Here is a 72089-nt window from a genome sequence, read left to right as displayed (position 1 = left end):
CTGGAGTCTGTTTTATCAGACATCCGGGGTGGTAACATCTCACTAGAACTCTTGAGAAGAGAATCCAAATGGACCTATAACCTTAAAAGTCGGACACCCTTAGGATTAAATGAGGCTCTCTTGTTTACAGGGTTTTACAAACAAGTATGAAGTCACCCTAAGATACCTTTTCTTGTTCTGTTCACAGATTCTGCCAAGTCTCAATTTATGAGGCATAAAACTTGAAGCGCACAAGATCTACATGGGGATTGATCTGTTCCGTTTGATCCCCCACTATATATTTGACAAGTAGGTGAACATGCTTTCTTGATGGATCTCTATTTGACTTGTCTCTATTGGTTTGGATTGGTCCTTCAGGATGAAAATACTGCTCTTCGAATCCTTCCTGAATACCGTCTGTGGAATCATTAAATGAACTATTGGATCCGTTTTTGCAGTGACATTTGTCCATGACCAACACTTTGGTCTATTCTGATGTAAATTCTGGACCATTGATTGTCAATGACTTATGCCTTCTATTTATACTCTAGCCGAGTCTAAAATGCTTACATTATGAGCTGTTTATATTTGATTATTTGGGGAACAACAACACTTAGTAAAGCACTTCATTGTCCTAATGTGATAGGTGTATATTATACTCCTTTTGCACTGATACTCAGTTTCATTTATCGAGTGCATCTAATTAGTGAGACTGTGTTTTTTGTTCTCTTTCATTCCAGGGATGTTCTCGCAGATCATGCACAGCCTGCACCATCCAACATGGATTTGGGTCCACTTTTGGTTACCCACTCCTGTCTTGATGGTGGAGCAGTTTCCCCTCTTTTTGACTTTGACCATAGTGCTGTCATTATCATGCCTTTTTTCTGGCTGCTTACATTAAAGCTTGAAACCCCTATTTTGGGCACTTTCGAATGGGGCTGCCTTTATAAATGGGGTGGAGCCTGTGGATTATTAGCATATAGTCAAATTCGATCCTGATTATTGAGAACCATGGGTTGCGTATGACATCATGCTTTTTTCATTTTTGAATTCATCTCTATATGACCTACATTATATTGTCTATAGACCTGCAATATAGCGGTTTTAATTAAAACTGAGGGGTCTTTTTGATTACCCATATTATACTTTGTCGTTTATATCCCTTGACACATTCCATGCTTTTGTCGTGAATTGAGGGGTTGATGATTGGAACTATACCATCAACCGTAAGCCTCTTCATGTTGTATATCACTTTGTTATACACCATCATGGTCTTGATTGAATTATTAATGTTCATGAGGGACAAATATCTTTATTGGGTTTGATCTAGTATCACACTTTGTCTCGGTGCTAAAGAGTATCTCCGGTTGATGCTTTTGCATGTTGAAACCTTCACAATATGCAAGCCTGGGGTAGCAGGGAGGAGCCTGTGGAATAGTAGTATAAGTGCAATTTGATATGGACTATTGAGAATAATTGGGCATACATGATGGCTATGCATGTCTACACTTGAGTGTACTTCTTTTTCACATACTACCAGTGCCTTGATTACTCCAAAAAGAACCTCATATAGGACAGTCGTGCTAGCTATGTCCTTTTCGTCTCTGGTTATATATTTTTTCGCATGATGAAACTCTCATTATATGTAAGCTTGGTTTAGCTGGGTGGAGCCTGTGGAATAGTAGTATAAGTGCAATTCTATGTGGACTTTTGAGAATATTTGGCATACATGACGGTTTTTCATGTCTGCACTTGATTGTACTTTCTCAGTCATACATTACCATTGCCTTGACTATACTAAAAAGAACTCCATATAGGACAACTGTGCCTGCTATGCTTTTTCCTTCTTTGATCTAATATTGTACAAGCGTTGCGTATGTGGTGTTGATGCAAGTGTTTGAGCTGGGATAACCCTCTAATGACTCTTCTTTACACTTGACCAATGTACTATGAGCTCCAGCTGGTCTTGATTAACTATTCTATACCTGTATTGATCTCATTTGCGTCCCATGGTGAATTGGAGCAAGTGTGTCACAATATGCCTATAATTTGGCTTTATTTTACTATGGATATATACTACATCCGCACAACCAATATTTTCTTTGGGGGTGGGGGGTTGTGTTATTGTTATTGTTATGTCATAAACATACCATATATATTTGACAGTGACTTTATGTGTTTATTCATTCATTTTTTGCGTTATTGTTTTAGACAGGATATAACTAGCATAAAAATCATATAGTGTACTTCTATAATATAGATTTAGCTTATATCAATTTTTAGGGACATTTCACAATGCTTCCTTTGTTTTCATGAACAACGACTCTTTTATACAATCTATTGATATGTGAGCGCATGCGGAGTACTAACTTCTAAGAAACATATAATAATGTCATATTATGTTATTTGTTTCATCCACTGTTTATTTTTTGTTTTCTTTAAAAGGGATCTGTTTGCATAGTTTTCATGTTAACACATCGCGCTGTTTCTGGCATTATGCTAAAACTATGTCTATATGCTAGCGACCGGTAGTTCTCTAGTTGTTGGCATATTGCCTACTTAGATAACTGTGAGGTCTATACGAATTTAAAAATAAATAACCCTTATGATCAGGGAATCTTCTAATTGTTCCCTACATATGTCTGGCGCATGCGCTGTGCTCGCTTTTAAGACAAATGACCTTCTTCCGCTGTTGTATAGGAAAGCGGCGTATACAACGCTGATTTGTTTGCGCAGCCGCATTGTCAGTATCTGGACACATAGACCGGATTGACCTCCTTCCACCGGAAGTGATGACACTACAGGCCTGTGGGCTGAGACAGAGTGCCCGGTCCCGCCTCTCTACACATGCGATTGCATAGGTATTTACCTCAGCTGCTACTTATAAACTATTTGTATATATCATATAAATATCATGTCTGACAGGCTTACTCTTCGGCCCCTGACGAAGCTACCCAGCGGTAGCGACACGCGTCGGGCAATCCACAGGCTCCCCCTGGTATGGTAATGGCTCTTCACCCAGTGCTTGTATATATTTTTTTAGCGCTTATTTTGGAGGAACGTCATTAGGCTCCGAATCATTGCAATCGGGGCCCTGATGTACCTTCGGGTTTTCTACCTTCTTATTATATGATCATTTCAAATGGAATATTGATCCATCGGTGTACAGATTTATGGTTTAGCATTCTGTATTTCATGATTGGTTTTGTTGCTATTAATGACTATATCTATGTATATGCACTATGATCTGTACCATGACCTAAGTACACCAGCATTACATTGATCAGCCAGTATTATGATATCTATATACGAGGGGAGTTTGTTGTAGGGTTATATTATTAACCCCTCAGGGTTCAATTTCACTGTCATATAGTGATTTTTAATTGTTTTTATGGTGTTTTGGTCTGTCTTGACAATTAATAAAATTTACATTATTTTGATTCAGTGTGTGATCCCATTGTTATGGTCAGTAGCTTTCTCTTGTTTCTTTACTTCAGGGCCGGATGACGCACTTCTGTTCCGGCGGTGCACAGCGCGGTACTTAAACCCCGCTACATCACGGACCATGACAGCCTTCCATCCACTCAAGGACAGGGCGCGGTAGTGCCACCGTTACTGCTCATTCCCTCCTCTCAGGATCCCCCAGGTAATTCACGCCATATGAGTACACACTATACTGCACTTTAGCGCTGGCAATATTATTTTCATTATGTGCCACTCATTTTACAGGTGGAAACCACTTAATGACAGCCATTGCAGCCTCAAGCTAAAACCTACCTACCCCAGGTAATCCACACCATATGAGTACACATCATACTGCACTTTAGCGCTGGCAACAGTATTTTCATTATGTGCCACTCATTCTACAGGTGGAAACCACTAAATGACGGCCACTGCAGCCTCAAGCTAAAACCTACCTACCTTAAGGTATACTACACACCTTGACATATACCTTTAAGTCATTTCTATTAACGGTATACTAAGCTATCTCCTTTTACATTATCCAGCTGAAACCAGTTTACAGCACTACCCAGCTGAAACCAATCTATGACATTTTTACTACAATTACTAGGCAGCACCCGTTAAAGCCATTTTCCACACTATCTAAACCATTCAGGTACATCATACATCTTTTGCTGAACCTGTTATTCTACCCTTATTCTACAAACAATGGATAGCTTATATTTTTGTATATGTTTCCACCTATAGCTTCCACAATTACCTTAAGGGGATATATATCCTTTCCAAGTGCCCTAGGTCCGCCACTATTTCTATGAAGGTAAATCTATGGTGTCTCTGGTATCTTAAACTCCTGGAGTTAATTTTGAATTTTGCACTTGGCTTAATAAATCAAATTAATATGCTATAGCTGACTAGCAACATTTCAGCAGTAACTTTTCATACTTTATTGTTCATTTATGTTTTTGTTTGTTTATGTACATCCTTTACTATATTTATACATTGGTGACTGTCTATCCATAATCTATGTATATATTCTGTATATATTTTTGAGAATTCACCATGTATTGTATATATTCTTTTATTTTAGTGTACCCCATGAGTAAGATCCAGGAGGATCGAAACGTCGGATATTCTGATTGTACATATTCTAATCTTGATTGGGCACACTTTTGTTGATGGATTGGACATATTGCTTTCATTAAAGTCAGTGAAGAAATCCTTGTTATTTGTCATATGACTGCTTGCACCAGAATCTATACACCATATATGTTTTACAGATGCGCCCCTGTACTGGCTTTAAATGCAGTTTCAACACATGCAGAATCTTCCTTTACAGCTGTTTTAACCCTTTGATGACTGTTCTGCTTTTTAGTCGACTCATTCTTGCTTTCCAAATTCTGCAGTCTGCTTTAAGGTGGCCAGGCTTATACAGACAAAACATTCACTAGTTTCTCTTAGATTGGTCTTATATTCAGGGAAATCCTGTGTCTTTAATGCTGATTCTGCTCTGGTTTCATTACTTGTTGTGAGTTCATTTTCCCCTTCGTCACTGAGGTCTGGTGAACTCCCTATTCTGGTAAAGGAAGGTAATGAGCCTGATTATAAGGCACCTGAGTCTAATGAGGATGACTGGCTGAGTGGAGTCACTGACTGGATATAAGGCTACCGACGCCCTTCTGCCCTGCGGGTGATTTCTCTGTGGACTTCTAGGACACCAGTCTGATTCCTGCTTCCCTAAAGCTAAGTTTCTGCTTTGCCTGTTTGCATTTATGTTTTGTGTTTGTTTTCCTTGCTTTTCTGGATTCTGCCATTCCCTGCTGGGATGAGCTGAATCTCCTTTTGCCGGTTGCTCTGTCTTCAGAATATTCCTGAGTACTGACATAGCTTTTTTGAAGCCTAGCGTCTTCAGGACCTTTTACACTGTCAGTCTGTTGGCTCTTATTTTCATAGGGTTTTTCACGGATTGCAGACAGCAGCGTTCCTATCCTTTCCTATCTAGGTAGTTTGGGCCCCGTTTTTGCTCAGTCTATCTTTCTGTCTGTGTTAGTGTTTTCATCTTGCTTCACCGTCATTATATGTTGGGGGCTGCCTATTGCTTTGGGGTCTGCTCTGGGGCAGTTTAGATTTCCCCTTTCTTTCTTTAGGCCTATTTAATTCTCCGGCTGTGATCGAGGGGTCTAGGGCATCGTAGGAACCCCCCACGGCTACTGCTAGTTGTGTTGATAGGTTCAGGGGTTTGCAATCTGATAGCTGCCAACTTCTCTGGTTTTCTGGACTTAGCTTGTATTTCTGTTTTTGCCTCCTGCGGTGACTCATTCATAACAGAATCACCCGCCATACCGCAGATCCTAGGGTACTCAGTAGCAGGAAAGAATTGTAAAAAAAAAAAAAAAAAAAAAAAGTGTGTATATTTTTTCCTCTATATCTCTGAGGCCGTAGGGGGAATTTTTTTTTTTCTCTCAATGGAGATAAAGCAATTGTCTGATCGTGTGGAGCAGCTCGCTGCGGAAGTGCGGGGAATTTCCGCCTACCTTGCTCATTCACATGCTGCTGAACCAAAGATTCCTACACCTGATGTATTTTTTGGGGATCGGTCTAAATTTTTGAATTTCAAAAATAATTGTAAATTATTTTTTGCCTTGAAGCCTAACTCGTCAGGGAGCTCCGCGCAGCAGGTTAAAATTGTCATCTCTTTGCTGCGTGGCGATCCCCAGGATTGGGCATTTTCTTTGAAACCAGATGATCCTATTCTGACTAATGTGAACGCATTCTTTCAAGCCTTGGGGTTGTTGTATGACGAACCTAATGCCATTGATCAGGCTGAAAAGACCCTGCTGGCATTGAACCAGGGTCGTGATTCTGCAGAATTGTACTGTCAAAAATTCCGAAAGTGGGCAGTACTTACTACCTGGAATGATAATGCCTTGGCTGCTCTCTTTCTGAAGGGGTTGTCAGAAGCCGTAAAAGATACTATGGTGGGATTTCCTGTTCCCTCTGGTCTTGACGATTCTATGTCATTAGCCATTCAGGTTGATCGGCGTTTGCGCGAACGCAAAGCTGCACGAGAGGTGTTGCCACCTGTTGAACAAATGTCTGAACCTATGCAATGTGATAGAGTTTTTTCCAGAGAGCAGCGTCAGGAGTTCAGAAGGCGTAATAAGTTGTGTTTTTTCTGTGGAGATGCCTCGCATATTATTCCTGTCTGTCCTAAACAAGAGAAACGCTTTGCACACACGTTTTCTGTTGGTGGTGTTCAACCCAAGTTTCTTCTGGCTATTACTCTGATCTGCTCCCTGTCCACATTTTCCGCCAAGGCTTTTGTGGATTCGGGAGCAGCCCTAAACCTAATGGACTTGGATTTTGCTAAACGTTGTGGATTTCCGATGACACCTCTGCAGACGCCTATCCCTTTGAGGAGGATTGATGCTACTCCTTTGGCTTAAAATAAACCTCAGTTTTGGACCCAGGTGGTAATGCGGGTCGCCCCAGACCATCAAGAAAACTGCAGATTTTTGGTGTTGCATAATCTGCATGATACTATTGTTCTGGGGTTTCCCTGGTTACAAATTCATAATCCAGTTTTGGATTGGAAATCTGTGTCTGTGGTGAGTTGGGGTTGTCGGTGTGCCTTTAGTGAGGCTCCGGTGTTTTCCATCTCTCCTCAGTCGCATGATGTTCCTGATTATTTGGCGGACTTTTATGATGTATTTAGTGAGAATGAGTCTGCGTCTCTGCCTCCTCATAGGAGTTATGACTGTGCAATTGAACTGAGCCCGGGGTGTAAATTTTCTAAGGGTCGGCTCTTCAATTTATCTGTACCCGAGCACGAGGCTATGCGATCCTATATTAAGGAGGCGTTGGAGAAGGGTCATATTAGACCATCCTCGTCACCCTTAGGTGCCGGTTTTTTTTTGTAGCCAAAAAGGATGGATCATTAAGACCTTGTATTGATTATCGTGACCTCAACAAAATTACTGTTAAATATCAGTATCCGTTACCCCTGATTTCTGATCTATTCTCCAGAGTTAAAGGTGCTTGCTGGTTTACCAAGCTTGACCTCAGGGGGCGTATAATCTTATTCGCATTAAGCATGGGGATGAATGGAAGACGGCGTTTAATACTCCGGAGGGACATTTTGAGTACCTGGTGATGCCTTTTGGGCTCACTAATGCCCCTTCTGTCTTCCAGTGCTTCATGAACGATATTTTCCGAGATTTTGTCGATAAATTTTTGATTATCTATCTGGATGATATTTTGATCTTCTCCAAGGATTGGGATTCTCATGTGGAACATATTCGGACTGTGTTCCGGATCTTGAGGGAGAATTCCCTGTATGTCAAAGGATCTAAATGCCTTTTTGGAGTACAGAGGATTTCTTTTTTGGGATTTATTTTGTCCCCGTCAACTATTGAAATGGACCCGGCCAAGGTACAGGCCATTTACGATTGGGTTCAGCCCACTTCTTTGAAGGCCCTCCAGAAGTTTTTGGGTTTTGCTAATTTTTATCGGAAATTTATAGCAAAATTTTCTAGTATTGCCAAGCCAATGACTGATTTGACTAAGAAGGGTGCTGATGTGTTAAATTGGTCTCCGGAGGCTGTTTCTTCCTTTCAGGAGCTGAAGCGAAGATTCACCTCCGCCCTGGTTTTGCGGCAACCTGATGTCTCACTTCCATTCCAGGTAGAGGTGGATGCTTCTGAGATTGGTGCAGGAGCTGTTTTGTCCCAAAAGGATCCTGTAACATCTAAAATGAATCCCTGTGCTTTAGATTTAGACCGGGAGCAAGTCCCACAGGACTGCACAAAATTCCTGACATCATGAGAAAAGGTGGGCCACCAAAAAGAGCGACTCACCAGATCTCTAGTACCAAAAATACCTGGATGACCAGCCAATGCAGAGCAATGAACTTCAGACATCACTCTCTTCTTCCACTGGTCAGGAACATACAACTTTCCACTGGGACAACGCTCAGGTTTGTCCTCCTGGAACTCTTGCAGAGCAAGTTTCAAATCGGGCGAGATGGCAGAAAGAACTACCCCTTCGCCTAAGATGGTAGCAGGCTTGGTCACCACAGGAGAATCAGCAAAGAAACTCCTAGAGAGGGCGTCTGCCTTGACATTCTTCGTTCCAGGAAGAAAAGAGACCACAAAATCAAAACGTGTAAAAAACAAGGCCCACCTAGCCTGTCTAGGGTTCAAGCGCTTAGCCGACTCTAGGTAAATCAAATTCTTGTGGTCAGTGAGGACCACGACTTGATGCTTAGCTCCCTCCAACCAATGTCTCCACTCCTCAAATGCCCATTTCATGGCCAACAGTTCCCTATGCCCCACATCATAGTTACGTTCAGATGGAGAGAACTTTCGGGAAAAGAAAGCACAGGGATTCATTTTAGATGTTACAGGATCCTTTTGGGACAAAACAGCTCCTGCACCAATCTCAGAAGCATCCACCTCTACCTGGAATGGAAGTGAGACATCAGGTTGCCGCAAAACCGGAGCGGAGGTGAATCTTCGCTTCAGCTCCTGAAAAGAAGAAACAGCCTCCGGAGACCAATTTAACACATCAGCACCCTTCTTAGTCAAATCAGTCAATGGCTTGGCAATACTAGAAAATTTTGCTATAAATTTCCGATAAAAATTAGCAAAACCCAAAAACTTCTGGAGGGCCTTCAAAGAAGTGGGCTGAACCCAATCGTAAATGGCCTGTACCTTGGCCGGGTCCATTTCAATAGTTGACGGGGACAAAATAAATCCCAAAAAAGAAATCCTCTGTACTCCAAAAAGGCATTTAGATACTTTGACATACAGGGAATTCTCCCTCAAGATCCGGAACACAGTCCGAATATGTTCCACATGAGAATCCCAATCCTTGGAGAAGATCAAAATATCATCCAGATAGATAATCAAAAATTTATCGACAAAATCTCGGAAAATATCGTTCATGAAGCACTGGAAGACAGAAGGGGCATTAGTGAGCCCAAAAGGCATCACCAGGTACTCAAAATGTCCCTCCGGAGTATTAAACGCCGCCTTCCATTCATCCCCATGCTTAATGCGAATAAGATTATACGCCCCCCTGAGGTCAAGCTTGGTAAACCAGCAAGCACCTTTAACTCTGGAGAATAGATCAGAAATCAGGGGTAACGGATACTGATATTTAACAGTAATTTTGTTGAGGGCACGATAATCAATACAAGGTCTTAATGATCCATCCTTTTTGGCTACAAAAAAAAACCGGCACCTAAGGGTGATGAGGATGGTCTAATATGACCCTTCTCCAACGCCTCCTTAATATAGGATCGCATAGCCTCGTGCTCGGGTACAGATAAATTGAAGAGCCGACCCTTGGGAAATTTACACCCCGGGCTCAGTTCAATTGCACAGTCATAACTCCTATGAGGAGGCAGAGACGCAGATTCATTCTCACTAAATACATCATAAAAGTCCGCCAAATAATCAGGAACATCATGTGACTGAGGAGAGGTGGAAAACACCGGAGCCTCACTAAAGGCACACCGACAACCCCAACTCACCACAGACACAGATTTCCAATCCAAAACTGGATTATGAATTTGTAACCAGGGAAACCCCAGAACAATAGTATCATGCAGATTATGCAACACCAAAAATCTGCAGTTTTCTTGATGGTCTGGGGCGACCCACATTACCACCTGGGTCCAAAACTGAGGTTTATTTTAAGCCAAAGGAGTAGCATCAATCCCCCTCAAAGGGATAGGCGTCTGCAGAGGTGTCATCGGAAATCCACAACGTTTAGCAAAATCCAAGTCCATTAGGTTTAGGGCTGCTCCCGAATCCACAAAAGCCTTGGCGGAAAATGTGGACAGGGAGCAGATCAGAGTAATAGCCAGAAGAAACTTGGGTTGAACACCCCCAACAGAAAACGTGTGTGCAAAGCGTTTCTCTCGTTTAGGACAGACAGAAATAATATGCAAGGCATCTCCACAGAAAAAACACAACTTATTACGCCTTCTGAACTCCTGACGCTGCTCTCTGGAAAAAACTCTATCATATTGCATAGGTTCAGACATTTGTTCAACAGGTGGCAACACCTCTCGTGCAGCTTTGCGTTCGCGCAAACGCCGATCAACCTGAATGGCTAATGACATAGAATCGTCAAGACCAGAGGGAACAGGAAATCCCACCATAGTATCTTTTACGGCTTCTGACAACCCCTTCCGAAAGAGAGCAGCCAAGGCATTATCATTCCAGGTAGTAAGTACTGCCCACTTTCGGAATTTTTGACAGTACAATTCTGCAGAATCACGACCCTGGTTCAATGCCAGCAGGGTCTTTTCAGCCTGATCAATGGCATTAGGTTCATCATACAACAACCCCAAGGCTTGAAAGAATGCGTTCACATTAGTCAGAATAGGATCATCTGGTTTCAAAGAAAACGCCCAATCCTGGGGATCGCCACGCAGCAAAGAGATGACAATTTTAACCTGCTGCGCGGAGCTCCTTGACGAGTTAGGCTTCAAGGCAAAAAATAATTTACAATTATTTTTGAAATTCAAAAATTTAGACCGATCCCCAAAAAATACATCAGGTGTAGGAATCTTTGGTTCAGCAGCATGTGAATGAGCAAGGTAGGCGGAAATTCCCCGCACTTCCGCAGCGAGCTGCTCCACATGATCAGACAATAGCTTTATCTCCATTGAGAGAAAAAAAAAATTCCCCCTACGGCCTCAGAGATATAGAGGAAAAAATATACACACTTTTTTTTTTTTTTTTTACAATTCTTTCCTGCTACTGAGTACCCTAGGATCTGCGGTATGGCGGGTGATTCTGTTATGAATGAGTCACAGTAGGAGGCAAAAACAGAAATACAAGCTAAGTCCAGAAAACCAGAGAAGTTGGCAACTATCAGATTAGAGACCCCTGAACCTATCAACACAACTAGCAGTAGCCGTGGGGGGTTCCTACGATGCCCTAGACCCCTCGATCACAGCCGGAGAATTAAATAGGCCTAAAGAAAGAAAGGGGAAATCTAAACTGCCCCAGAGCAGACCCCAAAGCAATAGGCAGCCCCCAACATATAATGACGGTGAAGCAAGATGAAAACACTAACACAGACAGAAAGATAGACTGAGCAAAGACGGGGCCCCAAAACTACCTAGATAGGAAAGGACAGGAAGGCTGCTGTCTGCAATCTGCCAAAACCCTATCAAAGACATAAGCCAACAAGCTGATATGAAAAAGGCCCTGAAGCACCTAGGCTTCAAAAACTAAATCAGCACTCAGGTATTTTCAGAAGACAGAGCTAAAGGAATTCAGCACACCCCAGCAGGGAATGGCAGAAATCCAGAAAAACAAAGCAAAACAAAGTCAAAGCACAAAGCAAAAGGCCGAGCAGAAAACTTAGCTTTAGAGGAGCAGGAATTCAGACTGGTCTCCAAGGATCCCACAGAGAAGTCACCTGCAGGGCAGAAGGGCGTCGGCAGCCTTATATCCAGTCAGTAACTCCACTCAGCCAGTCATCATCATCAGCCTCAGGTGTTTGATAATCAGGCTCACTACCTTTCTTTACCAGAAGAGGGAGTTCCTCGGGCCTCAGTAATGAAGGGGAAAATGAACTCACAACAGGTTTCCCTGGTTGCAAATTCATAATCCAGTTTTGGATTGGAAGTCTGTGTCTGTGGTGAGTTGTGGTTGTCGGTGTGCCTTTAGTGAGGCTCCGGTTTTTTCCACCTCTCCTCAGTCGCATGATGTTCCTGACTATTTGGCGGACTTTTATGATGTATTTAGTGAGAATGAGTCTGCGTCCTTGCCTCCACATAGGAGTTATGACTGTGCAAGTGAACTAAGCCCGGCGTGTAAAGTTCCCAAGGGTCGGCTCTTCAATTTATCTGTACCCGAGCACGAGGCTATGCGATCCTATATTAAGGAGGTGTTGGTCATATTAGACCATCCTCGTCACCCTTAGGTGCCTTTTTTTTTTTGTGGCCAAAAAGGATGGTTCTTTAAGGCCTTGTATTGATTATCATGCCCTCAATAATATTACTATTAAATATCAGTATCCGTTACCCCTGATTTCGGATCTATTCTCTAGAGTTAGAGGTGCTTGCTGGTTTACCAAGCTTAACCTCAGGGGGGCGTATAATCTTATCCGCATTAAGCAGGGGGATGAATGGAAGACGGCGTTTAATACTCCGGAGGGACATTTTGAGTACCTGGTGATGCCTTTTGGGCTCACTAATGCCCCTTCTGTGTTCCAGTGCTTCATGAACGATATTTTCCGAGACTTTGTCGATAAATTTTTGATTATCTATCTGGATGATATTTTGATCTTCTCCAAGGATTGGGATTCTCATGTGGAACATATTCGGACTGTGTTCCGGATCTTGAGGGAGAATTCCCTGTATGTCAAAGGATCGAAATGCCTTTTTGGAGTACAGAGGATTTGATTTTTGGGATTTATTTTGTCTCCGTCAACTATTGAAATGGACCCGACCAAGGTACAGGCCATTTATGATTGGGTTCAGCCCACTTCTTTGAAGGCCCTCCAGAAGTTTTTGGGGTTTGCTAATTTTTATCGGAAATTTATAGCAAAATTTTCTAGTATTGCCAAGCCATTGACTGATCTGACTAAGAAGGGTGCTGATGTGTTGAATTGGTCTCCGGAGGCTGTTGCTTCCTTTCAGGAGCTGAAGCGAAGATTTACCTCCGCCCTGGTTTTGCGGCAACCGGATGTCTCACTCCCGTTCCAGGTAGAGGTGGATGCTTCTGAGATTGGTGCAGGAGCTGTTTTGTCCCAAAAGGATCCTGTAACATCTAAAATGAATCCCTGTGCTTTCTTTTCCCGAAATTCTCTCCATCTGAACATAACTATGATGTGGGGAATCGGGAACTGTTGGCCATGAAATGGGCATTTGAGGAGTGGAGACATTGGTTGGAGGGAGCTAAACATCAAGTTGTGGTCCTCACTGACCACAAGAATTTGATTTACCTAGAGTCGGCTAAACGCTTGAACCCTAGACAGGCTAGGTGGGCCTTGTTTTTTACACGTTTTGATTTTGTGGTCTCTTTTCTTCCTGGAACTAAGAATGTCAAGGCAGACGCCCTCTCTAGGAGTTTCTTTGCTGATTCTCCTGTGGTGACCAAGCCTGCTACCATCTTAGACGAAGGGGTAGTTCTTTCTGCCATCTTGCCCGATTTGAGACTTGCTCTGCAAGAGTTCCAGGAGGACAAACCTGAGCGTTGTCCCAGTGGATAGTTGTATGTTACTGACCAGTGGAAGAAGAGAGTGATGTCTGAAGTTCATTGCTCTGCATTGGCTGGTCATCCAGGTATTTTTGGTACTAGAGATCTGGTGAGTCGCTCTTTTTGGTGGCCCACCTTGTCTCATGATGTCAGGAATTTTGTGCAGTCCTGTGGGACTTGCTCCCGGTCTAAATCTTGTTCTCACTCTAGTGGGTTGTTGATGCCTTTGCTGGTCCCCAGGAGGCCATGGACCCATATTTCAATGGATTTCATCTCTGATATGCCGGTCTCTCAAAGAATGACTGTTATTTGGGTGATTTGTGATAGGTTCTCTAAGATGGTTCAACTTGTACCACTCCCTAAGTTGCCATCTTCCTCTGAGTTGGTGCCCCTGTTTTTGCAACAGGTGGTTCGCTTGCACGGGATTCCTGAGAACATTGTATCTGACAGAGGAGTTCAGTTTGTGTCTAGATTTCGGAGGACTTTCTGTTCCAAGCTGGGAATTCAGTTGTCCTTCTCCTCTGCTTTTCACCCTCAGACCAATGGGCAGACAGAGAGAACAAACCAGACCTTGGAGTCGTATTTGAGATGTTTTATTTCCGCTGATCACGATGATTGGGTTTCATTTTTGCCCTTGGCCGAATTTGCTTTAAATAATAGAGCTAGTTCTGCCACTTTGATGTCACCTTTTTTTTGTAACTTTGGGTTTCATCCTCGATTTTCTTCAGGGCAGGTGGAGCCTTCTGCCTGCCCAGGTGTTGACACTGTGGTGGAGAGAATGCACCAGATCTGGGAGCAAGTGGTGGATAAGTTATCTCTCTCCTAGGAAAAGGCCCAGCGGTTTTCCAATCGACATAGGACCATTGGTCCCCAGTTTAAGATTGGTGATATGGTGTGGTTATCTTCAAAAAATATTGCTATGAAGGTGGCTTCTCCTAAGTTTAAGCCTAGATTTATTGGACCTGACAAGATTTTGGAGATTATTAATCCAGTCTCTTTTCGTTTGGCTCTTCCTGTCACATTTAAAATCCATAATATGTTCCATAAGTCCTTGTTGAAGAGGTTTGTTGAACCAGTTGTTCCTGGGGTGGCACCTCCAGACCCTGTATTGGTTGAAGGTAACATGGAATATGAGGTAGAGAAAATACTGGATTCCCGTCTGGCTAGACGGAGACTCCAGTATTTGGTTAAGTGGAAGGGTTATGGTCAGGAGGATAATTCCTGGGTCTCTGCCTCTGATATTCATGCCAAAAGATTGGTGCGTGCCTTTCATCGGGCTCACCCTGATCGCCCTGGTGGCGTGGTTGAGGGTTCGGTGACCCCTCCTCAAGGGGGAGGTACTGTTGTGAGTTCATTTTCCCCTTCGTCACTGAGGTCTGGTGAACTCCCTATTCTGGTAAAGGAAGGTAATGAGCCTGATTATCAGGCACCTGAGTCTAATGAGGATGACTGGCTGAGTGGAGTCACTGACTGGATATAAGGCTGCCGACGCCCTTCTGCCCTGCGGGTGATTTCTCTGTGGACTTCTAGGACACCAGTCTGATTCCTGCTTCCCTAAAGCTAAGTTTCTGCTTTGCCTGTTTGCATTTATGTTTTGTGTTTGTTTTCCTTGCTTTTCTGGATTCTGCCATTCCCTGCTGGGATGAGCTGAATCTCCTTTTGCCGGTTGCTCTGTCTTCAGAATATTCCTGAGTACTGACATAGCTTTTTTGAAGCCTAGCATCTTCAGGGCCTTTTACACTGTCAGTCTGTTGGCTCTTATTTTCATAGGGTTTTTCATGGATTGCAGACAGCAGCCTTCCTGTCCTTTCCTATCTAGGTAGTTTGGGCCCCGTTTTTGCTCAGTCTATCTTTCTGTCTGTGTTAGTGTTTTCATCTTGCTTCACCATCATTATATGTTGGGGGCTGCCTATTGCTTTGGGGTCTGCTCTGGGGCAGTTTAGATTTCCCCTTTCTTTCTTTAGGCCTATTTAATTCTCCTGGCTGTGATCGAGGGGTCTAGGGCATCGTAGGAACCCCCCACGGCTACTGATAGTTGTTGTGATAGGATCAGGGGTCTGCAATCCGATAGCTGCCAACCTCTCTGGTTTTCTGGACTTAGCTAGCATTTTTGTTTTTGCCTCCTACGGTGACTCAATCATAACAATTACTGCTGCTTACATGCTGCGTTTTTCTCTTGAATTCATCCACAAGTCTGCTTTTAACATCCTCTAGTGTCAGCTCATCATCTGGCTGTGCATCTAGTGCAGTCACGAGTGTGTCATAACTCTCTGGGAGACCACTTAATAGAAGTGCAGCAACATGAAATCTTTAATTTTTTCTCCAATACCCTTGAGACTCTCCACAATCTCTAGGGTGTTTCTTATTTAGTCCTGCATATTCTGTTCATCACTTAGCAAAGACTGATACAGTTTTCTCATGAAATAAAGCTTATTGCTGAGATTTGATCTTTCATGCACATTCTGTAACTCATCCCACATCTCTTTTGCAGTTGCACACTTGCATATACAGTGCCTTGCAAAAGTATTCAGCCCCCTAGAACTTTTCAACCTTTTCCCACATATCATGCTTCAAACATAAAGATAAAGAAATGTAAATTTTTGGTGAAGAATAGTGTTGAGCATTCCGATACCGCAAGTATCGGGTATCGGCCGATACTTGCTGTATCGGAATTCCGATACCGACTTCTGATATTTTTTCAATATCGGAAGTCGGCATCGGAATCGGAAGTTCAAAGTTGATTGATAGCCTGACGTCATCATGATGTGCGGTGTGTGCGCATCATGATGTGCCGTCATTTCGGGCCTGCCGGGGGTCTCTGCCGGCCTGCCGGGGGGCTGTGCCGGCCTGCTGGGGGGCTGTGTGGACTGCCCGGGGTCTGTACCGGCCTGCAGGGGGGCTGTGCCGGCCTGCTGGTGGTCTGTGCACCCTGTGGGGGTCTGTACCGGCCTGCCGGGGGGCTGTGCCGGCCTGCCGGTGGTCTGTGCACCCTGTGGGGGTCTGTACCGGCCTGCCGGGGGGCTGTGCCGGCCTGCCGGGGGGCTGTGCTGATGTCCGGGGGTCTGTGCAAGCATCGTCCGATGGGACTACAAGTCCCATCTGGCGATGCCTGCTACCATGACAGTGATTGACACATTAGCCAATGATGGGACAGTAGTAGTCCCATCATCCGGCTAATGTGTTAAATGTTAAAAAAAAAAAAAAAATACTACATACATACTACATACATACTACATACATACTACATACATACTACATACATACTACATATATACTACATGCATGCTACATACATACTACATACATACATACTACATACATACTACATGCATGCTATCCAATGACGGAAGGTAGGTATCCTTCCGCACTGTATTCCTCCGCCACTTAAAAAAAAAAAAAGTCCCTAGTCTCACTTTATGCCATTGCTGTGTGGGAATTTCATGCATGTAGTATGTATGTAGCATGCATGTAGTATGTATGTAGCATGCATGTAATATGTATGTAGTATGTATGTAGTATATATGTGGTATGTATGTAGTATGTATGTAGTATGTATGTAGCATGCATGTAGTATGTATGTAGTATATATGTGGTATGTATGTAGTATGTAGTATGTATGTAGTATGTATGTAGCATGCAGTATGTATGTAGCATGCATGTAGTATATATGTAGTATGTATGTAGCATGTAGTATGTATGTAGCATGCATGTAGTATATATGTAGTATGTATGTAGTATGTATGTAGCATGTAGTATGTATGTAGCATGCATGTAGTATGTATGTAGTATGTATGTAGCATGTAGTATGTATGTAGCATGCATGTAGTATGTATGTAGTATGTATGTAGTATGTATGTAGCATGTAGCATGCATGTAGTATGTATGTAGTATGTATGTAGTATATATGTAGTATGTATGTAGCATGTAGTATGTATGTAGCATGCATGTAGTATATATGTAGTATGTATGTAGCATGTAGTATGTATGTAGCATGCATGTAGTATGTATGTAGTATGTATGTAGCATGTAGTATGTATGTATCATGCATGTAGTATGTATGTAGTATGTATGTATGTAGTATGTATGTAGCATGCATGTAGTATGTATGTAGTATGTATGTAGTATGTATGTAGTATGTATGTAGTATGTATGTAGTATTTTTTTTTTTTTTTAACATTTAACACATTAGCCGGATGATGGGACTACTACTGTTCCATCATTGGCTAATGTGTCAATCACTGTCATGGTAGCAGGCATCGCCAGATGGGACTTATAGTCCCATCGGACGATGCTTGCACAGACCCCCGGACATCAGCACAGCCCCCCGGCAGGCCGGCACAGCCCCCCGGCAGGCCGGTACAGACCCCCACAGGGTGCACAGCCCCCCGGCAGGCCGGCACAGCCCCCCGGCAGGCCGGCACAGACCACCGGAGCCTGCACAGACCCCCTGGCAGGCCGGCACAGACCACCGGAGCCTGCACAGACCCCCTGGCAGGCCGGCACAGCCCCCCGGCAGGCCGGCACAGCCCACCGGAGCCTGCACAGCCCCCCGGCAGGCCGACACAGCCCCCCGGCAGGCCGGCACAGACCACCGGAGCCTGCACAGACCCCCTGGCAGGCCGGCACAGCCCCCCGAAAGGCCCGTACAGACCCCAGAGAGGCTGTACAAGGCAAAAATAGGGTTTTTCTTATTCCGATACCGGAAGTCCCATAGACTTGAATGGGACTTCCGGTATCGGAATCGGCGATACCAATACTTTTTTTTAAGATCGGCCGATCCATTCCGATCCGATACTTTGAAGTATCGGACGGTATCGCTCAACTCTAGTGAAGAATCAACAACAAGTGGAACACATTTGTGAAGTTGAATGAAGTTTATTGGTTATTTTAGATTTTTGTGGAAATTAAAAAACTGAAAAGTGGGGCGTGCAATATTATTCGGCCCCTTTAACTTAATACTTTATTGCACCACCTTTTGCTGTGATTACAGCTACAAGTCCCTTGGGTTATGTCTCTATCAGTTTTGTACATCGAGAGACTGAAATTCTAGCCCGTTCTTCCTTGGCAAACAGCTCAAGCTCAGTGAGGTTTGATGGAGATCATTTGTGAACAGCAGTTTTCAGCTCTCTCCACAGATTCTTGATTGGATTCAGGTCTGGACTTTGGCTTGGCCATTCTAACACCTGGATACGTTTATTTGTGAACCATTCCATTGCAGATTTTGCTTTATGTTTTGGATCATTGTCTTGTTGGAAGACAAATCTCCGTCCCAGTCTCAGGTCTTTTGCAGACTCCAACACGTTCTCTTCAAGAATGGTCCTGTATTTGGCTCCATCCATGTTCCCATCAATGTTAACCATCTTCCCTGTCCCTGCTGAAGAAAAGCAGGCCCAAGCCATGATGCCACCACCACCATGTTTGACAGTGGGGATGGTGTGTTCAGGGTGATGAGCTGTGATTCCTTTACGCCAAACATATCGTTTGGCATTGTTGTCAAAAAGTTTGATTTTGCTTTCATTCGACAAGAGCACCTTCTTCCACATGTTTGGTGTGTCTCCCAGCTGGCTTGTTGCAAACTTTAAACAACACTTTTTATGGATATCTTTGAGAAATGGCTTTCTTCTTGCCACCCTTCCATAAAGGCCCAATTTGTGCAGTGTACGACTGATTGTTGTCCTATAGACAAGACTGTCCCACCTCAGCTGTAGATCTCTGCAGTTCATCCAGAGTGATCATGGGCCTCTTGGCTGCATCTCTGATCAGTCTTTTCCTTGTTTGAGATGAAAGTTTAGAGGGACGGTTGGGTCTTGGTAGATTTGCAGTGGTATGATACTCCAGCCATTTCAATATAATCACTTGCACAGTGCTCCTTGGGATGTTTAAAGTTTTGTAAATCATTTTGTATCCAAATCCAGCTTTAAACTTCTCCACAACAGTATCACGGACCTGCCTGTTGTTTTCCTTGGTCTTCATGATGCTCTCTGTGCTTCAAACAGAACCCTGAGACTATCACAGAGCAGGTGCATTTATACGGAGTCTTGATTACACACAGGTGGATTATATTTATCATCATTAGTCATTTAGAACAACTTTGTATCATTCAGAGATCCACAATGAACTTCTGGAGTGAATTTGCTGCACTAAAAGGGGCCGAATAATATTGCACGCCCCACTTTTCAGTTTTTTAATTTCTACAAAAATTTAAAATAATCAATAAATTTTGTTCAACTTCTCAATTGTATTCCACTTGTTGTTGATTCTTCACCAAAAATTTACTTTTGGTATCTTTATGTTTGAAGCATGATATGTGGGAAAAGGTTGAAAAGTTCCAGGGGCCGAATACCTTCCCAAGGCACTGTATGCACAATCTGATTATCATCTACACTGAGGGAGATTGTGCTTTTGTGTTTTCTGATAAGTGGTGATCTTGTCCTGTTGATCTCTTAAACGGATCACCTCTTGGCACAGTTCCATAGTCGGAGGCCTCTGAGGTCCAGCGAATTCCATGGCCGGAGCAATCTCTAATGAATGGAAGTGGAGGCAGAGATGGTGAAGTTCACACTCCTTTTTTATTTTTCAAGTGGAACCTCGGGACCACGGTCCGGGGGGCTCCGAAGGGGGCGTAACTAGTGAGCCCCGGGTACCCGTAGTAAAGTCCCTCAGACAGGACCAGAGTGGAATACCCGGAGGACACAGGTGCTACCTCCAGTTAGACCCCGGACACGAGGCAGCTGTCGTGGCGGGACCAAAAGGGATAACAGAAATAATAGCAGAGTCCGTAATGAGACGGGTCCTGGATCCGGGTAGTTGGTAGATAGCTGGCTACAGTAACCTTGTCACAGTCCTCGGACTCGGATGGCTGTTGGCGGAACGGGATGGCTTTTGCACAGATGATAGCCGAGATAGCCAGGGTAATCAGGATACAGATATTCTGTGGAGACAGATAGCATGAGAGAATGCATAGAGAGTACAAACACAGCGCAGACAGGTTAGCAACAGAACGGGATGTAGGAATGATTGATACTAGTTGCTCCGGTGCTCTCCCTATGGAGGAGAGGCCAGAAATAACAGCCAGTGCGCTGCCATTGGATAATTACCAATTTTGAAAAATGCGCACTGTCCCTTTAAGAAGCCAGGGAAGCGCGCGCGTGCCCTAATAGCTTTAGCTGAAGACCTGCCGATGAGATGCCAGGAGGTGGGGGAAGGGGAGAGAACAGGACCCTGAGAAGTAGCATGGGACACACAGGGAGCCGACTGCTGCACAGGGATAGCATGCAAGGCACGAGGTGAGTGCCCTGAACGGGCAGCAGCGGCAGACCGGGGAGCAGAGCCAGGACAGGGACCGGGTGTAACAGTCTGCTTCTTTACCAGACATCGCTCTTCATGACCGCCTCCAATGGTTGGTGCGGCCGTGAGACTCACTTACAGTCGAGCTTACTGTCTGGTCTGAATCTGACCCATCTAGTATGCTACAGGGTCTCCCGCCCAGGTCTCTCAGCACTGAGATAACAGAGGAGTCACTACTTCTAACTCCTCCATTCTTTAGGGAATCTTTTCGTTTCTCCAGACCTCGGGTTGAAAGTGGTCGCCATCTTCTTTCCATTTCCTGCAGCTGTTCATTAATCTGCAGTCTGTCATGTCTTAGCTGCTCTATCTCCAAAAGGTACGCCACATGATACTCCAGCAGAGTCCGTATATCTCTATGACTCTCCACTGTACCCACAACAAAGAATGGAACCATACCCTTTTCCCTGGGTATCTGGTCTTCATAGTCACCTGGAATTCTTAATCTCACCACTCCAGACTTATTCACCATCTCTTGCATGGCTCAACCATTTCTTCCAATGACTTTCCTCACTATAGGAATAGGCACCTAAATGATGTCTTCCGCAAGACACTACTATGGCCTGATTCACTCTGCTCCAATTTGAAGGGAATTCGCTGAGTACAGTGCTGACCTTTTCTTCTTCTTCTTTGACTGGCTGAAGAATGTCCTTATCTCCAATCTTTTCCTTCAGTTGGTCAGGGCATGATTTTAGGTGATCCCTTGACACTGCTGCTGAGGTTTCTTCTCCATCTTTGCTGATAAGGCATACCTTGGTATTATCAAAGTTTAAAGGCATGATGGTATATGGTTCAGCTTCCCACTGATCATCAATTTTGTGTTCGTGCCTCTTTCTTTTGAGTACCTGTTCTCCAGGCGACAAGGGAACTGCAGGTGCGTGCTGATTGTAGTTACTTTCCTGCTTCTGTATTGCTTGAGCTAGGCTCTTCTCTACACATTCTTGCACTTTGTGGTACTGCTGCTGCTGCACTGTATCCCAGTCTGCACCTCAGGCGTTAGGACTCCCATGTCCAAGTCAATGGGTAACTTGCCAGGTCTTGCTCTCATCAAGTAGGCTGGAGTACAGTTGGTGGCGTTTACAGGGATGTGATTGTAGAGATCTACCAGATCTGGCAACTGCTCTGGCCATAGGTTTCTCTCTTCCAAGGGCAAGGTCTTTAATAGGTCAATTACCACTTGGTTCATTTTCTCACACATGCCATTTGTCTGTGGATGATATGGTGTCGTCCTGATTTTCTTGCAGCCATACAGATTACAGAACTCCTGGAACACTTCTGCCTCAAAGGCTGGGACTTGGTCAGTAAGCACTCATTCAGGGTAACCGTTTGGTTGACAAAAGTGCTGTTGAAATGCTTTGGCTGCTGCCTTTGCTGTTTGGTCCTTGACTGGCACGACTACCAGGAACCTTGAGTAGTGGTCAACGATGGTGAAGGTGTAGACATAGCCTGAACAGCTTGGGACCAGCTTCACATGGTCTAAGGCTACCAACTCAAGTGGCTGTTTGGTTATTAATGGACATAATGGTGCTCTCTGGCTGTTACGGTCCTTCCCGTGCAGGTTGCATTGTCCACACTCCCGGCACCAATCTTCAATGGCCTTCCTCATACCAGCCCAGTAGAATCTCTCTCGGAGCAAGGTCTCCAACTTCTTCCATCTGAAGTGTCCTGCTCCCTTGTGGTACGCGTCTAAGACCATTGATGCATCTCTCTTCAAGACTACCACCTGCCAGACCAGTTCATGAGTTCGGGCGTTGACACTCCTCCGACACAGCTTTCCCTCGTAGATGAACAGCCTGCCCTTCTCCTACCACAACTGTTGGGTCTCTTGTGGGGCATCGGGACCTGGGCGCGAGTCAGCTTACGTTAGTAGCTTCTTTACCAGGCGGACTGCTGGGTCACTATCCTGCATCTCTGCCCACTCATGGTGAGGCAATGGGCTTAGCGTGGCCTCTTTCACAATGTAACCCTTGTTTTTCACTCTTTGAGCGCGTTGGGCCGCAATTGGCCAGTGAAAGGCAGGTAACTCAATTTCTTCGAGTGCTTCCAGATCTTCTCCCCATCTGGCAAGTTGGGCATTCTGGACAGTGCATCAGCATTGGCATTCTTATGCCCCATTCGGTACTTGATGGGTAAACTCGTAGTTGGACCGCCGGGCCATGCATCGCTGCTCCAGCGCAACTAGCTTTGCAGTTTCCAAGTGAGTCAGCGGGTTGTTGTCCGGGAAGATGGTAAACTTAGCCGCAGCTAGGTAGTGTTTGAATCGTTCAGTCACAGCCCAGACTATGGCGAGGAACTCCAGTTTAAAGGAGCTGTGATTGTCAGGGTTCCTTTCAGGGTTCCTTCCTGCTGGTGTAGATCACTCTTTCTTTGCCATTCTGTACTTATGACAGTACTGCTCCCAGTCCCACATTGCTGGCATCAGTATAAAGGACAAATGGTTGGTCATAGTCTGGGTAGGCCAGAACTTCATCTCCCGTGAGAGCCAACTACAATTGAATGAAGGACCTTTCCAGTTCCTCATTCCAGTCAAATGTAGGACTCTTCTTCCTGGCCTTCTTGGGTTGGCCCACGAGGAGGTTTTGCAGGGGTGCAGCTATCTCAGTAAAGCCCTTGATGAACCTTTGGTAGTAGCCTACCAACCCGAGGAATTGATGTATTTCATGGAAGTTGCTGGGCCTCTGCCAATCCTGGATAACAGTGACTTTGTCGGGGTCCGGTGCCACACCCTCTGCGCTCACTACATGGCCCTGGTACTGCACCTTAGACTTCAGGAGGTGGTATTTGGACAGCTTCACTTTCAGGCCAAAGTTGGACAGGGCTTCGAACACTTCGGCCATGTGCTCCAAATGGTCTTCATAAGTATTGGAGAGGACGATGACGTCATCAAGGTACAATAGAACTGTATTGAAGTTCTTGTGTCCAAGACAGCACACCATCAACCTCCGGAACGTTCCTGGCGCATTACAAAGCCAAATGGCATGTAGTTGAATTCTGAGAGGCCCATTGATGTTGTGAAGGCGGTTTTCTCTTTGTCTGCCTCTGCCACGGGAAACTGCCCATACCCACTAGTGAGATCTAAGGTAGAGAAATAGTTAGCAGTTCTCAATGCAGCTAGTGATTCCTCTATCCTTGGAAACAGATAGGTGTCCTTGTGGGTAATGCTGTTAATTTTCCTGTAATCAATACACATCCTTATTGTGCCATCTTTCTTTCTTACAAGGACTAGTGGAGCTGCCCAGGGGCTACAACTGTCTCTGATCACCCCAGCCTCCTTCATCTCTCGTAACATACTCTTGGCACATTGATAGTGAGCTGGGGGTACAGGCTGATACCTCTCTTTAATGGGTGGATGATTTCCAATGTGGATATGATGTTGGACCCCATTTACCTGCCCAAAGTCTAAAGGGTGTTCGCTGAATACCCGTTCAAACACTTGGACTACTCGGTAAACCCCATTCTTTGGGGTGGAGTCAGTGCCTATGTGTAGCTGCTGACACCAATCCTCCAGCTCTTTTGCAGAGCCTTTGTCCTCTGCATGGTCGGGTGAGACCAAGGGTTCTGCTGTCTGTATTGCATTACAGATAGCTCTACCTGCTGTCTTTGCATCAGGGCCTTGATCTCCTTTTGCTGGACCCGTTGCTCACTGGAACCAGCAGTTTCAGCTACCTGTTGTAACAAAACAATAACCTCGGCAGTTTTCCATCACATTAGTACCTAAGGTCACTATTGGGTTACATTCTCGTTGATCAATGTCTACAATCATCAGTCCTTGTTTTTTTAACTCTACTCGCCCCACCTTAATGGTCACCTCCTTACATCCCACTTGTGGCAAAGGCTGAGCACTGCTGGCAACTACTGTCAGCTCATCACCTGGGTCGTGAGTAAGTTCAGAGTCAGCCCAGTACCGTTTGTAAAGAATATATGGCATAGTTGTCACCTGAGAGCCGGTGTCCAGTAAGGCATTCATGGGGATGCCGTCAATCACTACTGGGAGGACCGGTTGTCCTCCGACGTACTTGGCTCGCCAGTACTGTGGGCCTGGCTGTCCTACTCCTGGGGGTTAGCCCCCTGCCCCAGGGGTTGCCCGTTTAAATAGCAGAATCTTGCGATGTGGCCTGCTTTGCTGCAGCGGTGGCAGATGGGTCATCTGTTCTGGTCATAGCGATCGTTGGTTCTCCCTCTAATCGGTGGGATCCTCCTCTACCATCGCCACGGGATGTAATCTGGACTGGAGGCCAGCTGGATCTTCTCCTTTGGAGGCACTTGGATGGACTGTACGGTTTTGGTTAGTGCAGCCATACTTTTGGTCAGCTTCTGAATCTGAAGACGTAGTTCTGCAGATGGATCATCATCCAGGGTCTGTGCGTCGGCTTCAATAGGGATCTGAGGGAAGGATGCTGCTTCTTGGTGGTATGTAATTGCTGGGTGCTTAGGGAGCGCTGGGCAGCTGACATTTGGTTCATGCAGCACCCGGATATCCCTGTCTTTAAAGTCTACAAAGTTTAGGTAAGGGTTTTGTAGGGCTATGATGCGCAGCTGTGCTCTGTGAGTGTTGGATAGGAGTCCTTCAGTAAATTGCTCCTTTAACAATCTGTCTCCATCCCGCACGGTCTGGTTCAATCTGCTTTATGGCCCGCAGCGCCTCCTGAAGGTTAAAAGCATAGTACAGTATACTGTCCTGCACCCTTTGTTTGCACCCAAAGAACCTCATTTTTATTTCTGCTGCAGTACGGGTGTTAAAAGTGCTCCTCAGCTTAGCCAGCACTCGCTTAACAGTCTCTTTATTAGTGTCCTGCCAGGACTTTACTTCTCTTTGAGCTGCACCAGTTAACTGTCCAGTGAGAATGGTTACTTTTTGGCTTTCAGACAGGGGGTACACTTCAAATAAACTGCACTGTCTCTCTTTGAAATCGCTCAGGGTATGTGACTCTCCTGAGTATTGCGGTAGCCAGGCCGCTCCCGGTATATATGGCATTGATAGCGGCATTATAGGGACTGCAGCGGTGGTTGCCAGATCTTGCTGCGCTCTGGTGGCTGTGCCAGCCACTGGATTCTGCTGGGCTATGGGGGCTGCAGCTGCGCCTGTCTCTGTATCTTGCAGCGCTATGGGGCTGGGGCAGTATCCGCCGCTAAATCCTCTCCTGCATCAGACATTTTCTCCCCCCCTAGTTAATCTTAGCCAGGCTCTGAATTTCCACTGGCTTACCAGGCTGTTACTCTGCAGGCTCGATGAACAGTATGCGCCGGGATTACAGGCCTCAGCTCCCTGCTTTTCTGCCAGATGATGTCTTCGCACGCAGCACTTCTCTTTTTGCGCTCTCTCCAGCTCCGCCCATGACGCACGCCCCTTCTGCTTCCTGCGCGCCATGCGTCGTTGTAATGGCAGCAATTCCACAGTTCAATACAGTCTATGGCACAGTACCCGGTGATATCGGGCTTCGATATCCTGTTCATGGCGCCAAGTTGGGGCGCCCACCAGGGCTGTGCAGTACTTGATACCGGGCCACTTCTTAAAGGGGCAGTGTCACAGCGGCGGTGATCTGGTCCGTGGCCCTGGGCGTCCAATTAAAGGGGTATATTTACAGGGGATGAAAAATAAAGAGTTTTTGTAATAAGTGTTCGTGACGCCACCTGTGATATCTGATCAGAAGGGACCAGCGCTGCAGTGTAGATCCGCTGCTACTGATGGTGATGCAGCAGAGTTGGTATAGCTCTCCACAGGCAGAGCTTAGTCCCAGGGCAGATGAAAGATGTTGAGGAAGATGGTGATGTAGTATTTAGCAAAGGATGTAGCAGTGCTGAGAAGGTGTTGCAGAAAGAATTCAAAGGACACAACAGAGTGAAGTTTCCTTTACCTTTTATGGTGCTTTGTAGGTACAGTCCAGGGCTCAAGTTACAGTTGGTACAGGAGTCGGTTAGCCTGAAAGCAATTTGGGAATCTCTCCATACAGGTGGGTTGTGAGGTCTCCTTTCTAGCGCTATTCTCTGAGGTACTTGCTGTTGTAAACTCCACTCAAGTTCCTCGTTCTGTCTGTTACTTAGAACTCCACTCGCATGACAGGCAGCTGTAGCCTCCTTCATGAACCATTCCTATATGGCGTCTCCAACTCATACGTTGCTGCTGTATCGTTGAGTCTTAATTGGGAACAGAGGATCTGCAGTCTCTTGTCCTCCGGTCCCTGTTGTGGGACCTTTAGCATCAACACAGCCTCGGACTCTGGTTTTTGGCACTTCAGCTTGGGGATGAGCTCTGCTATAGCTTTCTCCCACTTCCTCTCTCTTCCCTCCTCAGGCATAAACTAACTACATCCTTCCTCCTCCTGACCAGAAAGAGCAGCTCCCCAGAAGTCGGGTTTAGAGCTCCCTCTGCTGGCCTGGAGCAGGAACTGTGTTGTATGCTGGAACTAACTGATAAAGAGACCTTTTCCTTGCTTTCAGGCATGACATCATTCTCCCTAGGAGGGAGGTAAGGCCACTGTGGCGACTGTACTCCTGGGGCGCCACAGAGGCACAACAGAAATCCTTCTTTTTGCAAGGCTTACAGAACTTGAAATGCTGATGTAAGAAGTGTGTTAACATTAGTGGAGAGTATGTGGAATAAATTTAAGTTTCATTTTTATATCTCGTTTCTTTCTGGGTAAAGCCAAAGACTTATCAGCAGCCCCTCATACTTACCTTTCCGCTGTAGTCTATTTATTAACGAGTGTCCCACGGCGATCTCACATGTTGAAAAGTCACATCGGGAGATGTGACCTCTCTACGTGAGTCCGGTGATACACTGACAGGAGATAATTTCTCCTGCAGTGCATCACTGAGTGATCACCGGAGTTTGTGCTCTTACTTTATGGCACTACTGCTGCGTCAGAATTTTCTTATGCAGCGATGCCGCAAGTGACAGCATGAATTCTGGTGACCTCTCACGGCGGTGCAGTGATACACTGCGGAAGGATCAACTCCTGTCAGTGTATCACCGGAACCATGTAGAGCGGTCACTTCTCCCGATGTAACTGTTCTACACGTGAGATCGTTGTGGGATACTCGGTAATTGGACTACTTCGAACAGGGAGTATTTGTATTGGTTTATTATTTTATTTTTGTTGCAGGTGATCAAGGGATTCGGGGATTAGGCAATGCAGTAATTATGGTAAATTGAGATTCAATAAAGGAATCTGTGTGATCAATTCAAATAAAGGACTTTATTCTGGCTGTGTGTTTATTAACCATATAAGTATAGGATTCGTAATGGATAGCTGTCTTATTGACGCCTCTCCATTACTAATCCATGGGCTTGATGTCAACGGACAATGCAAAGGTGACATCAACCCCACAAATATTACCCCACTTGCCACCGCTACAGGGCAAGTGGGAAGAGCGAGGCTAAGTGCCATATGCTTCTTATGAAGCCACTCCTTCATTGCCCTGGTGGTGTGCTTGGGATCAATATCATACTGAAAGAACCATCCACGTTTCATCTTCAATGCCCTTGCTGATACAAGGCAGTTTGCACTCAAAATCTCACGATACATGGCCCCATTCATTCTGTCATGCACATGGATCAGTCGTTCTGGTCCCTTTGCAGAGAAACAGCCCCAAATCATGATATTGCCACCCCCATGCTTCACAGTAGGCATGGTGTTCTTTGGATGCAACTCAGCTTTCTGTCTCCTCCAAACACAATGAGTTTTTTTTCTACCAAACATTTCTAGTTTTGTTTCATCAGACCATATGACATTCTCCCAATACTCTTCTGGATAATCCAAATGCTCTCTAGCAAACTTCAGATGGGCCCAGACATGTACTGGCTTAAAACAAAAAAGAAAATCCTCCTAAACAATCAATATGATCCCTTCAACCATACACAGAAACCAAAAAGAGCAAATGAAGGAGCAAGATCAAAAATATATATAAAAATCAAAAATTTTATTAGTACTGATTAAAATTACAAAATATGTAACATAACAATAGAGTACCAAAGAGCAGGGACAAAAAGATACAATGAAGCACCCAAGGCTACAAAGATATACAAAGATATGCGTGTCAATATAAAGTGCATATGTGCCAAAATAGCTCAATAAACATGAGAAAGGGAACACGGCCATTGGTAACAACCAAGTGACCACTCTGAATATTATATGAGTGGTAATGGCATTTAGCAAATACTAAACTGAGCTCCACCAACAATATATAGGAAAATTAGGACTATCCCTAACTCATAAAACATCAGACGCTTATAAAAAAAATATATAGGTCATTACCTGCCGTCATGATGCAAGGGGGGTAACCACCTGTGATAGAATACCTCGACGCGCGTTTCACCATCGCTTTGCAGTTTCGTCAGGAGGTGCAAATGCTCTCTAGAAAAACTTCAGATGGGCCCAGACATGTACTGTCTTACACAGGGGGACATGTCTGGCACTGCGGGAACTGAGTCCCTGGCAGTGTAATATGTTACCTGAGGTAGCTTTTGCTATGATGGTCCCAGCTCTATGCAGGTCATTCACTAGGTCCCTCCGTGTGGTTCTGGGATTTTTGCTCACTGCTCTTGTAATAATTTTGACCCACAGGGTGAGATCTTGTGTGGAGCCCCAGATCGAGGGAGATTATCAGTGGTGTTTAGTGATGGGCAAGCACTAAAATGCTCGGGTGCTCGTTGCTCGGGTTGAGCAAATTGGAATACTCGGGTACTCGGACAGAACAACGAGCCCAATGTAAGTCTATGGGAGCATTTTTACCGCGATCCCCCGGGGGTCCTTTTAAGATCTTAAAACGTCTGAAAATGATAGAAACACTGCTCAAATGAACTGGGACATCAAGGGGATCACCCCAGGAAGCATTCCTGACTCCTAGTTCACAGCTTAAAACAATGTTGTCGAAGTTTCATGCCATTTTTACCGATGTACCAAAAAACATACCAAAACGAAACCAAAACGGATTTTGATGGGAAATATGTTAAGGTACATCCTTTCCAGGTTATTGACTTGTATATAAGGGAAAATAAATAACCCCAGACCAAAATGTTCCTCCACCACTTGGGCTATGTTCAGGCGCAGCGTTTTTGAAGCGTTTTTCAACTTTAACAATGCTTTCAACCAATACAATGCATTCAATATCATTGTAACATTTAACAACCCTAGCTGGCCATGTGGTGTGTGACACATAAGCAGACATATCTTGTTTCATTTATGAATGAGGAACTCTTAAAGTCACAGAGCCTATTTTTACATAGGAATCAGACAGCATTAATCTGCTTAAAGGGCCATTATTAAACAGTCGGTCTCCTAAACTGTTATAGCCTATGCAGTGAGTGGATGGGCTGGGAAGAATTACGACGCACCCCAATACCCCTTTCACGAGATGTCCAGGAGGGCTTCCATAAAAAAATGTTGCATTGAATGCAAGGCCTTCCCTGCTACCAAGTCATATGCACCCCAATATGCCTTTGAACCCAAGTACTGGATGGACCCAGGAAAATCCACTTCACATTATTCATTTAGTACTCCCATTCTGTTTTCTTATGCATTGACTGCAAGGCCTGCCCTGCTAACAAGTCATATGCACCCCAATCCCCCTTGGAAGAGACATGGAGGAGGGTCTCTTAACAAAAAATGTCCCATTAAAAAGGAGCAGGTCTCCTAGACTTGTAATGCCCACACCCTAAGTGTGTTGGCTGGCCAACATTTTCCCCTGTGGGGTACACCTCAACCTTTTCCATACCAAGTATTTAACGTCCAGCAAGAACACCTACCCTTGTTATGATTTTGACACTGGCTGTAGCAGCAAGGAACACGTTAACCCTGTTGATCTAGTGGCAGTGGATGATGAGAAGTGGAGGAAGGCCTGATAAAAACCATGCCCAATTTAAAGGAGCGTGTCTCCTTGACTTGTAATGTCCATACACTGTGTGTTGTCTGGCAAACATTTTCCCCGGTGGGGTACACCTCAACCTTTTCCATAACAAGTATTTTAGGCCCATCAAAACCACCCACCCTTGTTCGGAATTCGACACTGACTGTAGCAGCATGGAACACGTTAACGCTGGTGATCTAGTGGTGGTGGATGATGAGACGTGGAGGAAGGCCTGACTAAAAACTATGCCCAATTTAAAGGAGCTGGTCTCCTAGACTTGTAATGCCCATGCACTAAGTGTGTTTTCTGGCCAACATTTTACCCTGTGGGGTACACCTCAACCTTTTCCATAACAAGTATTTTAGGCCCATCAAAACCACCCACCGTTTGTTCGGAATTTGACACTGGCTGTAGGTGTTGTGATACAATTTCTTTGAAAGGTTTTAGAGCTAGTGGCAGCGATGGAAGGAGTTAGTGCGAGTCTGGAAGGAGTTATTGCGAGTATTGACAGCTTCAGTGTGGAATTGGATCTTCACTTGAATCAGTTGGCAATTATTGCTCTCGAGACGGAGAAAAGATTGCGAATCCTGCGTATGAGGAGACGGCGTCAGTGGATTCATCCCATTAATGCGCAGAGGTTCACCCGTGGTGTTTTTTCCACATTGTACCTGGAATTGAGGGATAATCCGCACAAGTTCTTCAACTACGTAGGCATGAGGCTGGAATTCTTTGAGATATTGGTGGATCGTGTTGGAGAACAAATCCGGAGAAGGGACACACAAATGCGGTTTTCTATATCACCGGCGGAGCGTTTGATGGTGACCCTTCGGTAAGTTATCTAAATTTTAAAATGTTTCAGATTCTGCAGGATTTTATTGTTATGTTATGGCTTGTAGTTTGTATTAATTTTACTGTTTCAATTTTTTTAACAGATTCCTGGCAACTGGAGAATCCTTCACCTCCCTCCATTTCCAGTTCCGGATTGGGATTTCCACTATTGCTGGAATTGTACAACAGACCTGCAGGGCATTATGGGATTCTCTACAGGAGGAATACATTCCAGAGCCAACACAGGAGAGGTGGCTGGAGATTGCAGAGAAGTTTCAAGAAATCTGCCAGTTTCCAAACTGCATCGGTGCCGTGGATGGCAAGCATATCAGGATTGTGAAACCTATGGGATCTGGTTCACAGTTTTACAACTATAAGAAATACTTTTCTATTGTGCTGATGACCATTTTGGATGCAAACTGCAAATTCATTGCCGTGGACATTGGTGCATACGGTCGTTCTAATGACTCTCAGGTGTTCAAGATTTCCACCATGGGCCGTCGCTTGTATGGAGATAATTTTAACTTCCCACCTCCAAGACCACTCCCTGGAACAACAGGCCCACCAATGCCTTTTGTGTGCATTGGCGACGATGCTTTTCAGCTTTCCAAACACCTACTCAAACCATACGGTAGTCGTGGATTAACACACCGGAAAAGAATCTATAACTATCGGTTAACTAGAGTGCGCAGAGTTGTGGAGTGTGCGTTTGGAATTTTAACTGCCAAATGGAGAGTCCTGTTAACAGCCATGAAAATGAAAACAGAGACTGTGGATGAGGTGGTTAAGGCCTGTGTAATCCTGCACAATTTTGTCCTTTCAAAGGAACCAGTTTCCATCAATGATAATCTGTCTGGAACCACCTTGTGGGATTATGAGCAACAAACTTTTCGGAGTACTGGATCAGTGGCAAGAATCAGGGACACCTTTGCAGACTATTTTGTGAGCCCAGAGGGACAAGTGGACTGGCAAGATGACATGATATAATTTTCTATACCAATTGTGAGTAACCTTTTTTTTTTTTTTTTTTTAAGTGAAATGTTACCAAGTGTTTGGATTTCCCAAGCATTGTTACAATGTCATTTGGTTTACCATTTTTTTTTTTTTTTCTTCAAGTTTTACACTTTACCAGTGTTACCAATTGTTGGGTACCAAGCATAAAGTTTTACCAGTGTTACCAATTGTTGGGTACCAAGCATAAAGTTTTACCAGTGTTACCAAGTTTTACCAGTGTTACCAAGTTTTACCAGTGTTACCAATTGTTGGGTACCAATTGTTGGGTACCAAGCATAAAGTTTTACCAAGTGTTGTTTTGCACTTACAAATGTACCAAGTGTAAAATGTGACACTTTGAAATTTTACCAAGTGTTGTGTACCAAGCGTTTCACACTTTGAAATGGTACCAAATGTTGTGCTACCAAGTGTTTTTTTCACCGGTGTACTGTGAAATATTGTTGTGTGTTGTGTTGCCAAGTGTTGTGTTTACCTTTTACACCACTGGTGTAATTTGAATATTTCAAAAGAAAGAAGCAAAAAAGAAACAACACAATAAAGTTTTTTGAAAAAAAAAAAACAGTTTATTTCTGAATTTGTAATATTGTAATTTTTTTTTTTTTTTTGGTATATATTACTTTTTGTAACTTTTTTTCTTGGTATATATTACCTTTTTTTATTTTTTTTTTTTTTTTTATAAGAAAACATAAGAAAACATCACAGAGTGTGATAATGTTGGGTGGAGATAGTATTGGAGGGGTTAACAGGGTTGACCACCACATCGAGGGGGGGGTAGAGGACTGGGGAGGGAGTTGGTGAGGACCAGAAGTGGAAGGGGGGTTTAACACATGTGGTTGGGACGGGAGTGGATGGACAGATGAGGTTTGTGGGTACATTGAAGGTGTATGTGGGGGTGGGTATGGTGAGGGCATTGGGGTATAATGCAATGGGGAAGGTAGGTACTGGGAAGAATGGAATGGGGAACTAGAGAAAGGAGAGGGAGTGGTAGGAGGAGGGACGGCTGTGTGATGGATGGTGGTGGAAGGATGGACGGGGGAAGGATGGACTGTGGAAGGATAGACAGGGGGAGGATGGACAGGGGGAGGATGGACAGGGGGAGGATGAGATGCTTCAGCAAGCACTTCCACTAGAGCATTCTGACAGGCTTGCATCACACGCATCTGCTGGTGAGTACTTAAACCTTCCATTTGCCGGACAACAGATTGAAAAAAGGTATGTCTCGGTGTCTGGTTTGATTTTAAATTCATCTGTTCCATGTATCTTCTGAGTTCCATGATACTTTGATTGATCATGGTCAACCCAGAAGATAACTGTTGTCCATAAGTGTGGAAACCGTGTTGAACAGTTGAGTTTAGACTCAAACAGTCAGACAAGGTCAGCCTTTCCTGACTCTTCAGACGCTGCCGGCCAGAACCAAAAGTTGGTCGAGATGTTACGGCAGTGTCTGAGGGGTGGGGAACAGGGAACAAGTCGTCTCCAGCAGCTTCATGTGATGAAGTCTGCCCTGCTGCTCCAGTGCTGGTGGAGGGGATAGAGGGATGAGACAAGAGGGTAGGTACAGAGGGGTCGGATACCTCGATGTGGTCACCGGGGGCGGTCTCACTAGGGATCACTCCAGAGGGATGCAACTCTGATGCAGACTCCCGAGTGCTGCAGATGGTGCTAAAAAAAAAGGAGAAAAAAATGTATATTAAAAATATTGATATTTAATTTAAGTCTGCTGAAAAAAAATTGGTTAAACATTTCTACTACAGGAATTGTTTGGGGAATATTTACCTTCTGCACACCATTGTAGATCGCAGGAACGCCAGGGCTTTGTAGTTTTTGTACTGGGGTCCCCGGCGCCCTCCCGACGATCCACTCGGGGTCTGAATCTCTTTGTTGTAGTCCCTCTTGAAGCGATCCCGGAGCGACCGCCACCGTGTGATAACCCTGTCACCTGTGAAGCAAAAAAAAAAAAAAGGTTTAGTATTCAACACTTCACATGCTGGAAATATAAGTTACTGAAGTTGTAATACTTACGCACAAAATCCCTGGCACTCGCATTGAGTTCCTCCCAGTTGTCAATAACCTCGGAACACACCTCATCCCAGAGCCGTCGGGTGGTTGGTTGGTCGGCGTGTAGACGGTTTGCCATGTTCCACAGCGGCACCCGGTTTTCCACCTCACGGATGAGGTCATCAGTATCAATGACCACACCCTCCTCCAGATGTCTGCGGGGAGCACGCTGTGAAACCTGTGAAGATAAAAAACAAAAGAAAAAAAAAAATTACATTCTATTCAAACACATGATGTTCATTTAAACAATTATCCAAATAGGGTTACTTACCGTTTGCCGACCACCAGATGCATCACCTTGACGACCCTGGGATGTCCTGGGAGTCACTCTAGTACGGGCACCGGATTCTGAAGACTGTGGGAAAGAAAAAAAAAAATTTTGTTTCGATGGATGCGGAGTTATGGTGTGTGCACTGTGATGAATGTTTGTGTTGGGTGTAGCATTATGTATCTTTGTGTGTGCTAAACTTACACTCTGCGCACCCCCTCCTTGCGTCTCTCCACCCTGCACGTCTCCTCCTGGAAGCTCCTCTGTATCAGCTTCCTGTTAAAACATAATAGGATAGTGTTTTTAACCCAAAAAAAAAAATTAGTTTAAATTAAAAAAAAAAAAAATTTTTTACCTCAGCTCGCTGATGATGTGAGGGGGAGCTTTCAGGAGAAGACATAATGGTTTGTGGCTGCTGCGTTGGCAGCTGCGTTGGCAGCTGCGGTGCTTCCTGAAGTGATCTGCAAGTATAAAGACACTTTTTAAGCTACTATACAAAGGATCATAATAAGCTTTCAGGCCTTTATACTTACAGGGAAAATAAAGGTTGGCTGGCGGTATCTGCTGCTGTCTGTGCGACCATCTCCGCTGCCTGTCCAACTGTTTCTGCTGCGGCCTGTCCGACCGTGTTCGCTGCTGCATTCCTCACAGTCTCTGCTGCGGTCTGGTTGGTGGTCCTTTCTGAAGTTATCTGGAAGTACAAAGATAATTGCTAAGCTACTATAGAAACGATCATAATAAGCTTTCAGGTCTTTATACTTACAGGGAAACTTGCGTGTACTCTGCCACGGCCTGTGTGTTCCTGTCTGCTGCGCACTCGCCGTTTCTCTCTGCTGCGCTCTCTCTGTTCCTCTCTGCTGCGCTCTCGCCGTTCCTCGCTGCTGCGCTGTCTTTGACCATCCCTTCTGCCGTCTGGCTGACCATCTCTGCTTTTTTGGTTCTTCATTATTTAGTGATCTGTAAGTATTAAGAAAATGATTAAGTGTTTTCATGTTTACATTTCCTTATCTCTCACCGAGTGTAACTAGTGATTGAAGGTGTGTAATATTTTGTGTAAACCCCTTTTTTGCATGTGAATTCCCTGAAAAAGTGTCACCAAGTGTAACCAGTGATTGAAGGTGTGTAAACCAGTGTAGTGTTACCAGTGATTGAAGGTGTTACCAAGTGTAACCAGTGATTAAGGTGTGTAAACCAGTGTTTGCATTCCCTCAAACTCTCACCGAGAGTGTAACCAGTGATTGAAGGTGTTTATTTTGTGTATACCCACACTGTGTTTGGATGTTTTTGAATTCCCTTAAAAACTCAGCTGTGTATACCCAGATGGATGTTTTTGAATTCCCTTAAAAACTCAGCTGTGTATACCCAAATTATTTTCATGTTGCAATCTCACTTTTAACCACACTTATGTACCTTTATGGTAACTTAATTTTACCTTTTTTTTAAATAATACAAAACGAGATTTTTTCAAAACAGTTTATTATTTTTTTTTTTTTTATTATTATTTTTTTCCAACAAATAGGAGCTCCTCTGCTCTTTATTTTAAATACCACAATAAATGAAAAATAAAAAAACACCAATTTACAACATATACATTAATAACACAATTGCAAATCTGAAAATAAAATAAAAAAAACCCACCCAGACACACACACACACACACACACACACACACACACACACACACACACTTTTGCAGGTGGAAGATTTGCAGCTGAGTTTGATGTCTGGTTCGGTGTCTTCAGTGTGGCTGTTGCCAGATGTCAGGGCCCAATTACACCACATACAATACCAGTTAGGTAAGTTTCACATTTGCACTAATCCCCGTCCCATCCGGTCATCGCCGCCTACTAGCGCACATGGACGCTTGGGATCTGCGCACCCTATGTTTAGTATGGGGTGCGCAGATGGTGCGCTGGCAGGATTTTACTGTGTGCTGCGCACTTTTGAAGGTGTGCCATGCGCGACAAAATGCAACATGCTGCATTTGGCGCACAAGGGCACACCTTCAAAAGTGCACAGCACACTGTAAAATCCTGCCAGCGCACCATCTGCGCACCCCATACTAAACATAAGGTGCGCAAATCCTAAGCGTCCATGTGCGCTAGTAGGCGGCGATGACCGGATGGGACGGGGATTAGCGGCGGCCATGTGCGGGTCATCGCTGCGCTATAAAGTGCAAATATGAAACCGGCCTTACACCACACAATCACAGCATAAAAAATACAATATAATTACAGTTGTATGAAAATAAAATGCAGTACACAAGCAACAGAAAAAAAAATGGAATAAAAAAAAAATGCATTACAGACACCACACACACACACACACACACACACACACACACACAGACACACACACACAGACACACACACACACGCTCCAAGGGTCTTGCAGGTGGTAGACTTGCAGCTGGGCAGACAGGTTTTATAGCTCTAGTTGAATCTTCTGTCAGGCAGGCTGGAGTCGGATATCTTGCTTGGTGTCTTGTGTTGCTGGTGCCGGATTGTCTGGGCCCAATTACACCACATACCATACACCACTCAATCACAGCATAAAAAATACAATATAATTACAGTTGTATGAAAATAAAATGCAGTACACAAGCAACAGAAAAAAAGTATAAAAAAAAAAAAACACAGACATGCAACACTCGCAGACCACACACACACACACACACACAGGCAGGCTACACACTAGCAGGCCATACACACACACACACACAGAAATGTGATAAATAGGTATACTCACACTTGTTGGTGAGCTGGTACTGGCAGGCCTCTTGATATCTGTGTGGCTGTCTGCAGGCTTGGTGGCTTGTCTGGCAGGCTTGGTGGCTTGTCTGGCAGGCTTGGTGGCAGTCTTGGTGGCTGGATGGCTTGCTTGCTGTCTGGCTGCTACTGCATGTCTGGGCCCAATTAGCCCACCTTATATAGTTTTGGGACTGTCTGGAAAAGTATCTTTTTTTCTGGGCATGCCCAGTACGATTTTGCGGATCCTGCCGGCGGATTCCGCAAAATCGCGGATCCCGGCGGATCCGCCGCCCATAGGCGCCCATTCTACCGCATGGCGGATGACGGCGGATCCGCCGTCATCCGCCATTTTGACGGCAAAAAAAAACGTTACAAGCTCCGTCCCCCTCAGACAGAATCCGCAAAGAATTTTGCGGATCCGCCGAATATCGGACGCAACGGACGACCATTCGTCAAAATCCGCCACTAATGTATCCCAATGGGGAAAATGGCGGATCCGCAACAAGAAAAAGCGGATCCGCGAATTTCAAATTTTGGCGGATTTTGACTGATGGCAAAAAACTGAAGTGTGAAAGAGGCCTTACCAGATTTGACACCAGTGGCAGTGGAACACGACAGAGTAAAATCAAAACTAGAGTCATTTCTAATCCTAGATTGTTTGGTGACAAAATCAACAAATACAGTGAAAGTAGCAAATGGTACATTTTTTATACTCTGAACCACATGTAATCCACTTTTCTTGTAGGTTGTAAGGAAGTTTCTGTACTATCAGATTGACACCCCTAGCGGTATCTAAGCATGTCAATCCGGGCAAGTCTCCTTCCTGCTGAGCAACCTGCAACTCATTCAATAAATCTCTCAGTTCTCTAAGCTTTAGATAGCCTTTAGGTCCTATCTTAGGAAAATCCTCAATTCTTTTATATAAAGCATTCTCTATGACTTCTACTGCCCCATAGCATTCATTTAGTCTTTCCCACACCTTATGTAGGGCTGTGCGAGGATGCTTTACATTAATGTCTCTCAGTCTTTTGGCATGCTCGACTGACTCACTTCCGAGCCACTTTACCAGGAGATCTAACTCCTCATCACAAGATAGATTCAGACCATGAATGGCGTTCTGGAATGAGGCTCGCCATGACCGATAGTTCTCGGGTTTGTCAGTGAACTTTACAAATCCCTTTGTAACCAGTTCTTGGTGGGCAAGGAACTTTGCAAGGTCCTTGATGGCTCCATCAGTGCTGGCACGAGCCGGTGTGTAATAGTCATGTCTAGTGTATGGTGCATCACCATACCTGTAAGACGCTTGTGACTCCGGATATCCTGTGCGGTACCTTGTTGCTGAAGGTGTCTCTTTAAGGCAGGATGGGAGCTGTACCTTCTTTTCAGTGGAACGGTAGCTGTAGTCGACCTCTCTGTGCTGGACGTCTCCTCACCTATGGTAGTGAAGCGCAGGTTTGGATCGCTGGTAATCGGCATGGGCTGATCGATATGATGTGCCAGGGCTGTCATCTACGCTGGAATGTTGACGGACGAACTCTGCGACGCATTGTGCTGGATCTTGCTGCTCTAGATCTGGACTGAGAATGTTGCTGTGTCTTTCATAATCAGGATCTTTCATAGCTTCCAAATACTCTGCTTTAGCTATTGCGGCTGCTGTCTCTTTGTCTGCCGCAAGTCTTTCTAGCTCTGCTTGCAAACATGCAGTTTTCACTTCTCTCTCTGCCTGCAGACGTGCTGTTTCGGCTTGCAGGCGTGCAGCTTCCGCCTCTCTCTCTGCCTGCAAACGGGTGGTTTCTGCATCTTGATCTGCCTGTCTCAGCTTTAGATGCAACTCTCGTTTGGCAAAGGAGGATCTTGCTTTGGCTGCCTCAGCCTCGGCGCAAGCGACAGCAGCTAGCTCTGCTAATGACGATCTGCTGGAGCTTGCTCGTGACCTCGTTTTGAGTGAGGATGTGCTTTTCCGAGACATTGTGCATTTGGCTGAGTACTGCTGAGTATATTGGAGGGAAACAGTCTGTGTATAGCGGGCTTCCGCGTGGCGGGAAAGATGTAGCACTTCTTGGTGGGCTGCAGTGGCGTTCTGCAGCTGTATGGCAGCTGCTGTGATACCCATATGCAGAGCAGTGGGTGTCCCGTACAATCTATGCAATCACCACGTGCGACCGGCGGCCCTTTACTGGGCCCTGGGCTTGTCTCCTGCAGCTGTATGGCGGCTGCTGTAGTACCCGTATGCGGAGTAGTCTGGGTGATAGCGGTCCCTTACAGCCTGAATTCACTATCGCAGGCATCTGGCATCTGTTTTACTATTCTGCCTTCAGGCACGTTGACACGATGTGCAATCCAGCATGCAGTATAAACTACAGCTCTGTCTTTCAAAATAAGCAGACTGTTCTCTGTAGTCTAACTTGTTTATTTGTGAAGAGTATAGAACATGCACGGTAAAACTACAAGGAATACAAATAACATGCATAAGTACTGGGCAGATGATCATAGCTAACACAATCACAGAAGTGTACATTGAGATGCAAACATTACATAGGAATACATTAGCTTATGATTACATTTACTGAGAACTGGCAACTAAAGAGTTAATGACATCTTTTGGCTGCTAGACAGTAAATAACACCTCTCTGAATCACTGCATTGCAAGAAAGATTAAGCTTACCAGATATGCTTTAGCCGGGTAGTGACACAAGTAGAGAAGTTGCAGGAAAAGCAAAGGTTACACAGGAGGACAAAATAACATGTGCATCCTATGAGCTCCACAGAGGCAAAATGGCCCTTCTTCATCCCAGAATACATTGCTTCCTTCCCACAAAGCACTGCTTTAATCCCATAGTGCATTGCTTCTGTTAAAGTCAAAGGCTTTATAATGCTATTGAAGACACTGCTATAAATTCAGCCACAACTAGATGGTGCTATAATTAACCCAGCAATAATAAAACATTCTTTACCCTATCAAGAGGGCAGAACACTGTGTATTACATTGGGGCCGGTTCACACTGTCTTTCTTTACTGCTCCTGGTGCGTTCTGCCTGAATCCTGTATAGGAAATCCCATGACCAATATACGTCCACAGAATTTCTGGCATGGAAGTAACCTCTTTTAATACTTCTTTTACTGTAACTCCGTACCAGAAATCTCTCCCCAAGAGGTTTACGTATACAGACCTTCCCCTCATTTAATATAGAGAACGAACAATTTAAAAATCAATGGGAGGAAGTTGCATCCACTTGTTCTAAAGGATTTATGGGATTATTGATCCCCAATAATGAAGTAACTCTGAGTGAGATCGATAAGGATCTCAATCTCATCCAGGATGAGATTAATAAAATTCTTACTCCTGAAACTAGCATCAATTTTAAAAAATGAGATTGACGTTGAGATACAGAAATGGGAAAAAGATATTGTTTCTACCAAAACCAAGAAATACCAACATGACTCAATGGATGCCCAGAATAAACGGGTATATAGATGGAGGTCTAACCCAGTAAATAGGAGATCTGTATCCAGAGCATGATCGGTTTTCTTTTCATCCGTATCTTCTGTTGATGAAAGATCTGTAACAACAGAAATAAGCAAAATGGGCTGTGATAGATTGGATGGTAAAGATCGCTGGCAGAGAACAACTAGATTCGGGAATAAAAGGAAGAAAGTGACTTCACCTCAGAAAGACAAGAGACCCAAGAATAACACTCTTGAAGTAATTAATTTGTCTCAACATACTCTGACCATGTCTCAGAGGGAAGTCTTGGGTCTTGGTCTTTCCTTTTCTCCATGTAACAACTATGATTATTTTACAGCACTGAAAGATTTGCATTTGTTTTCGCGAAAATTAGTGTTGAAAAAACTTCACTCTCAGTCAACAATAGAGTTGAGCGAAACGGGTCGAAAAAATTCAAAAGTCGCCGACTTTTGGCAAAGTCGGGTTTCATGAACCGAAACCCGAACCTAGGATGAGGTCGGCCACGAGGTCGGCGACTTACGCGCCAAAGTCGCGTTTCAAAAGTTTGTTTTGCGCTCTTTTTCAGCCAATCAGGATCCACGGACACTGTGGGCAACGTGATGACATAGGCACGGGTCACCACCATCTTTCAGAAGGGCATGCAAGTGATTGGCTTGCTTTGGGGGCGTCACAGGGGGTATAAAAGGGCGTGCACGCCGACCGCCATGTTACTCATGCTGATCTCAGAATAGGGAGAGCTGCTGCTGATGATGATTTTGTAGGGAGAGCGTTAGGCAGGGAAGAAGACACCAAAAACTGCTTCTGCTGCTAGCGATTTTGCCTGTACAACACACCAGTCACTGTGCAGTGCAAGGGGAGGCTATATAGTGGTGTATCAGTGGTGTTGGTTGTTGGGCTTCCTTCTAAGGCTTCCTGACATTCCTGCATTGCTGTTTACCCACTGCTCCGCAAACTGCTTTTTTAAAAGCAATCCCAATTTTTTTTTTTGTCCTGCTGAGAAGAAAAAAAAACTGCTTCTGCTGCTAGCGATTTTGCCTGTACAACACACCAGTCACTGTGCAGTGCAAGGGGAGGCTATATAGTGGTGTATCAGTGGTGTTGGTTGTTGGGCTGCCTTCTAAGGCTTCCTGACATTCCTGCATTGCTGTTTACCCACTGCTCCGCAAACTGCTTTTTTAAAAGCAATCCCAATTTTTTTTTTTGTCCTGCTGAGAAGAAGAAAAAAAAACTGCTTCTGCTGCTAGCGATTTTGCCTGTACAACACACCAGTCACTGTGCAGTGCAAGGGGAGGCTATATAGTGGTGTATCAGTGGTGTTGGTTGTTGGGCTGCCTTCTAAGGCTTCCTGACATTCCTGCATTGCTGTTTACCCACTGCTCCGCAAACTGCTTTTTTAAAAGCAATCACAATTTTTTTTTTTGTCCTGCTGAGGTACTGAGAGTACATTTTTTCACACCATACAGCGGTGTACGCTCCTCACACAGTACCGTGTAACGGCTGTTATCACAGCCACAGTGAAGCTATCAGTGAGTCACTCTGTGAGAATAAGTCGAGGACATGTTCCGTTCTTACAGACCTGCACTCTAGGGAGATTCCAATTCTGCCCAATTCTACATACACCTTGTAGTTTGTGATACACTAGCCAATTTCTGCCTGTGACAGAGCGCTCAGATACTCAGTGGGCCTCACACAATCCATAAGTGTCCAGTGTCCACAAGTGTGTGCAGAAATTAAAAATCTCCCTTATCCTCTAGTCACTTTGGTCACAGCTCTGCCATCGAGCCTGTGACAGAGCGCTCAGATACTCAGTGGGCCTCACACAATCCATAAGTGTCCAGTGTCCACAAGTGTGTGCAGAAATTAAAAATCTCCCTTATCCTCTAGTCACTTTGGTCACAGCTCTGCCATCGAGCCTGTGACAGAGCGCTCAGATACTCAGTGGGCCTCACACAATCCATAAGTGTCCAGTGTCCACAAGTGTGTGCAGAAATTAAAAATCTCCCTTATCCTCTAGTCACTTTGGTCACAGCTCTGCCATCGAGCCTGTGACAGAGCGCTCAGATACTCAGTGGGCCTCACACAATCCATAAGTGTCCAGTGTCCACAAGTGTGTGCAGAAATTAAAAATCTCCCTTATCCTCTAGTCACTTTGGTCACAGCTCTGCCATCGAGCCTGTGACAGAGCGCTCAGATACTCAGTGGGCCTCACACAATCCATAAGTGTCCAGTGTCCACAAGTGTGTGCAGAAATTCAAAATCTCCCTTATCCTCTAGTCACTTTGGTCACAGCTCTGCCATCGAGCCTGTGACAGAGCGCTCAGATACTCAGTGGGCCTCACACAATCCAAAAGTGTCCAGTGTCCACAAGTGTCTGCAGAAATTCAAAATCTCCCCTGTCCTATAGACACCTTGTACCTTGTTTTACATTACTATATAGTTTGTTGGATTTTGTCTACATTTCTACCAAAAATGAGGAAGGCTGGTGGAAGAGGCCGTGGAATTGGGCGGGGGTTGGCAGTTGGTAATGATGGTGTTGGTGGTGGATCTGATGGTAGTGGCAAGAGCAAAATAGGACCGAATGCAGGAGGTGTTGAGCCTGCGTCATCGTCTGGCTACATAAGGCCTCGAACGCTTAGTTTTCTAGGAGTTGGCAAACCGCTTTTAAAGCCAGAGCATCAGGAAAAAGTTTTGTCTTACATTGCTGACTCAGCCTCCAGCTCTATTGCCTCCTCTTCTTCAGTTGTAAAAAGAAAAAGCACTGAGTCGTCATTGGAGGCTCATGTTCATGAACCACACCTTTCCTTGTGTCCTTCACCCCAACCAAGATTGAAGGATGACGCAGGCCATACTACTGATTACTCCATGGAGCTGTTTTCACATACCATGCCTGGATTATCAAGTGAAATGGTGAATTACCCAGGCCAAGATGAATCTGACATGGAGTGCACTGATGCACAGCCGCTGATGGATGATTCTGCTGGTACATTCACTCAGAGCACTACATTGTCCTCACAGTGTACAGAGCCAGATTCTGACCCTGATGAGACTCAGGTGCCCCTTCCCGCACACTATACCACCATACACGGTGACACAGAGGAAGGTGCACATGACATAGAAGAGGAGGTGATGGATGACCCAGTTGTTGACCCAGATTGGCATCCATTGGGGGAAGAGGGTGCTGCTTCCAATAGCTCAGATGAGGAGCATCCACAGCAGACATCGACATCGCAACAGCTGTTATCTGGCAGGCCCGGAGCACTCCAAAGACAGGTTCCAAACATCAAAAGAGTTGCTGGACAGCTTGTCCAGAGGGTCAAAAGATCACAGCGTGCTAGGCCGCAAAATGTCTGCCAAAGTAGGAAGAGTGCAGTGTGGCACTTTTTTGAACAAAATCCTCATGATCAGACCAAGGTTATCTGTAAGAAGTGCGCAAAGACCTTTAGCCGAGGGAAAAATCTGAAAAATTTGAATACCAGTTGCATGCTTAGACATTTAACCAGCATGCACTTGCAAGCGTGGACACAACACCAAACCTCAAGTGCCACATGTGCAACTGATCACAATGAAAGTAGTCAGCAACGCTACATTGTTTCCCCCACTGTAAGCCCACCGGTTAGCACAGCAGCAAATGTTGAGGTGTCGTTGCAATGCCACAGCAGTCAGGGAATCCCACTGTTATATCAACGAAAGACTGATTCTAGGCCATCAGAAAGAACAACAACTCCATCACCATCATCAACCCTCTCTCAGTCCGCCCTGTCCACCGCTACTTCCACCATATGCAGCTCTCAAGTCCAGCTCACCCTCCCAGACACTATGAGTAGGTCAAGAAAGTACTCAGTCTCTCATCCGCGTACACTGGGTTTGAACGCCCACATTGCCAAACTAATCTCGTTTGAGATGATGCCCTTTCGGTTTGTGGAAAGCGCAGCTTTCCGCGAACTCATGGCCTATGCAGTACCACGCTATGACCTACCCAGTCGCCACTTCTTCTCTCGCAAAGCCATCCCAGCCCTCCACCATCATGTGAAAGACCGCATTGTCCATGCACTCAAGCAGTCAGTGAGCGGAAAGGTGCACCTCACAACTGATGCATGGTCCAGTCGGCATGGCCAGGGCCGTTACGTGTCCATCACTGTGCACTGGGTTAATGTGGTGGATGCAGGGTCCACAGGGGACAGCGGTGGTGGGACAGTGCTGCCTAGCCCACGGTATAGGAAACAGTTGGCTGTAGGCGTTCGACCCTCATCCTCCTCCTCCTCCTCCAGAAGCGAAAGCTCGTCCACAGAGCGCAGTCGTACGAGCACTCCATCTGCAGCTGCCACTGTTGCACACGATGTGTCCCCCTATCGAGCAGCTAGTGGAAAGCGTCAGCAGGCTGTGTTGCAGATGATGTGTTTGGGCAACAGACACACCGCCGAGGTACTGGCCGAGTACTTGAAGCGACAAACTGAGTCATGGCTGGGCAGTGTACATCTTGAGGCAGGCAAGGTAGTTAGTGATAACGGCCGTAATTTTGTGGCAGCCATAGCCCTTTCAAAACTCAGCCACATACCTTGCTTGGCTCACACCTTGAACCTGGTGGTGCAGTGCTTCCTCAAAAATTATCCGGAGTTAACAGCCCTGCTCCAGAAGGTGCGAAGACTGTGCGCGCACATCTGCCGGTCGCCTGTACACTCCGTTCGTATGCAGAAGCTGCAGCGATTGCTTAACCTTCCCAACCACCGCCTCATTATCGACATTGCAACAAGGTGGAACTCCACCCTGCACATGGTGGAGCGGCTGTGCGAGCAGAGGCAGGCCATAATGCATTTGTGGGAGGATACACAGCCAGGCACTTTGAGAGCAGACATGGAGTTGATAGGTGTGCAGTGGTCGAAGCTGAAAGACCTCTGTAAAGTCCTTCAGTGTTTTGAGGAATGCACACGGCTGGTAAGCGCAGACGACGCCATCCTAAGCATGAGCATCCCACTTATGCATCTGCTCATGCAAACTTTGATGCACCTTAAGGAGCAGGCGTCTGCAGCCAATGTTGATGAGGAGGAAAAGGAGGAGGGAATCCTTGATGACATTCAGCCATTGTCTGCTCAGGGACCTCTCCTGGACGAGGTGGAGGAAGAAGAGGAGGAGGAGGATGATGGGGATGATTACTTAGGGGAGGAGGATGCATCTCGTGGGGCAAGTGAAAATGTTGGCGTGGCACGGTCTGGTACAGGGTTTGTGCGTGACTGGAGGGATGTGGATTTGCCAGAAAGTGCTCCTCCAACCAGCACTCGCAGTGCATCATTGACACCGGGAACATTGGCCCACATGTCAGATTATGCCTTGCAGATCCTAAAAAGGGACCCCCGCATTGCCAAAATGATGAACGATGACGACTACTGGTTGGCCAGCATCCTGGATCCACGCTATAAAGGCAAATTACAAAACATCATGCCACAGGAGAACCTTGACCTAATATTGGCTAATAAACAAGCAACTCTGGTAAATAGGTTGCTTGAGGCATTCCCAGCACACAGCAGCGGTGATGGTTCTCACACGAGCCGTACGGGCCGGGGGCAGCTTGGCAGAGGTGTTCGTGGTGCACACAGCAGAAGTGGCGTTGGAGACAGGGGTTTCATGACAATGTTGTGGACTGATTTTTCAAATACCGCTCACACAACTGGTAATACTGCATCGATGGAAAGTGACAGGATACAGCAGTTGTCAACTATGGTTACAAACTACTTTTCCTCCCATATCGATGTTCTCCCACACAGGTCATTCCCCTTTGACTATTGGGCCGCTAAACTGGACACCTGGCCTGAATTGGCCCAATATGCCTTACAGGAGCTCGCTTGCCCAGCTGCAAGTGTGCTATCGGAAAGAGTCTTCAGTGCAGCTGGATCAATCCTGACAGAAAAAAGGACCCGTCTGTCAACCCAAAATATGGATGATCTAACCTTCATTAAAATGAACCATGCATGGGTTTCCAAGGATTTTGTCCCACCTTCCCCTGATGACACATAGGGTGACAGAAAAATGGCTTTCTTTGGTCCACCTCTTCCTGGGACTTGACCTATTTCGCCTTTTGCATCAGCTGAATGTCCAACATCAACATATGCCACTTTCTAAAACTCCCTAACTGTGCTGCCTCCCCCCCCATGGCCGGGGTCACCAGCTAGAGCACGACACCGTGCGAGTGCCGTTGCCCTGGACAGGTGGGTAGGCCGACTCTTGGGCGCGGGCACTGGCACAGGGTCCCTCATAGTGCAATCAAGTGTCTCTGACGGTGGTGGTGCACACCCGCCGTCAGACACACCGCTGTACTATGAGGGGCCCAGTGCCAGTACCGACTCCCACGAGTGGGCCCCCCTTGGTTGGGCAGGGCCCCAGCATTTGCAATCTTTACCTCTCCCTGCTCCTCCGCTGTGTAATCTGGGCCGTCAAATCCATACTGTGCCTGACACCGTCTGAGCCTGCCTCCTGATGTATAGACATATATTTTGAATGTGTACGCTATCCCTACATGTTATCTGGGGATACGGTACCCTTTCTAACCTTTGTGCAATCACGTGCAATCCATACTGGGCCTAACACCATCTGAGCCTGCCTCCTGATGTATAGACATATATTTTGAATGTGTACGCTATCCATACATGTTATCTGGGGATACGGTACCCTTTCTAACCTTTGTGCAATCACGTGCAATCCATACTGGGCCTAACACCGTCTGAGCCTGCCTCCTGATGTATAGACATATATTTTGTTTCATTATGCATTCTGTGCATATAAGGGTGTGACCGCCCTGTTTCTGAGTTGGAAAATCCATCCTGTCTGGCCTATACTATTACTGGTGGTTCAGTCCCTCTGTCCTTGTTCACATTTACGTCACTTGACAAGTGGAAAGGTTTTAAATACAAGAGTTAGGACTGTCCCACAGGGGTTGCCGTGACGTGGCGGGATGGCTTCTACATTATTTTGATCAAAATTATGTTAACTAAATACCCTTATTATTACTATTATTACTACCTTCATGCAATTTTTGCAATATATTTTTTTACTTTTTTATTCCAGGATATTTGTTTTGTGTTTTGCTTTTGGTTTTCTCTGTGTAAAGGTCATGTGTTCATATGCAATTACATTTTGCATGCACATTAATTTACTTTTTCTGCTCAGACCCAGTTTCTCATTTGTTTCATTATGCATTCTGTGCATATAAGGGTGTGACCGCCCTGTTTCTGAGTTGGAAAATCCATCCTGTCTGGCCTATACTATTACTGGTGGTTCAGTCCCTCTGTCCTTGTTCACATTTACGTCACTTGACAAGTGGAAAGGTTTTAAATACAAGAGTTAGGACTGTCCCACAGGGGTTGCCGTGACGTGGCGGGATGGCTTCTACATTATTTTGATCAAAATTATGTTAACTAAATACCCTTATTATTACTATTATTACTACCTTCATGCAATTTTTGCAATATATTTTTTTACTTTTTTATTCCAGGATATTTGTTTTGTGTTTTGCTTTTGGTTTTCTCTGTGTAAAGGTCATGTGTTCATATGCAATTACATTTTGCATGCACATTAATTTACTTTTTCTGCTCAGACCCAGTTTCTCATTTGTTTCATTATGCATTCTGTGCATATAAGGGTGTGACCGCCCTGTTTCTGAGTTGGAAAATCCATCCTGTCTGGCCTATACTATTACTGGTGGTTCAGTCCCTCTGTCCTTGTTCACATTTACGTCACTTGACAAGTGGAAAGGTTTTAAATACAAGAGTTAGGACTGTCCCACAGGGGTTGCCGTGACGTGGCGGGATGGCTTCTACATTATTTTGATCAAAATTATGTTAACTAAATACCCTTATTATTACTATTATTACTACCTTCATGCAATTTTTGCAATATATTTTTTTACTTTTTTATTCCAGGATATTTGTTTTGTGTTTTGCTTTTGGTTTTCTCTGTGTAAAGGTCATGTGTTCATATGCAATTACATTTTGCATGCACATTAATTTACTTTTTCTGCTCAGACCCAGTTTCTCATTTGTTTCATTATGCATTCTGTGCATATAAGGGTGTGACCGCCCTGTTTCTGAGTTGGAAAATCCATCCTGTCTGGCCTATACTATTACTGGTGGTTCAGTCCCTCTGTCCTTGTTCACATTTACGTCACTTGACAAGTGGAAAGGTTTTAAATACAAGAGTTAGGACTGTCCCACAGGGGTTGCCGTGACGTGGCGGGATGGCTTCTACATTATTTTGATCAAAATTATGTTAACTAAATACCCTTATTATTACTATTATTACTACCTTCATGCAATTTTTGCAATATATTTTTTTACTTTTTTATTCCAGGATATTTGTTTTGTGTTTTGCTTTTGGTTTTCTCTGTGTAAAGGTCATGTGTTCATATGCAATTACATTTTGCATGCACATTAATTTACTTTTTCTGCTCAGACCCAGTTTCTCATTTGTTTCATTATGCATTCTGTGCATATAAGGGTGTGACCGCCCTGTTTCTGAGTTGGAAAATCCATCCTGTCTGGCCTATACTATTACTGGTGGTTCAGTCCCTCTGTCCTTGTTCACATTTACGTCACCTGACAAGTGGAAAGGTTTTAAATACAAGAGTTAGGACTGTCCCACAGGGGTTGCCGTGACGTGGCGGGATGGCTTCTACATTATTTTGATCAAAATTATGTTAACTAAATACCCTTATTATTACTATTATTACTACCTTCATGCAATTTTTGCAATATATATTTTTACTTTTTTATTCCAGGATATTTGTTTTGTGTTTTGCTTTTGGTTTTCTCTGTGTAAAGGTCATGTGTTCATATGCAATTACATTTTGCATGCACATTAATTTACTTTTTCTGCTCAGACCCAGTTTCTCATTTGTTTCATTATGCATTCTGTGCATATAAGGGTGTGACCGCCCTGTTTCTGAGTTGGAAAATCCATCCTGTCTGGCCTATACTATTACTGGTGGTTCAGTCCCTCTGTCCTTGTTCACATTTACGTCACTTGACAAGTGGAAAGGTTTTAAATACAAGAGTTAGGACTGTCCCACAGGGGTTGCCGTGACGTGGCGGGATGGCTTCTACATTATTTTGATCAAAATTATGTTAACTAAATACCCTTATTATTACTATTATTACTACCTTCATGCAATTTTTGCAATATATTTTTTTACTTTTTTATTCCAGGATATTTGTTTTGTGTTTTGCTTTTGGTTTTCTCTGTGTAAAGGTCATGTGTTCATATGCAATTACATTTTGCATGCACATTAATTTACTTTTTCTGCTCAGACCCAGTTTCTCATTTGTTTCATTATGCATTCTGTGCATATAAGGGTGTGACCGCCCTGTTTCTGAGTTGGAAAATCCATCCTGTCTGGCCTATACTATTACTGGTGGTTCAGTCCCTCTGTCCTTGTTCACATTTACGTCACTTGACAAGTGGAAAGGTTTTAAATACAAGAGTTAGGACTGTCCCACAGGGGTTGCCGTGACCAGGCGGGATGGCTTCTACATTATTTTGATCAAAATTATGTTAACTAAATACCCTTATTATTACTATTATTACTACCTTCATGCAATTTTTGCAATATATTTTTTTACTTTTTTATTCCAGGATATTTGTTTTGTGTTTTGCTTTTGGTTTTCTCTGTGTAAAGGTCATGTGTTCATATGCAATTACATTTTGCATGCACATTAATTTACTTTTTCTGCTCAGACCCAGTTTCTCATTTGTTTCATTATGCATTCTGTGCATATAAGGGTGTGACCGCCCTGTTTCTGAGTTGGAAAATCCATCCTGTCTGGCCTATACTATTACTGGTGGTTCAGTCCCTCTGTCCTTGTTCACATTTACGTCACTTGACAAGTGGAAAGGTTTTAAATACAAGAGTTAGGACTGTCCCACAGGGGTTGCCGTGACGTGGCGGGATGGCTTCTACATTATTTTGATCAAAATTATGTTAACTAAATACCCTTATTATTACTATTATTACTACCTTCATGCAATTTTTGCAATATATTTTTTTACTTTTTTATTCCAGGATATTTGTTTTGTGTTTTGCTTTTGGTTTTCTCTGTGTAAAGGTCATGTGTTCATATGCAATTACATTTTGCATGCACATTAATTTACTTTTTCTGCTCAGACCCAGTTTCTCATTTGTTTCATTATGCATTCTGTGCATATAAGGGTGTGACCGCCCTGTTTCTGAGTTGGAAAATCCATCCTGTCTGGCCTATACTATTACTGGTGGTTCAGTCCCTCTGTCCTTGTTCACATTTACGTCACTTGACAAGTGGAAAGGTTTTAAATACAAGAGTTAGGACTGTCCCACAGGGGTTGCCGTGACGTGGCGGGATGGCTTCTACATTATTTTGATCAAAATTATGTTAACTAAATACCCTTATTATTACTATTATTACTACCTTCATGCAATTTTTGCAATATATTTTTTTACTTTTTTATTCCAGGATATTTGTTTTGTGTTTTGCTTTTGGTTTTCTCTGTGTAAAGGTCATGTGTTCATATGCAATTACATTTTGCATGCACATTAATTTACTTTTTCTGCTCAGACCCAGTTTCTCATTTGTTTCATTATGCATTCTGTGCATATAAGGGTGTGACCGCCCTGTTTCTGAGTTGGAAAATCCATCCTGTCTGGCCTATACTATTACTGGTGGTTCAGTCCCTCTGTCCTTGTTCACATTTACGTCACTTGACAAGTGGAAAGGTTTTAAATACAAGAGTTAGGACTGTCCCACAGGGGTTGCCGTGACGTGGCGGGATGGCTTCTACATTATTTTGATCAAAATTATGTTAACTAAATACCCTTATTATTACTATTATTACTACCTTCATGCAATTTTTGCAATATATTTTTTTACTTTTTTATTCCAGGATATTTGTTTTGTGTTTTGCTTTTGGTTTTCTATATATTTTGAATGTGTACGCTATCCATACATGTTATCTGGGGATACGGTACCCTTTCTAACCTTTGTGCAATTACGTGCAATCCATACTGGGCCTAACACCGTCTGAGCCTGCCTCCTGATGTATAGACATATATTTTGAATGTGTACGCTATCCATACATGTTATCCGGGGATACGGTACCCTTTCTAACCTTTGTGCAATCCAAACTGGGCCTAACACCGTCTGAGCCTGCCTCCTGATGTATAGACATATATTTTGAATATGTACGCTATCCATACATGTTATCTGGGGATACGGTACCCTTTCTCACCTTTGTGCAATCACGTGTAATCCATACTGGGCGTGAGAACGGCTGGCGAGCTGTTAAGCAAGCTACAGCACCTGTGGTTTGCACACGTAAGTTTTTAATTTTTTCAGGAATGACGGTTAGGCCTAATTCCGGAACTGCGGTTGACCTGCACTTACTGGGAAATCATCGTTCGCGGGTAATAATTGTAATCAGTGATCCCCATCACTAACGTTGTTCAGCGGGTTATCTGCACCTGTAAGCGACAAACGCTGGCCTTTTCAGTGTAGCGCACATGCAGCCACGGACATGTAAGGGCATGACACACCAGTTATTGGCCAATCTCATGTGCCAGAGCCTCACGTGTCCCTCTAGTAAGCCGGACTCGGACCACGGGGCATGACGGAGTCTCGTTCGTTAACGGAATTAAGCTTGCAATGTGTGCATCTGTTCTGTAGCTGGCATGGTTGAGGTTTCCCAGGTGGAGTAAAATTTAACCGTAGGCTCCACTCCTGGTGGTGCCCTTCTGGACATTCCTTTAAGGTTCAGCTTTGCAACCATACTGCCCACGTAAAACAAACACTTTGCCTTCATGAACGCTGTTTGGAGGGTCATGACTCGTGGGAGTAACGCCGCCCAATCAGTTAACCTGCTAGAGAGATCCTTCGTTGCTCCCAAGCATGACATCACACTCCCTAGGAGGAAGGTAATGCCACTGTGGTGACCATACTCCTGGGGGCGACACAAGTGCAGTGATGCCCAGCCACTGCTCGATGAATCTGCTGGTACATTGACCCAGACTAGAGTTGAGCGAAACGGGTCGAAAAAATTCAAAAGTTGCCGACTTTTGGCAAAGTCGGGTTTCATGAAACGAAACCCGACCCTAGGATGAGGTCGGCCACGAGGTCGGCGACTTACGCGCCAAAGTCGCGTTTCAAAAGTTTGTTTTGCGCTCTTTTTCAGCCAATCAGGATCCACGGACACTGTGGGCAACGTGATGACCTAGGCACGGGTCGCCACCATCTTTCAGAAGGGCATGCAAGTGATTGGCTTGCTTTGGTGGGCGTCACAGGGGGTATAAAAGGGCGTGCACGCCGACCGCCATCTTACTTCTGCCGATCTTAGTATAGGGAGAGGTTGCTGCTGATTCTGTAGGGAGAGCGTTAGGCAGGGAAGAAGACAAAAAAACTGCTTCTGCTGCTAGCGATTTGGCCTGCACAACACACAAGTCACTGTGTGTGCAGTGCAAGGGGAGGCTATATTGTGGTGTATCAGTGGTGTTGGTTGTTAGGCTGCCTTTTAAGGCTTCCTGACACGCTGGCATTGCTGTTTACCCACTGCTCTGCAAACTGCTTTTTTAAAAGCAATCCAATCTCCCTTATCCTCTAGTCACTTTTGTCACAGCTGTGCCATCGAGCGTGTCACATAGCGCTCAGATATCAGTGGGCCTCACACAATCCACAAGTGTCCAGTGTCCAAAAGTGTACGCAAAGATTCAAAATCTCCATTATCCTCTCGTCACTTTGGTCACAGGCAGCTGTGCCATCGAGCGTGTCACATAGCGCTCAGATATCAGTGGGCCTCACACAATCCACAAGTGTCCAGTGTCCAAAAGTGTACGCAGAGATTCAAAATCTCCATTATCCTCTCGTCACTTTGGTCACAGGCAGCTGTGCCATCGAGCGTGTCACATAGCGCTCAGATATCAGTGGGCCTCACACAATCTACAAGTGTCCAGTGTACAAAAGTGTACGCAGAGATTCAAAATCTCCATTATCCTCTCGTCACTTTGGTCACAGGCAGCTGTGCCATCGAGCGTGTCACATAGCGCTCAAATATCAGTGGGCCTCACACAATCCACAAGTGTCCAGTGTCCAAAAGTGTACGCAGAGATTCAAAATCTCCATTATCCTCTCGTCACTTTGGTCACAGGCAGCTGTGCCATCGAGCGTGTCACATAGCGCTCAGATATCAGTGGGCCTCACACAATCCACAAGTGTCCAGTGTCAAAAAGTGTACGCAGAGATTCAAAATCTCCATTATCCTCTCGTCACTTTGGTCACAGGCAGCTGTGCCATCGAGCGTGTGACATAGCGCTCAGATATCAGTGGGCCTCACACAATCCACAAGTGTCCAGTGTCCAAAAGTGTAAGCAGAGATTCAAAATCTCCATTATCCTCTCGTCACTTTGGTCACAGGCAGCTGTGCCATCGAGCGTGTCACATAGCGCTCAGATATCAGTGGGCCTCACACAATCTACAAGTGCCCAGTGTCCAAAAGTGTACGCAGAGATTCAAAATCTCCATTATCCTCTCGTCACTTTGGTCACAGGCAGCTGTGCCATCGAGCGTGTCACATAGCGCTCAGATATCAGTGGGCCTCACACAATCCACAAGTGTCCAGTGTCCAAAAGTGTACGCAGAGATTCAAAATCTCCATTATCCTCTCGTCACATTGGTCACAGGCAGCTGTGCCATCGAGCGTGTCACATAGCGCTCAGATATCAGTGGGCCTCACACAATCTACAAGTGTCCAGTGTCCAAAAGTGTACGCAGAGATTCAAAATCTCCATTATCCTCTCGTCACTTTGGTCACAGGCAGCTGTGCCATCGAGCGTGTCACATAGCGCTCAGATATCAGTGGGCCTCACACAATCTACAAGTGTCCAGTGTCCAAAAGTGTACGCAGAGATTCAAAATCTCCATTATCCTCTCGTCACTTTGGTCACAGGCAGCTGTGCCATCGAGCGTGTCACATAGCGCTCAGATATCAGTGGGCCTCACACAATCTACAAGTGTCCAGTGTCCACAAGTGTGTGCAGAAATTCTAAATCTCCCCTGTCCTATAGACACCTTGTACCTTGTTTTACATTACTATATAGTTTGTTGGACTTTGTCTACATTTCTACCAAAAATGAGGAAGGCTGGTGGAAGAGGCCGTGGAATTGGGCGGGGGTTGGCAGCTGGTAATGATGGTGTTGGTGGTGGATCTGATGGTAGTGGCAAGAGCAAAATAGGACCGAATGCAGGAGGTGCTGACCCTGCGTCATCGTCTGGCTACGTAAGGCCTCGAACGCTTAGTTTTCTAGGAGTTGGCAAACCGCTTTTAAAGGCAGAGCATCAGGAAAAAGTTTTGTCTTATATTGCTGACTCAGCCTCCAGCTCTATCGCCTCCTCTTCTTCAGTTGTAAAAAGTAAAAGCACTGAGTCGTCATTGGAGGCTCATGTTCATGAACCACACCTTTCCTTGTGTCCTTCACCCCAACCAAGATTGAAGGATGACGCAGGCCATACTACTGATTACTCCATGGAGCTGTTTTCACATACCATGCCTGGATTATCAAGTGAAATGGTGAATTACCCAGGCCAAGATGAATCTGACATGGAGTGCACTGATGCACAGCCGCTGATGGATGATTCTGCTGGTACATTCACTCAGAGCACTACATTGTCCTCGCAGTGTACAGAGCCAGATTTTGACCCTGATGAGACTCAGGTGCTCCTTCCCGCACACTATACCACCATACACGGTGACACAGAGAAAGGTGCACATGACATAGAAGAGGAGGTGATGGATGACCCAGTTGTTGACCCAGATTGGCATCCATTGGGGGAAGAGGGTGCTGCTTCCAATAGCTCAGATGAGGAGCATCCACAGCAGACATCGACATCGCAACAGCTGTTATCTGGCAGGCTCGGAGCACTCCAAAGACAGGTTCCAAACATCAAAAGAGTTGCTGGACAGCTTGTCCAGAGGGTCAAAAGATCACAGCGTGCTAGGCCGCAAAATGTCTGCCAAAGTAGGAAGAGTGCAGTGTGGCACTTTTTTGAACAAAATCCTCATGATCAGGCCAAGGTTATCTGTAAGAAGTGCGCAAAGACCTTTAGCCGAGGGAAAAATCTGAAAAATTTGAATACCAGTTGCATGCTTAGACATTTAACCAGCATGCACTTGCAAGCGTGGACACAACACCAAACCTCAAGTGCCACATGTGCAACTGATCACAACGAAGGTAGTCAGCAACGGATTGTTTCCCCCACTGTAAGCCCACCGGTTAGCACAGCAGCAAATGTTGAGGTGTCGTTGCAATGCCACAGCAGTCAGGGAATCCCATTGTTATATCAACGAAAGACTGATTCTAGGCCATCAGAAAGAACACCAACTCCATCACCATCATCAACCCTCTCTCAGTCCGCCCTGTCCACCGCTACTTCCACCATATGCAGCTCTCAAGTCCAGCTCACCCTCCCAGACACTATGAGTAGGTCAAGAAAGTACTCAGTCTCTCATCCGCGTACACTGGGTTTGAACGCCCACATTGCCAAACTAATCTCGTTTGAGATGACGCCCTTTCGGTTGGTGGAAAGCACAGCTTTCCGCGAACTCATGGCCTATGCAGTACAACGCTATGACCTACCCAGTCGCCACTTCTTCTCTCGCAAAGCCATCCCAGCCCTCCACCATCATGTGAAAGACCGCATTGTCCATGCACTCAAGCAGTCAGTGAGCGGAAAGGTGCACCTCACAACTGATGCATGGTCCAGTCGGCATGGCCAGGGCCGTTACGTGTCCATCACTGCGCACTGGGTTAATGTGGTGGATGCAGGGTCCACAGGGGACAGCGGTGGTGGGACAGTGCTGCCTAGCCCACGGTATAGGAAACAGTTGGCTGTAGGCGTTCGACCCTCCTCCTCCAGAAGCGAAAGCTCGTCCACAGAGCGCAGTCGTACGAGCACTCCATCTGCAGCTGCCATTGTTGCACACGATGTGTCCCCCTATCGAGCAGCTAGTGGAAAGCGTCAGCAGGCTGTGTTGCAGATGATGTGTTTGGGCGACAGACACACCGCCGAGGTGCTGGCCGAGTACTTGAAGCGACAAACTGAGTCATGGCTGGGCAGTGTACATCTTGAGGCAGGCAAGGTAGTTAGTGATAACGGCCGTAATTTTGTTGCAGCCATAGCCCTTTCAAAACTCAGCCACATACCTTGCTTGGCTCACACCTTGAACCTGGTGGTGCAGTGCTTCCTCAAAAATTATCCGGAGTTAACAGCCCTGCTCCAGAAGGTGCGAAGACTGTGCGCGCACATCCGCCGGTCGCCTGTACACTCCGTTCGTATGCAGAAGCTGCAGCGATTGCTCCACCTTCCCAACCACCGCCTCATTATCGACATTGCAACAAGGTGGAACTCCACCCTGCACATGGTGGAGCGGCTGTGCGAGCAGAGGCAGGCCATAATGCATTTGTGGGAGGATACATGGCCAGGCACTTTGAGAGCAGACATGGAGTTGACAGGCGTGCAGTGGTCGAAGCTGAAAGACCTTTGTAAAGTCCTTCAGTGTTTTGAGGAATGCACACGGCTGGTAAGCGCAGACGACGCCATCCTTAGTATGAGCATCCCACTTATGCGTCTGCTCATGCAAACTTTGACGCACCTTAAGGAGCAGGCGTCTGCAGCCAATGTTGATGAGGAGGAAGAAGAGGAGGGAATCCTTGATGACATTCAGCCATTGTCTGCTCAGGGACCTCTCCTGGACGAGGTGGAGGAAGAAGAGGAGGAGGAGGAGGATGATGGGGATGATTACTTAGGGGAGGAGGATGCATCTCATGGGGCAAGTGAAAATGTTGGCGTGGCAAGGTCTGGTACAGGGTTTGTGCGTGACTGGAGGGATGTGGATTTGCCAGAAAGTGCTCCTCCACCCAGCACTCGCAGTGCATCATTGACACCGGGAACATTGGCCCACATGTCAGATTATGCCTTGCGGATCCTAAAAAGGGACCCCCGCATTGCCAAAATGATGAATGATGACGACTACTGGTTGGCCAGCATCCTGGATCCACGCTATAAAGGCAAATTACAAAACATCATGCCACAGGAGAACCTTGACCTAATATTGGCTAATAAACAAGCAACTCTGGTAAATCGGTTGCTTGAGGCATTCCCAGCACACAGCAGTGGCGATGGTTCTCACACGAGCCGTACGGGCAGGGGGCAGCTTGGCAGAGGTGTTCGTGGTGCACACAGCAGAAGTGGCGTTGGAGACAGGGGTTTCATGACAATGTTGTGGACTGATTTTTCAAATACCGCTCACACAACTGGTAATACTGCATCGATGGAAAGTGACAGGAGACAGCAGTTGTCAACTATGGTTACAAACTACTTTTCCTCCCATATCGATGTTCTCCCACACAGGTCATTCCCCTTTGACTATTGGGCCGCTAAACTGGACACCTGGCCTGAATTGGCCCAGTATGCCTTACAGGAGCTCGCTTGCCCAGCTGCAAGTGTGCTATCGGAAAGAGTCTTCAGTGCAGCTGGATCAATCCTGACAGAAAAAAGGACCCGTCTGTCAACGCAAAATGTGGATGATCTAACCTTCATTAAAATGAACCACGCATGGGTTTCCAAGGATTTTGTCCCACCTTCCCCTGATGACACATAGGGTGACAGAAAAATGGCTTGCTTTGGTCCACCTCTTCCTGGTACTTCACCTATTTCGCCTTTTGCATCAGCTGAATGTCCAACATCAACATATGCCACTTTCTAAAACTCCCTAACTGTGCTGCCTCCCCCCCCATGGCCGGGGTAACCACCTAGCGCACGACACCGTGCGAGTGCCGTTGCCCTGGACAGGTGGGTAGGCCGACTCTTGGGCGCGGGCACTGGCACAGGGTCCCTCATAGTGCAATCAAGTGTCTCTGACGGTGGTGGTGCACACCCGCCGTCAGACACACCGCTGTACTATGAGGGGCCCAGTACCAGTACCGACGCCCAAGAGTGGGCCCCCCTTGGTTGGGCAGGGCCCCAGCATTTGCAATCTTTACCTCTCCCTGCTCCTCCGCTGTGTAATCTGGGCCGTCAAATCCATACTGTGCCTGACACCGTCTGAGCCTGCCTCATGCTGTATAGACATATATTTTGAATGTGTACGCTATCCATACATGTTATCCAGGGATACGGTACCCTTTCTAACCTTTGTGCAATGACGTGCAATCCATACTGGGCCTAACACCGTCTGAGCCTGCCTCATGCTGTATAGACATATATTTTGAATGTGTACGCTATCCATACATGTTATCCGGGGATACGGTACTCTTTCTAACCTTTGTGCAATGACGTGCAATCCATACTGGGCCTAACATCGTCTGAGCCTGCCTCATGCTGTATAGACATATATTTTGAATGTGTACGCTATCCATACATGTTATCCGGGGATACGGTACCCTTTCTAACCTTTGTGCAATGATGTGCAATTCATACTGGGCCTAACGTCTGAGCCTGCCTCATGCTGTATAGACATATATTTTGAATGTGTACGCTATCCATACATGTTATCCGGGGATACGGTACCCTTTCTAACCTTTGTGCAATGACGTGCAATCCATACTGGGCCTAACACCATCTGAGCCTGCCTCATGCTGTATAGACATATATTTTGAATGTGTACGCTATCCATACATGTTATCCGGGGATACGGTACCCTTTCTAACCTTTGTGCAATGACGTGCAATCCATACTGGGCCTAACACCGTCTGAGCCTGCCTCATGCTGTATAGACATATATTTTGAATGTGTACGCTATCCATACATGTTATCTGGGGATACGGTACCCTTTCTAACCTTTGTGCAATGACGTGCAATCCATACTGGGCCTAACACCGTCTGAGCCTTCCTCATGCTGTATAGACATATATTTTGAATGTGTACGCTATCCATACATGTTATCCGGGGATACGGTACCCTTTCTAACCTTTGTGCAATGACGTGCAATCCATACTGGGCCTAACACCGTCTGAGCCTGCCTCATGCTGTATAGACATATATTTTGAATGTGTGCGCTATCCATACATGTTATCCGGGGATACGGTATCCTTTCTAACCTTTGTGCAATGACGTGCAATCCATACTGGGCCTAACACCGTCTGAGCCTGCCTCATGCTGTATAGACATATATTTTGAATGTGTACGCTATCCATACATGTTATCCGGGGATACGGTACCCTTTCTAACCTTTGTGCAATGACGTGCAATCCATACTGGGCCTAACACCGTCTGAGCCTGCCTCATGCTGTATAGACATATATTTTGAATGTGTACGCTATCCATACATGTTATCCGGGGATACGGTACCCTTTCTAACCTTTGTGCAATCACGTGCAATCCATACTGGGCCTAACACCGTCTGAGCCTGCCTCATGCTGTATAGACATATATTTTGAATGTGTACGCTATCCATACATGTTATCCGGGGATACGGTACCCTTTCTAACCTTTGTGCAATGACGTGCAATCCATACTGGGCCTAACACCGTCTGAGCCTGCCTCATGCTGTATAGACATATATTTTGAATGTGTACGCTATCCATACATGTTATCCGGGGATACGGTACCCTTTCTAACCTTTGTGCAATGACGTGCAATCCATACTGGGCCTAACAACGTCTGAGCCTGCCTCATGCTGTATAGACATATATTTTGAATGTGTACGCTATCCATACATGTTATCCGGGGATACGGTACCCTTTCTAACCTTTGTGCAATCACGTGCAATCCATACTGGGCCTAACACCGTCTGAGCCTGCCTCATGCTGTATAGACATATATTTTGAATGTGTACGCTATCCATACATGTTATCCGGGGATACGGTACCCTTTCTAACCTTTGTGCAATGACGTGCAATCCATACTGGGCCTAACACCGTCTGAGCCTGCCTCATGCTGTATAGACATATATTTTGAATGTGTACGCTATCCATACATGTTATCTGGGGATACGGTACCCTTTCTAACCTTTGTGCAATGACGTGCAATCCATACTGGGCCTAACAACGTCTGAGCCTGCCTCATGCTGTATAGACATATATTTTGAATGTGTACGCTATCCATACATGTTATCCGGGGATACGGTACCCTTTCTAAGCTTTGTGCAATGACGTGCAATCCATACTGGGCCTAACACCGTCTGAGCCTTCCTCATGCTGTATAGACATATATTTTGAATGTGTACGCTATCCATACATGTTATCCGGGGATACGGTACCCTTTCTAACCTTTGTGCAATGACGTGCAATCCATACTGGGCCTAACACCGTCTGAGCCTGCCTCATGCTGTATAGACATATATTTTGAATGTGTGCGCTATCCATACATGTTATCCGGGGATACGGTATCCTTTCTAACCTTTGTGCAATGACGTGCAATCCATACTGGGCCTAACACCGTCTGAGCCTGCCTCATGCTGTATAGACATATATTTTGAATGTGTACGCTATCCATACATGTTATCCGGGGATACGGTACCCTTTCTAACCTTTGTGCAATGACGTGCAATCCATACTGGGCCTAACACCGTCTGAGCCTGCCTCATGCTGTATAGACATATATTTTGAATGTGTACGCTATCCATACATGTTATCCGGGGATACGGTACCCTTTCTAACCTTTGTGCAATCACGTGCAATCCATACTGGGCCTAACACCGTCTGAGCCTGCCTCATGCTGTATAGACATATATTTTGAATGTGTACGCTATCCATACATGTTATCCGGGGATACGGTACCCTTTCTAACCTTTGTGCAATGACGTGCAATCCATACTGGGCCTAACACCGTCTGAGCCTGCCTCATGCTGTATAGACATATATTTTGAATGTGTACGCTATCCATACATGTTATCCGGGGATACGGTACCCTTTCTAACCTTTGTGCAATGACGTGCAATCCATACTGGGCCTAACAACGTCTGAGCCTGCCTCATGCTGTATAGACATATATTTTGAATGTGTACGCTATCCATACATGTTATCCGGGGATACGGTACCCTTTCTAACCTTTGTGCAATCACGTGCAATCCATACTGGGCCTAACACCGTCTGAGCCTGCCTCATGCTGTATAGACATATATTTTGAATGTGTACGCTATCCATACATGTTATCCGGGGATACGGTACCCTTTCTAACCTTTGTGCAATCACGTGCAATCCATACTGGGCCTAACACCGTCTGAGCCTGCCTCATGCTGTATAGACATATATTTTGAATGTGTACGCTATCCATACATGTTATCCGGGGATACGGTACCCTTTCTAACCTTTGTGCAATGACGTGCAATCCATACTGGGCCTAACACCGTCTGAGCCTGCCTCATGCTGTATAGACATATATTTTGAATGTGTACGCTATCCATACATGTTATCCGGGGATACTGTACCCTTTCTAACCTTTGTGCAATGACGTGCAATCCATACTGGGCCTAACAACGTCTGAGCCTGCCTCATGCTGTATAGACATATATTTTGAATGTGTACGCTATCCATACATGTTATCCGGGGATACGGTACCCTTTCTAACCTTTGTGCAATGACGTGCAATCCATACTGGGCCTAACAACGTCTGAGCCTGCCTCATGCTGTATAGACATATATTTTGAATGTGTACGCTATCCATACATGTTATCCGGGGATACGGTACCCTTTCTAACCTTTGTGCAATGACGTGCAATCCATACTGGGCCTAACACCGTCTGAGCCTGCCTCCTGAGACATATATTTTGAATGTGTATGCTATCCATACATGTTATCCAGGGATACGGTACCCTTTCTAACCTTTGTGCAATCACGTGCAATCCATACTGGGCGTGAGAACGGCTGGCGAGCTGTTAAGCAAGCTACAGCACCTGTCCAGACAAGTACAGGGATTCCCTAGCGAGGAGACTTATTTGATTGTTTTCAATGTTGGGACAGCAATTTTTGGGGAGCACTATACTCTGGAGAATGATAGATGGGGCCCACCATACACTGGAACATTCCAAAGGTGGACATCAGACACTGGAGCAGCATTTACAGGGCCCATTATACACTAGAGCATTAGAAATGGGGCCCATTATGTTTGGAGCATTATTTGGGCCCATAAGACAGTGGAGCTTCATCCATGGGGACCAACATATACTGTAGCATTATGTGGAGCTCATCATATACTGTTTCAAACATTATATGGGACCAATGATTCTGTATGGAGAAATAGATGGGCCTCGTCATGAGATGTAAAAAGTGAGGTATTTTTCATTGTACTATACCGCTATTTATCTGCCGTATCGGAGCATGATGAGTTGTGGTATGTGTTAAAGGGGCGCTCTTTCGCCCAGGGCACATGAAAACCTGCAGCCAGCCCTCCCCCCCACAACTTTAGCCAAATAACCCCCATTTTTCAGTGCGTAACTAGTATTATGAAGTTAATTAAGGTTGACAAGCTTAAGTAAGAAGAATTGATGCTTTTGGCATTCAAATGGGCACTGTTGGTGTGTTTCCTGTCCTCCTCTCACTGCCGACTTTTATTCCCCATTGACTTACATTGGGTTTCGTGTTTCGGGACGACCCCGACTTTTCCCTATAATCGGACGATCTTGCTCGACCCGACTTTTGGAAAAGTCGGGTTTCACGAAACGAAACGCGACCCTAAAAAACCAAAAGTCGCTCAACTCTAACCCAGACCACTACATTCCCCTCGCACGCTACACGGCCTGAATCTGACCCTGATGAAACTCAGGTTACCCTTCCCATATACAGTTCCATCTTACACGGTGACAAAGAGGAAGCTGCAGATGAAAGTGCAGGTTCGGCCCACCCGCCATCAGACACACCACCGTACTATCAGGGGCCCTGTGCCAGTGCCGTCGCCAACGAGTGGGCCCCCCCTGCTTGCTCAGGATCACAGCACTTGCAAGTTGAAATACTGTGCAGTGAGATGGAAGATGGGGACGACGAGGAGTCCAGACTAGTACAGGGATTCCCTAGCGAGGAGACTTATTTGATTGTTTTCAATGTTGGGACAGCAATTTTTGGGGAGCACTATACTCTGGAGAATGATAGATGGGGCCCACCATACACTGGAACATTCCAAAGGTGGACATCAGACACTGGAGCAGCATTTACAGGGCCCATTATACACTAGAGCATTAGAAATGGGGCCCATTATGTTTGGAGCATTATTTGGGCCCATAAGACAGTGGAGCTTCATCCATGGGGACCAACATATACTGTAGCATTATGTGGAGCTCATCATATACTGTTTCAAACATTATATGGGACCAATGATTCTGTATGGAGAAATAGATGGGCCTCGTCATGAGATGTAAAAAGTGAAGTATTTTTCATTGTACTATACCGCTATTTCTCTGCCGTATCGGAGCATGATGAGTTGTGGTATGTGTTAAAGGGGCGCTCTTTCGCCCAGGGCACATGAAAACCTGGAGCCAGCCCTACCCCCCCCACAACTTTAGCCAAATAACCCCCATTTTTCAGTGCGCAACTTGTATTATGAAGTTAATTAAGGTTGACAAGCTTAAGTAAGAAGAATTGATGCTTTTGGCATTCAAATGGGCACTGTAGGTGTGTTTCCTGTCCTCTCACTGCCGACTTTTATTCCCCATTGACTTCCATTGGGTTTCGTGACGACCCCGACTTTTCCCTATAATCGGACGATCTTGCTCGACCCGACTTTTGGAAAAGTCGGGTTTCACGAAACGAAACTCGACCCTAAAAAAACAAAAGTCGCTCAACTCTAGTCAACAACAGAGAATTTGAGTATCGCAGAACAAGAAGCAATCTCTGTTTTGGAGGAACTGGAAAAGGAATCTGTGGATTTACCTACAGGTATTTCTCTTCCTCCCATTTCTGCCAAATTGACCATGTTTCCCCCTTTTTCCCTCTGTCCACAAGTGGATATTTTTACTTGGTTGGTTTCTGCTGATTTAAAAACTATCTCCAATAAGGGGAAAAGAGATAATCTAACTTATTCTCAGAGAGAAGCATTACAAGAACTAAAGGAATTGCATGATGTGGTCATAAAACCTGCAGGTAAGGGGGGGGACATGGTCATCTGGCCTATTGAGAAATATGAGAAAGAAGTTTTTAAACAACTACGTAATAAAGATACCTATGAGTTGCTTTCTCATAATCCGATATCTCATTTTCAGGTTGAGCTTTTGGAGTAATCACTTGACATGGGAACCATCCACAAAAAATTGTTTGATGGATTGATTGTCAAGAATCCCATTATTCCAACATTTTCTCTCCTCCCCAAGGTCCACAAGGACGCTGTTAACCCTCTGGGATATCCTATTGTCTCTGGCATAGGAGGGCTGTGTGATCCTATTTGTAAATTCATTGATCATTATCTTAGATCACAGGTTGAGACGTTGCCCTCCTATGTCAGAGACACTACTGACGTCCTGAGATGTTTGGATGGGGTTGTCCTCGAGCCCGACATGTTGTTAGTCATGGTTGATGTAGAGGCATTGTACACCTCCATCTGCCATGATGACGGACTTGAGGCTGTTTCATTTTTTCTGGAATCCAGCAACATTGACGTGGATGTTAGGAGTCTGGTGTTGAGGCTTTTGCGATGCATTCTTACACATAACTTTTTTACTTTCATGGATCGGTACTACCTTCAGAGTCGGGGCACCGCTATGGGGGCGGCTTGTGCGCCCTCTTATGCTAACCTTTTTCTGGGTTACTGGGAGAGGGACATCTTCCAGGGGGGTGTGCAGGCTGCTCCCCAGATCCTGGGGTGGTACCAATTCATTGATGATATATTATTTATTTGGCAAGGCACGGTTGACCATCTACATGAATTTATGCAGGAATTGAATTGCAACAACCTCAGCATCAGACTCACATATAACTACCATCAGAAAATAATATCTTTTTTGGATATCAATTTGCTGGTCCAGATTAATGGTTCTATACACACTGATGTGTTTAGGAAGGATACATCCGTAAATGCTCTCCTCCATGCCTCATCATCCCATATGAGCTCTACAATTGGAGCTATTCCTATTGGACAATTTTTACGGATGAGGAGGATCTGTACTACGGAGGTGGCCTTTGAACAGCAGTCTGTGGACCTTGGGGAGTGATTTCTGGCACGGGGTTACAGTAAAGAAAGTATTAAAAGAGGTTACTTCCAAGCTAGAAATTCTAAAAGAACTGATTTGCTTGCTAATAAGAAAAAAGTTATTCAAAAAGAGGACTCTAAAATCCGATTTATATCCACATTCAACCACAAATGGGAGACTATGAGATGTATTTTGAAAAGGCATTGGCTGGTTTTAAAAACGGATCAAGTTTTGTCTAAATGTCTCTCAGATTCTCCTCTTATGACAGCTAGGAGGAGTAAGAATCTGAGGGACATCTTAGTACAAAGTCATTAAGTCCCTAAAAAATCTGACCCATTTGGAGCTGGCAAGCGTAAATGGGGTTGTTATCCCTGTGGTGACTGCTTAGCGTGCCGCAACCATGTCCGTACCACATCCTTTCTTTCTGCTGATGGCCACAGAAATTTTAAAATTACAGAATATATTTCATGCAGTACCACATTTGTGGTGTATGTGGCCAAGTGTACTAGTAATCTTCTATATGCTGGTCTGACGTCACGCGAATTGAGAATACGCACTCGTGAACATGTCAGAGACGTTCAAGCAGCAAAAGATGTGGCAGTCATTACACTTCTGAAGACTATCCCACGTCATTTTAGACTGCATCATAAATGTAATCCAAAAGATCTGCAGGTTTTTGGGATTAACAGGGTTAGGTGTGGCATTCAAGGCAGGGATACTAAGCGTCTTTTGGCACAGTTCGAATGTTGCTGGATAACAATATTGGGAACTATGAGTCCATCCGGATTGAATGAGCAATTAAGTTTTGCATCTTTTCTTTAAGGATTGATTTATATATATTTTTTTGTCCCTATATTCTTGGATTTTAATCCTGTGTGTTTTTGTTTTGTTTATTTAGTTATTTTCAGCTCATTGTTTCTATTCCATCATTGTCTGATGTCCTGGGTATTTTGTATTTGGAGAACAGTGGACGGATTAAAAGCATATGATTTTACAAGATGTATGGCACTGATATTTCCATCCTGAAGCGCCCATTCCATCCTAATGATGAAGATTTTCCATGGAGTGGCTCTTTATTACTGCATCTTTTCTTTATGAATTTGTAATTATTATGTATTTATATGAATATTATATATTTTTTCTGCACTTGTCACTTTATTTCCCTTACTGGGATTATATATATATATATTTAGGCACTTTATCTACTTAAATAGGCATAAATTAGCACTTATTACCTGTAGTCACTTTGTTTTCTATATTGTGAACACAATTGTATATATTTTGCACCTCTTTTTCACTTTTTATATGAATTCATTTGTGAATAATGTTGCAGTCTATTTGCCCTCTTTTTTTCCCTCACGCAAGATGGCGCTATTCAGCGTGAGCGCATGCTCAGTGCGGCTCGTTCCATAATGCATCTCCCCGGCGGCTGGCAGTGACACGGGAGGCTTGTAACGTCATGAGGAATTTCCCTCTGCCTTCCGGTCACATGAGCGGCTACGGTCGTTGCTATTCACGGACCTGCCAGGCATTGCGCATGCGCCGATAATGGCGCTGTTTATTGGTGACACCTGTGTCTCCTGCATAAATGCCTGGAGTTTTCAACACACAGGCACAGCCCCCCGAGGAAGTCCACGCGAAATGCGCGTCGGGGCTGTTCTTTTTGTGCCACGCTCACCTGCAGACATTTATGGGTAAGACATCCATCTTTTCTACAGTGACTTTTTACTTATGATATGCTGTTGACAGATATCCTTTAGGTCACTGTGGTTCCTTGAGTGATTCAGCCCTGTTTGCCTATTATGGTTATTCATTATGCACTATGCACTTTTTTAAATTTATCTTATGACAGTCTGTTATTAATCAATTCACTCAGGGTATTTTTGTCTATATCCATTCTGCTATTTAGTGTGATGCTGTGGCTACCATACATGAGCTTTGTTTAAGTGCTTTGTCTTTTGTCTGTACTACGTGTGATTTTGTTCAGATTATTTTAAAATAAATATTTTTTACATATATTTCGGATTATCTCTCTTCTTAGCACTGGGCTGTAGTGGTCTTGTGACTCCGGCGGTCTCCGCCAGTCTTAGGCTGGGTTCACATTACGTTAGGCAGACCGTTAGACGGACTGTTACACTGCGGTATAACGCAGTCCGTTAACGCTGCCATTCAACCCCATTGTAGGGTGCATTGCGATGCATGCCGTAAAGCGCCACTCGTTTGCTATGTGCCGTCATTCACTGACGGAGCCTCGGATGCTGGCTGCAGCGTCTGAGGCTCCATCACCGCTAGCATGGATGAATCATCTGTGCTAGCACAGATGATTCATCTGCGCTAGCGGGTATAGCATAACGCGATCACGTTTTGCTATAAAGTTAACGCAGCCCGTCAACGCTATGCGTTGAACGGGCTGCTTAACGTAATGTGAACCAAGCCTTAGCACTGGGCTGCAGTCATCTTGTGGCTCCGGGGGTCTCCTCCAGTCTTATCTCTGCGCTTCAGGGGTCTTGTGGCTCCAGGGTCTCCGCCAGTCTTAGAACTGGGCTGCAGTCATCTTGTGGCTTCACCTTACATTATAGCTTCAAAGTGACTAATAACCATCAGGGACCTCGAACCATTGGCTAAGGAGCCAAAGGGGTTTTAGCAGAGTAATTTGGGGGACTTGAAGGACTTTTTTTTAATCGCTTTCTATTCTGCTGTTTGTGAGGAAGGATGGAGAAAAAGACAGCAATTCTGCAAACGTTTCTATTATGTAACTGTACAGCCCCCTTCACATGACCTATCATGCTTTTCACGGATGCCACGTGTCTAGTGATGAGCGAACGTGCTAGAACTACTCTGTACTCCTCTGAGTATCACGGTACTCGGCGAGCACTGAGCATTTCCGAGATTACTCGGGAATGCTCGGGTCTCCACCCAGCATTTTTGGCAGACTTTAGAGACCCAATTACGCTGCAGGGATTGTCTTCCAGGCTATGAAATGTCATAGCCATCTTTGTTGTGGTCGTGTAGTGATTGACTGGCCGCACAGCATCATCAGGGGTAAAAGGGACAGGACGCCGCCCTGTTCGGCACATTCAGCTCCGGATTGAGAAAGTGTAAGGGGAGTGGCTGTCTTGATAGGGTCAGTATTGGGCATTTCTTAGCGTGGGGTCTACCATCCTAAATACTCACAGCCAGCTAAACCATCACTCCTTCTAAGGACTAATTCTGAAGTATATAGGTTACTGTGTTAGGCAGGCAAAGGAGTGTACGTCGCTGTATACACATCAGTGCAAGGCCTGCAGGCACTGTATGTGTGTATATAGAGCATTGCATACATCAAGAGGGTCCATTCCCTACCTGTGTTCTGGTGCTGCTGCTACCTGTGGGATATATTAGCCTTATATAGCTAGCCCCAGGTAGAATTGGAATACATGCCAAACATTTTTTGGTGTGGTATCTCCGTGCTAGCTCATATCTGTGTGTGCTCAAACTATGGCCAGTTTACGGCTGTTTTATTTTTTTGGGCTTGCTGTCACTTTTGTTTAAATGCAGCAGTATTTAGACCACAAAAAAAAAAAAAGGCCACACCTTCATTGTAGTGGTATCTCCATGGGAGCTCATACAGTGAGTTGTTAAAGTATTCGGCTCCCTGGAACTTTTCAACCTTTTCCCACATATCATGTTTCAAACATAAAGATACCAAGTGTAAATTTTTGATGAAGAATCAACAACAAGTGGGACACAATTGTGAAGTTGAACGAAATTTATTGGTTATTTTAAATTTTTGTGGAAAGTCATAAACTGAAAAGTGGGGCGTGCAATATTATTTGGCCCCTTTACTTTCAGTGCAGCAAACTCATTCCAGAAGTTCATTGTGGATCTTTGAATGATCCAATGTTGTCCTAAATGACTAATGATGATAAATATAATCCACCTGTGTGTAATCAAGTCTCCGTCTAAATGCACCTGCTCTGTGATAGTCTCGGGATTCTGTTTGAAGCACAGAGAGCATCATGAAGACCAAGGAACAAAACAGGCAGGTCCGTGATACTGTTGTGAAGTTTAAAGCTGGATTTGGATACAAAATGATTTCCAAAACTTTAAACATCCCAAGGAGCACTGTGCAAATGATCATATTGAAAAGGAAGGAGTATCATACCACTGCAAATCTACCAAGACCTGGCCGTCCCTCTAAACTTTCATCTCAAACAATGAGAAGACTGATCAGAGATGCAGCAAAGAGGCCCATGATCACTCTGGATGAACTGCAGAAATCTACAGCTGAGGTGGGATAGTCTGTCTATAGGACAACAATCTGTCGTACACTGCACCAATCTGGCCTTTATGGAAGAGTGGCAAGAAGAAAATCATTTCTCAAAGATATCCATAAAAATTGTCATTTAAAGTTTGCAACAAGCCACCTGGGAAACACACCAAACATGTGGAAGGTGCTCTGGTCAGGTGAAACCAAAATCAAACTTTTTGGCAACAATGCCAAACGATATGTTTGGCATAAAGGCAACACAGCTTATCACCCTGAACACACCATCCCCACTGTCAAACATGGTGGTGGCAGCATCACGGTTTGGGCCTAATTTTCTTCAGCAGGGACAGGGAAGATGGTAAAAATTGATGGGACGATGGATGGAGCCAAATACAGGACCATTCTTGAAGAAAACCTGTTGGAGTCTGCAAAAGACCTGAGACTAGGACGTAGATTTATCGTCCAATAAGACAATGATCCCATACAGCAAAATCTACAATGGAATGGTTCACAAATAAACGTATCCAGGTGTTAGAGTGGCCAAGTCAAAGTGCAGACCTGAATCCAAACGAGAATCTGTGGAAAGAGCTGAAAACTGCTGTTCACAAAACATCTCCATCAAACCTCACTGAGCTCTAGCTGTTTGCCAAGGAAGAATGGGCTAGAATTTCAGTCTCTCGATGTACAAAACTGATAGAGACATACCCCAAGCGCTAGTGGTTAGTCAATTCCCGCCCAGCTCTCTGACTAACCCTATAAGTTCCACAACACAACAAACTTGTGGAACCATAAGTCCCAGCATAACCATATCATTTTGGGCTTACAGCGCAGAGAACCTCTGCGACACATACGGGCCATTTACAATAATGCCAGTTCCTAATTCACCATCATAAATATGCCTCCAAGTGCACCCTGAAGCGCACACACTGTGTCCCCTAGCTGTAACAAAGGTTACTGCATCACAAGAGACACACACACACAAAATCTGCATTAAACGTAATATCTGTTTAATTTAAAAAAAAAAAAAAAAAAAGGGTGACTGGGGGCTGATGTTTATAGCTTGAGAAGGGGGTAATACTTGTGGATCTTCCCTGCCTATTAATATAAGCTCACAGCTGTATAATTAGGCTTTAGCAGCTATTAAAATAGGGAAGCCCCCCCCCAAAAAAAAAAAAATGAAGGGGGATCCCCCTATAATTAATAACCAGAAAAGGCTATGCAGACAGCTGCGGGCTGATATTAATAGCCTAGGAAAGGGCCATGGATATTGCCCCCCCATTTGGCTACAATCACCAGCTCTCAGTCGCCCCAGAAATGGTGCATCTCTAAGATGCGCCAATTTCGGCATTTAGCCTCTCTCTTCCAACTGCCATGTAGCGGTGACATATGGGGGTAATAGTTGAGGGGTTGATGTCACCTTTGCGCTGTAAGGTCACATCAAGCCCATGGCTTAGTAATGTAGAGGTGTCAATATGACTCCTATGCATTA

The 72089-nt window shown here is 45.0% G+C and overlaps 1 protein-coding gene and 1 long non-coding RNA gene across 2 annotated transcripts; both read right to left on the bottom strand.

Moving 5' to 3' along the window:
• Window positions 1-20208: 20208 nt before the first annotated feature.
• LOC141098723 (uncharacterized) lies at window positions 20209-41436 on the bottom strand. Its single transcript, XR_012234330.1, has 2 exons — window positions 41257-41436; window positions 20209-20592 (listed from the first exon to the last, which is right to left on the bottom strand). It is a non-coding gene; the product is annotated as an uncharacterized lncRNA (long non-coding RNA).
• LOC141098722 (uncharacterized) lies at window positions 28933-36550 on the bottom strand. Its single transcript, XM_073586704.1, has 2 exons — window positions 34470-36550; window positions 28933-34355 (listed from the first exon to the last, which is right to left on the bottom strand). The coding sequence occupies exons 1-2, from the start codon at window positions 34481-34483 to the stop codon at window positions 33257-33259; spliced, it is 1113 nt and encodes a 370-aa protein (XP_073442805.1). The 5' UTR covers window positions 34484-36550; the 3' UTR covers window positions 28933-33256.
• Window positions 41437-72089: the final 30653 nt, after the last annotated feature.

The sequence above is a fragment of the Dendrobates tinctorius genome, unplaced genomic scaffold, assembly GCF_039654945.1.
Source record: "Dendrobates tinctorius isolate UK_male_01 unplaced genomic scaffold, ASM3965494v1 ptg000094l, whole genome shotgun sequence".
Taxonomy (NCBI): Eukaryota; Metazoa; Chordata; class Amphibia; order Anura; family Dendrobatidae; genus Dendrobates; species Dendrobates tinctorius.
This window is presented reverse-complemented; position numbering and strand designations above follow the sequence as displayed.